This window comes from Vipera berus (genome assembly GCF_964194415.1).
Source record: "Vipera berus genome assembly, chromosome: 1".
NCBI classification, from domain to species: Eukaryota; Metazoa; Chordata; class Lepidosauria; order Squamata; family Viperidae; genus Vipera; species Vipera berus.
In genome coordinates, this window is record NC_138202.1 from 173971258 (window position 1) to 174043346 (window position 72089).

Genomic DNA, 72089 nt, shown 5'->3' on the forward strand with positions numbered 1-72089 from the left:
AATAAACATATTTTTTCCAAAAAATAGATCATTACAAAGTATGTAAATCAGATATCCAAAGCTGTTTTTTAAATAGGTAAACATTAGGGTTTATATAAAATTCCATTTTAAAATAAGTTGGCAAGGAACTTCTAAACTTCAACAGCGAATTTGTAATATAGTTCAGACTCTTGCACACCACAGAAAATATATTTCTGCTGGAGAACAGTTCTCATCTATAGTCTAGTTCAAATTCTGATAGATCGAGTAAGTTATTTTATATAAGCTTAGTGAATTTGACTAATTTAAGCTACTAGCAGACCTTTGCATAATATGTGTACCTAATTTTGAAAATTCCTCCCACATAAGTAGATGGTGTGAATGATTTATATTAGTTATACTAAGTATAACTGATAGAAACAACACATATGGGTGATTCCATATTAGAGAAACTGATATGGAGTTAAGAGAATACTTTGGCTCCATTCTATAGGAAAATAGAGTATAATGTGACATAGGAACATACAGTAAGTGCCTGCAAAATATTACAACAGAAAGACTTCTGTGATGTTATACTGATTTCAGTATATCTTCAGAAATATTTACCAATCCATTTTTCTTTCTTATTCCATAGCAATCACCAATAGTGATTACGTAAGATTCTTTAACATGTTCATCTCGATCAGGGGTAGGCAACCTCGGCTCTTTTATGACTCATGGACTTCAACTCCCAGAATTCCTGAGCCAGCTGCTCAGGAATTCTGGGAGTTGAAGTCCATGAGTCATAAAAGAGCCGAGGTTGCCTACCCCTGATCTAGATAAATCCCATTGCTTGTTTTTACATATACCCAAAATAAACAAACGGAAACAATAAAAATGGTTATTTTTAATTTTGAGAATGTAAAATGGGTGTCTAGTAGTGCCATTCTATGTAACAAAGATAAAGAAGACAATCTTGCCAAAGTATCAAATGAAATCATTGAGAAAGATGATTTCCTTGATGTAAATATGGCTGCACGTTCCTGAGAAGTATAAAAACTAAGACACTTTCCATCTACATAGTAGGACATCTGAGGTTCTTTTTTTAGGAAAGCAGTGTTTTGGAAGAAAAAAGGAAAAGGGAGAAAGAAACAGAGAGAAACCTTGTCAAAACTGATATAAGAGACCTGAATGGTAAAGTCACCTCGTACCAAGTGATCTATGAGATGGGTTGAGCAGGGGTGTCAAATTCGCAATGTCACATGACGTGTCGCGACACATTGCGACTTTTTTGCCATTGCCGGCCATGGGGTGGGCGCAGCTTTGCTATGATGCATCCGGCCCGTAGGCCGGCAGTTTGACACCCCTGCAATAGAGTTAACCAGCGAACCAATTATTTTTCATGGTGGCCTCTGTGATTCATGAAGTGCAGCAATCTTCTTAGTGCGGCTATTACAATAAGATAGAAGAGAAGGCATTTCTTCCATATACAGTGTTTCATTAGAGGGCAAATTCAGTCTATAATGGGGAAGACTGGACCCACAGGACAGTTTTGACAAGAGAATTTTTCAGAGAAAAGTCACTGTTGCTCTCTCTCCTATAAAGTGGGTGCAGATTAGAAGGGGGGCATTACTGCTTAGCCAGTTTACAACAAAGCTTGATGACTGCCTTAGAAATGTTGGAGGAAAGAATGCCCTCTTTCCTTGGGCCCTGAAGGTCCAGAAATAAATGCCGCCCCTGGCAGAATGACACCATATAACTCAAGCAGAAAACAAGGGTGTGATGAATTTCAAGTGACGTTTCCTTTAATGTTGAGGAATAGGTAGGTAGCACAATATTTTGATTCAACTGAAAAATGTAGACTGATTTAGAAAGGAGATAACTCTTTTATCTCTGTGAAAAAAGGACTGTTTTGCAAGTGTGTTTGTAATTAAAAATTCTGCTTTCCATGAAAGTGAACAGAAATGGTGGCCGTGGTCTCATGGAATTTCAACATGAGAAAAAGTGAGAGGCTCCAAGAAGAAATCAGGAGAGATGTCAGCACAGAGAAGTGTATCAAGGTCTTTAGAAGCACATTACTTGATTAATAAAAACTGAGATCCAAAAGCTGATCTTCCCTGATTTCAAGTCAGGTGTAGCTGACAGAAATTAGACACAAAGATTGGAATCTATAGAACTAACTTCAGCAGAACTGAGAAGGTAAGGAACTCAAGGCTGCTGTAGCTGCCTTTACCCTCTTTGCCTTGTTGGAATCAGGCAAGGCCATCTAGCTAGAAGGTTTTGAGCCCTTATAGCACTGGTTCCCAACCTTTTCTATACCTGTACCCCTAGAACACTTCTGATATATTCTCGCACCCCTTACAAAAGTTCGAAATAACGGCAATGAATTATGCATATACACTATAATTTTGAAAACCCAAGTTTTTGCACCCCCGGTTGGGAACCCCTGCCTTATAGGACAATATCACCTGGGCCAATTAAATTTCAGTTAAGATTTAAGGCATACGCTACAATCACGTGTATCATAGAGAGCATGATGTAGCCAAATATTTCAAAGCTCTAGAATGTTCTGGATGGAACGTGACACAAGCTGAAAACTTTTAAGTGTCAATCACAATGAAGACTACCTAGGAAAGGTATAATGACTATACAGGCAATTACGACAATTGAGCCCAAAATTTATCTTACGTGAAAAATTTAAGTGAGTTTTGCCCCATTTTACAACTTTTCTCACCACATTTGTTAAATGAATCACTGCAGTTCTTAAATTAGTAGCACAGTTAAGTGAATCTGGTTTCTCCATTGACTTTGCTTGTCAGAAGGTCACAAAACGGGATCACATCACTCTGGGACACTGCAATCATCATAAATGTGAGTCACTTGTCAAGCATCCAAATTTAAATCACATTTGATCACAGGGATGCTGCAACAGTCATAAGTGTGAAAAATGGTCATAAGTCAGTTTTTTCAGCGTTGTTGTAACTTTGTTTCAAAAATCACTAAATTAACTGTTGCATGTCAAGGGATACATATATTTACTTTCCTTGCTCAGTGTTTTTGGAAGTAGAAGTTAAAAATAAAACTATTCCAGGATTTCTCGATGCCAGCTGTGCTCCTGTGCTGGATTCTATTTTTTTACACAAAAATGAAAAATCCTATAGCTGGTTTTTGTTTTATTTTATACAAATGTTTTTGCTTAAAAAAAAGAACCAACAACAGTAAATAATGCTTTATTGAGATAAACCTTTATTACAAAACCACTTTAATCAAAAGATGCAATCTATGGGAACTGATTTGTTCGTCTGTATTTATTATACAGTACATTCGTGAAACAATCCAGTCCAGCATAGATTTACCATGCCTGTACAAAGATCTTTTACAGTATTTACTAACAGAACTGCTTACTCCTGTGTGTACAAAAAAAAAGCTTTAATAGGTCTTTAATAAATGGACCTGCTTAGCTCTCCTTGTTGCTTTAATATGTAATGCTGAGAACTATGTCTATTTGGAAAAACAAAAAACAATACTGTAATCTTCTGTGCACTACCTTTGTGCCTGAAATCGACTAATGGCTACAGAAAATGTTCAGCTATTAGGTTTACAAAACTTTCAGTACTGATAAAACATGTTTCAGTGCATCCATATTATCTCCTTTAAGGCGGTAGTAATTATAGCAAATGCATACGCTGTAGTACAATGAAGACACTTTATCAGTTTAGGCATAATATTATTTCTATGGCTCGGCAAGCATTTTTTTAAAAAAATATTGGTTATGATTTACATCTTTATGAAAGGCTTATGATGATATATACATGGCTGGAAAAATATCCCTATATTATAAAATACCATCCTAAAGCCCACTTGCAACTGCCACGTTAAAGGTATTTTTAGAATAAAAGTTGTATCAACCATTCTGAAAAGCACCTTCTTGTTTTGAAGCTCAAAACAGATACTTTTGTCATACTGTTTAAAAATAGACTTTCACAATAATAAAGAATTGACATATATAAAAATAAATTTCCACAGTAGACATATACATATTTTACTGAAATAGCTTGTCACTTGTTTTTTTAAAGCTGCCACGCTATGAAAATTATTCTAAACCCCTGAAATTACTATTTTTTTATTAACAGTTAGAACCATGTATTACTATAAACCTGCATTGTAAAACTATGCTAAGATATAGATAAAATATATATTGCAAAGCCATGTGTTCTGTTATTTAAGACTAAGGTTTAGGTAGAGACTGTATTTTGTTGAGTAATTTATCAAAAGGATTTTTTAGGATATTGAAAGCATAAAAAGTGGAAGGTCAAATGATTTATTATGTTTTTCTGGTTTGTAAGGTAACAGTTGGTGTTCGTATTTTTTTCAAATTTCAAAACAGGCCATTTTTCCAGTAACAGGAAGATCCTGTTTATTCAACATTATAGCACTTTTTCTCAAAATATGGATATATGATCATATTGATATATTATTTAAATTAATTAACTCTAAATCCATGGCTAGTATGATTCTGCTTTGTATTCTTAAGAAACATTTGAACAGAAAAATGTAAGTCCCGTGTATTAAAATATTATAAATCCAGCCTTTCATATAGCACACAAATGTCTGAATATTAAGCACACTCAGGAACTACTGCTTTTTATGGAGAAACATAATAAAAAATAGAACAGTAATAGTTTTGCCCAGATAGTATTCCAAGCTCTGTGATGTGTGAAGTCTATGAAAAACATTCATGCATTCTGACAAGAATTGTGATAGTCCATTATAGAACCAAATAAAAGAAGGCAGTTTTAACACTATTGGACATAATACACTTAAGGTATTTGGGACCTGCTTATTAATTATTTATTATATTTAATGGTATAAAATAGACTTTTGGCCAAATATGAAACAAACCTGATGTTTTTATTGTTCTTTTATGTAGAATTAATTAACATGGGAAATATGTATTATCTTACCTGATAGGCCTATCAATAACTGTAACACAATATTTGAAATAAAGGATTTCAAGTATATTGTTTATCAAGTGCTTCCTTGGATATTCTGAAATATTTTCAGGAAATCAACATTTTATTTTTATATTATACAAAGAAAAAAAATGGGAACCCAAGCAAAGGATTAAAATTAACCCTGACTACTTGAATGTTTCATGATAGTAGTAAGACCATAATAACAGAACACATGGCCTTTTCATGCCTTTCTATATTGTTTACAAGAATATTTACAACTGAGCAAATACTTTCATATATATAAAGAGATGTCAACGTCTTTATATATATTTTAAAACCTCTGCAAGTATCAAAACACAAACATTAGTCTGATATTTTCAACAATTCAAGTTATTTATATTTGACATAAAACTACTAAGGTCTATTATCATAAACATTTATACAAAAGGTATAAAATACTTTTCCGGTTGATCTTTTGTCATAAAGGTGCACACCTATTTATTAATGTTACTAGAAAAGCAAATGTTTGGAGTCTGAATATAGACTAAATAACTCCAGCTATATGGCGTATATAGGCATCCAATATAATGTTAAACAGAAAATGAATTTCAAAATAAATTATTTAAATATTGCTGGCATAAAATCTGTAAAACAATCCCTAAAAAGTATTTTTAAAAATATTTTAAAAGCTGACTAGATAAATTAAAATATGAAAACATATTTCAGTTAAAATTGGAAAATAAAGGAAAAATAATTGACTGTTAATTACAAGAATGGGCTTCCATAGTAATTAAGTTTTTCATGTTTATTTATTCTGATATATTAAGATTGAGAGATTGTAATAAAAACTTACTACAAAAAGATATAAGCAAACTTTTCTGATTTGTGTAGTGTTGTGTAGAGGAATATAGAATTTTTCCTCTAGACATGATATAGGCAGATCCTATTTGGTTCTGCACTCAAACAGGGGAAAAGCTATTATCTAAGTGTATGCAGTATTATTTATGCCTAAATTGTATTTTCAACATTAAACAAAAGACATATACGTATAATGTTTATAGAGTTTTAAGAAAATTATCAGCCATAAAAATCAGAATTTTTTTATATATATATATATATATATATATATAAAATTAAATAAAATTATATATATATATATATATATATATATATATATATATATATATATATATATATATATATATATATATATATATATATATATATATATATATATATATATATATATATATATATATATATATATATATATATATATATAGTCCTATAATTTTTAAAAAGGACTAAATCATTTTCCAACTTACTGAAATTAATTCCAAGAAGATGTAAAAAAGATTTTTTAAAATTATATAAAATTAATTGAACTGAAATGGAAAGGTTCAATAAAATAATGTGCATTTGATATTTACTAGATTTCCATCTAACAAAAATGTTTTTTGTTTTAATAAATCACCCTTCTTTTTATCAGATGAAGATAAATGCTAGGCTTGTCTTGTAATATAGAGGCTGCTTTTAAAATTTATTGTTTAAAACAAGCAATATATGCATAGTATGCATATTACAAATTATTGGTCTGTGTCACCATTGTAGTATACCAATTGATAACAGTAACCATGATTTTTATCCTGCAGTTTATGTTTACTAACTTTATGTTCATAAGAGCAAAGACTTTTTAATATCCTTACAAAAGAGAGGAATTTTGTATTCAGCAAATATAAGATGCTACAAAATTACATAGTTTTAAGAGTTAACATATTTGATAGATACCTAACATTTTATTTTACAGAGTCTGTAGAAGAAGTATTGAGCATACTGTCATCTGATCTGTAATCTTTTCTTGGGTGAAAGTGAGGATTTCGTGCATATCTAGGCTTCAAACTCATAGATGAAGGATGAGAAAAATTTCTTCTCACTGAATGTATCCTGGCTTCCTAAAAAAATAACAAAATAAAATCCACATTCACAAAACCACACAGCTTTACACTGTAATGCAGTTTAAACAAAAGCATGAAGTTCTGCTAAATAAGTCCAATTAAAACAAAGTTTCCAAAAGGAAAATGAGCAAAGTACAAATACAGCCCAAAAAGAAAGACAATATTTTCAAGATATAGAAATCAAAGGATTAGAAATAAAAGGCAAAATATATAAATTGCAAGCATTTGCTGATGATTTGGTGTTATTTTAGAAGAACATTTAGAGATGATTTCTAAACTATTGGGAAAGATAGAACAGTATGGAGAAATGGCAGGACTGAAAATAAACAAAGAAAAAACTAAAGTAATAGTAAAAACCTTAAGATAAACAAAAAAACCCCAAATATCAGAAAAAACAGAACTACAGATAGTTAAAAAGGTTAAATATCTGGGAATACAGTTGACAGCAAGATGTTCAACGATAAAAGAAGATAATTATATAACATTATTAAATCAAATAAAACTGGACATGGAAAAATGGAAAAAATTGCAATTTTCAATACTTGGAGGAATTGCTACAGTGAAAATGAATTTACTACCAAAAATCTTATTTCTATTTCAAACAATACCTATAACATTGGAGAATTTTTTTTCCGTAGATTTGAATTCACTAATTTTGAAATTCATTTGGCAAGGTCAGAAAGCTAGAATTAAGATGAAAATGTTACAAGATGCTAAAGGAAATGGGGGATTTGGCCTACCAGAGTGGGTTCTATACTATGAAGCATCCGTATTAACATGGGTAAAAGAATGGATAATTCTTAAAAATAAAATGTTGTTATATCTGGAGGGACATGACCTACAATTGGGGTGGCATGCCTTTTTATGGTATGGGAAAAATAAAGTTCATAAACATTTCCAAAATCACTGTATAAGAAATGCATTGTTAACAACATGGGAAAAAATAAAAAGCAAAATATATTTGAAAATTCCAGGGTGGTTGTCAACAATGGAAGCGTTTGTATACCCAAATTTAGCGGACTTTGAAAAAATCTGGACATATAGAGATATTCTAAACTCTGAAGGACACTTAAAATCTAAACAAGAAATGGAAAATCAGGGCATCAACTTATCATGGTCGACACATTTACAAATACAAACTAGATATGATAAAAATGTTAAAATGTATGGGTTTTATAAGGAACAAACTGTTTGATAAGATTTTGTTAACTTCGGATGAAAAAACTAATTAAGAAAATGTATAATGTTTTATTAACTCTGGAAATGGAAAGTGAATAAGTTAAATAAACAACGATAAGATGGGCAAAATTTTTTGGATATAATATAGAACTAGAAAGATGGCAAAACTTATGGGGGAAAAATTATAAACTGACAATGTCAACTGCTTACAAAGAAAATTTATATAAAATGTTTTATAGATGGCACTTGCTACCAGCAAGACTAGCGAAAATGTTTAAAAATATGTCAGATAGATGTTGGAAATGTAAACACAAGTCAGGCACACATTATCATGTTTGGTGGACATATGATAAAGCAAAGAATTATTGGAAAAAGATACATACTTGGTTAGAAAAGATGTTAGGAGAACATGTTGATTTTAAACCTGAACTTTTTTTTATTAGGTATAATGCCAGAAAAGTACCAATAAACAAAATGTATATTTGACTTTGCAAGTTACAACACCAGCAAGAATTATATTTGCGCAATACTGGAAGAATGAATGAATACCACCAGATGAAGAAATAATTAAAAAAATACTGGAATGCGCAGAGATAGACAGATTGACTATGAGATTGAAAGAAAAGGAAGAAACGGACTATCATCAAACCTGGAATTTATGTTACTATTGGCTAGAGGAAAGAATAAAGGATTAGGAATTAAATATGTATTAGCACATGTAAACTCAGACAGCATGTTGGTTGAAAAATTATTATTGTTTGTATAGAAAAAATGAATAAAAAGCTTATAACAAAAAAGAAAGACAATATTTTACAACGTGATATAAACAATCCCATTAACTAAATTCATTTTTTTATCTTGATAAACTACTAACAAAAAATAAAATTAATGTTGGCATCTTTAGTTATAATTTGTCGAATGGAATTAAACCATTTCAGCTTTTTTACTACAGAAACTGGTTATTTTACTTTTATTAGCTTTCTTCAGTGTTGCAGAAATACATAATTCCCAAAGTAAGCAAACTAATGAACAACACAGTAATTATTTATTTACCTTTTGAAACAGCTTTTAAAATGAATCCTGGAGAAAAATTTAAAACTTGCATGGAAAAAAACAAGTTTACAGTCAATGGAACAGTCTGCAATTTTTTCCATTAGCAAAGGCACAAGAGAAGGATGTCTACTTGCTTTTACTATTTGTAATTACTCTGGAAATCTTAGCCAACAAAACATAATTTTTATTCATCACAAATCAAGGATACAAGATGAAAGGTCATGCCCATGGAATACTATTAGCAATCACAAAACCACATAACTCCATAACGCAGGTAATGAAAGTAATCAAAGATTTGGGTTGCTTTTCTGGACACTAAACCAATGAAAGAAACTCCACAGTTAACAACAAAGCACTAACTTCTGAGGAAGAAAACTTCATTAATAAAAAATCTGACTGTGAGATAACAAAAGCTCCAGTGACACATTTAGGACTATACTTGACAGGATTACAACAAAGTCTCATTTCAAAACAATTTCAATAAACTATGGAAAAACATAAAACAAAATGTTAAAAGGTGAAAAATCTTTAAAAACTTTTTGGCTAGGACTTAAGGCATTAATGAAAATGAATGTACTAGCCAAGATAAATTTCTTATTTCAAATAACACCTTAACATCAGGATTGGCAAAGATCAATTAATTCTTTTATATGGAATGGGAGAAAAAACAAGAGTAAAATTCAACATTTTGCAAGACACAAAAGAGAGGGCAATTAACTATTACCAATCTGTTATCTACTAAAAATTTGGACTTACTTAAAAGGAAGGATACGTCCAATGATTTCACCACCAAATGCTTTTTATTTCAAAGATAATTACAGTAAGAAAGATTTAATTACATATACCAACATGAGACATCTGGACTCAAAAAGGACTTAAGGACAGGCATGTCAAGTTGCCGGCCCACAGGCCTGATGCATCACGCCGAAACCGCACCCACTTCATTGCCGGCAATGGGGAAAAAGTTGATACGTCGCACGATATCATGTGACATCGCGAGTCTGACATGCTTGACTTAAGACATGACAAGAATTGCTTATTGAAGGAAGAAATCTATTAAATATATTTGCAGATAATAGAAAAAATAAAGAGATTCTAAAAGTAAAAAGAGGGACAAGAAAAAGAGAATAGAAGTTGAAATAATTATATAGAATGAAAATAATTTATTAGCAAATATCTACAAATTGCTACCCAACTGTAATACAGAGACAGAAAAATAAAAAAATATATATGATAAAATGGATACAAAAGTTCAAAGAAGCAATAATATTTATGGGGTGAAAAATCAGTATTTACACCATTATAATCTGAAAGAAAAATGGTACATACAGTAGTGTATACCTCCATCAGCAATTACCAAGATGGATATATTATACAACTATGTAAGTTGAAAATGCCATAACAAAAGAGTATTTTATCATATGTGGTGGTTATGTAAAAAAAACACTCCAAAATATTGGAAAGAAATATTCCAAATATTCAGAAAAATCTGAAAATAAAATTCTAAAATGACAATTTTTTACATGAGGTATAATCTCAGAGAACATAAAAGAGATCTATAAAAATGCATTACGTTGCATGCTGAGTGTCAAGAATCAATCTTGTGCAAACACTGAAAAAGAGAAACTTTGCCATAAATTCAGAATTAGGAGGCTAAAATTGAAGAGTATGGAGTACTGGCAAAACTGAATGCTACTAGAATGCTGTTCTAATAATTTCTTTAAAAATCCTTTTTCATTTTTATTTTTTTAAAAAAATTAAGAACATACTCCACTTAAAAAGATCAGCTCCATAAGATAATGGTAGTTAACCACTAGGTTTGGATATTGCTAAGAAGGGTTTCAATTCTACCAGAATGACCTGTTTCACCTTCACAAAGAACACTTGGGAAAGGTAGGCTACATCTTCAAAGCTTGGAAAGTAAGTATTTGGCATATATCTTACCAGTCTCATAAGGATGGCATTAAGTGAAAAAGGAAGGTGAGGCTGGGACTCTGAAGAGAAATATGATATGACAATGTATATGTGAAATTTGATGCGATAATACTTGTAACTAGTGCACTGTAATGGAAGGGTACAACTTATTTAAAAGGATCAGAATCAATAGAGTGCTGTCATGTATGTAAAGAAAAAGTATACTTGCACAGAAACTCAAGAATCAGAGCACAAAAATCTTGTTTAAAACATGTGGGTGATATCATTGTGAGAGTTTTATACATTGCCTAAGGAGAAGATATAACATAATTTTTCTGCATCACATAGCCAGTCTTTCAAAGGATCAGAGAAAAAGGAAATATATGTGACAATAAAGGAGATAGAAATCTTTTGTGGATTTCCTATAGCAATTTGCATTCTCTGAAAATTTGCTTTGGAGTAGCAGATACAAAAGAAAAAGGAAGTTAAAATATATTGCTGGGTTCTTGGAAAGAGGTTAGGATTCAAAAATGTCATGTTGTTACACTCTATTTCCAAAACTTGGAATTTCTCAATTATATGGAAAAACTTTGGACAGATATACCTAGATCAGGGGTTCCCAAGCGGGGGTGCTCGCATCCCCTGGAAGTGCTCAACTATATTCCAGGGGATGCGAAAACTTGGGTTTAGAAGTTTCAAAATTATAGTGTATATGCATAAATCGTTGCCATTATTTCCAACTTTTGTTAAGGGCTGTGAGAATATATCAGAAGCGTTCTAGTGGTGCGGGGTATAGAAAAGGTTGGGAACTGCTGGCCTAGATGGTACAAAGTAGGTAACAATATATTTCTGGGAAAATGCTTCTCTTTTACTAGCAGGACACCTCTAAGGAATCAAAGTATTCTTGAATTAGCAAGAGCTTTCCATTTATTAAACCTGGATCCAACTTAACACCTCTTTTTTGTCTGGAGAAGAAGGTATTACGCTCCCTCTCCCCCCCCCCCAATAATCTTTCCAACTTAAGTTTTTCCTGTTTTCTAAAACACATCAACTGGTATAAAAAAAAATTAGAAACCTTACTTTAATAGTCTCAGGTTGCATCACAGGGGCTGGCATGGCTATGGCACTTGGAGCATAAACTTGGTGATATGCTGCTTGAACTCCATGATCAGTATATGGCTGAGAGGAAAACAAATATTTCAACTTTTTTTAGAATTAAATACATCTTCAGTATATTAACAACAACCAAAATTGGATTTTCAGTTTAAACCCTTTTTTCACATTCTACTAAGCTAAAAGTCAACTAGTGAACTTCACTGATTCTACTCTTAACATTTTGGCCTCCTTTTAATTTTATCATCATCGTCATGCAATGTGGGTTAGTCTTTTGGACTGGCAAGCACATTTGGAATTCTATGAAAATATCCTTTGGGTTTCAATAAATTGATTATATGTGGGACAGGAAAGCTTGCCTATTCAGTGAGAGCTGCCTTGTCACAACACATCACTTTTATTAGAAAGCAAAAATTATCTGCATTCCTTCCAGCAACCCTGGTTTATCTCTACCATTTTTTTCTAGGGAAGAAAATACTTGCAAAGCTCTAGTGTAATCACCTAGCACCTTTATTTTCTACAAAAGCTTGTGGGCTTATAGAAATAATACCTAGAAGCATTCTTGTAAAAAAAAAAAGTTAAGGTTGAGACGTGAACAATTGACTGCAAATCCCTCTGCAATCAATTGTTCTCTTGACTTTATCTTTAAGTTCTCCATGTTCCTGTACTAATAAATCTTGATATTGTAACCATTTCTCTTTGTCCACTGTTTCTTAAAATATTTCTTGTGCCGAGACCAATACATACAAGATGGGCTTTTATTTATTCCAGATGCTTAATATGGCACTTCTCACATAATAGTTTTTAAAATCTACATTAACTTTAACTTTGTTGTACCATAAAAAGCTATGCCACCTGACTCTCAGGTAATGTCCTTCTTTTTGTAACATTTTCTTACTTTTCAGCAATACCCACTCTTTCAGCCAAATCAAATCACAGCCTGCAAATTATAGTTTGAAATTAGCAATTCTAATCAGCAAAGACAGCATCAAAGGTCCCTCTGCATCCAAAAAGATCAGTGCAGATTGTTTTTCATTATGATATTGCAAATATTCTGAAATGTTAAAAATACTTCTAATAATATCTCTTTTCATTGTCTTTTAGGCAAAAAACAACAACACTGGACTTCATTTATAAAGTCTTGCAGGACACTTTTCAACCTTTCAGCTAAAATCATTGTAAATATTTTATAATCCTTATTTAATAACACTAGCTGATAATTTTTTGCTAAGGTTAAATTCTGAAATTCTTTGTAAATTAATGCTGTATTTCATGTCCAGCTTTCAGGTATCCTTTCCAAAAAGGGAAGTGGTTGCAACAGTTAATCTTCAAAATATTTATAACAGGAGGCTGGCAATCCATTTGAGCCAAGAGCTTTCCTTATTTTAGTCTATTTTATAGCCTCACAGACTTCCCTTATTGTTACAGGTCCATTCATCATCTGCTTTTGTCTATCTGTTATTTTTCATAAATTTTATTTCTTAAAATATTCATCTACTTTGACTGGGGAGATCTGTTCTCCTTTACAAAGTTAGGGGTAGCAACGTAGGCAAACTGAGCATCCTTTAGGCAGGTTTCATTTAAGGCACTGAATGTGTTCCCTCCCTCAGCTCCAGGTTCTCTACTAGCAAGTCACCAATAGGTCCTCTCTAGATCCTGCAGATTTGCATGTGAACAGTTCTCTTCTAGAGCTCAGGTAGATAATCTTGCAACTTTCTCCTTGTCCAAAGAACCCTAGCCATGTACTAGCCATGTACTTTGTCATGTAGTCTACCCCAAAGCTCCTCACAAATATAAAAATCAAAACACAACACTAATGGAATAGTATCTCACTGATGTAGACACTGGTTGAGAATTTATTTATGCAGATTCCACATCCTCATGTAATGAAAATGGGCCTTACAATAACAAGAATGGAGACAGACAGACACACACACTTTCAAAATGTCTTGAATTCTATAAAATAAAAGTTAATTTATAAACTGTTTGTGATCTGGAATAATAAAATTAATAAAAATTAAATGAGAAGTGGTATTAAAAAAACCTCTGTCTAATACTGAGAAAAGAAATAAATGAGTAGCTTAATTCTAAACTCCCTCCAAATTCTCCATGACAAAGAGACTGAATGATTTGCCCACTCACCCCCCAAACAAGGAATTAACAATACTTTTAACTAATACTGCTTTTTAACTTTACCTGTTATGAATGAATGCTAGTTGTTCAACTTAAGAAAAAGCTACAGAGGGTCACAAATCCATAATAAAGCTAATCCTGCCCTCTGGTGGAAAAGCCATCATCTAACTTGAAATAAATGTTTATATTTACCAGTAGACAGTCTTGAATTTAAATGCACCTTTCTCTTGCCTCCTTAACCCCCCTTTGAAGTATTCTTAATTAATCAAAGAAAACTCTCCTATTTTAAAGTTGAATTATCTGTGTAAAAATAATCTAGAAATCATAGATTGAACAGAGCAGATAGAAGTGCTTTACTGAATATAAATACCTCTGGAACTGCAGCTTCCATTAGGGAAAGAGGAGGAGGGACACATCCACCATCCTGTGCAATTTCCAATGGCTGATAAGTAATTTCAGAAGGATGAAGGTAAAAGAATGAAGTAGGAGAAGCAGGTGACTAAAAACAATAAGACAAAAAACTGTGGATGCTTAATATGTAAACCATATAATTCAACTACATCAGGAAATGAATGTAAAGTTCATTATTACTTTGACTATATTTTATATATAAATAAATAAAACAGTTTCCACAAAATTGAAAAAGCCCTATTATCCATATATGCCAATGTAGGTCATCAACCAATAAAAGCAGATTTAGTCCAAAAGATTCACAATATATCTCAACGTGGTTAAAAATATGTAAAACATTTTTTCTCCTTGTTTGTTTTTCCAGCTACTTCAATGCTTTTTCTCTATTTTTTTTCACCAGTTGAAAAACAAATATATCTTGTTCTGACATGCAAAACATGACTATCCCATACAAAAGTTCAATTTATAGCATGGATTACTCTGACCCATGCAGCAAGTCAACTAAAATGTTAGATGATGAACACCATTATTCATTCAGCAATTTCACATCATCATATCCATGTTATAGTGTTGCTTTCTAGCTATAGCAAGCGACAAACCAAGCAAGACACATAAAGCTGATTTTCCTTCAAAGTCCTCCAGTATGCATATGCCTTAATTTTAAAAAAGTATAGGGCCTTTGCCTACTACTGTTCATACCTCAGCTGGCAAAAAAGCTACACTGATATGATATTTGCTCTTTCCATTACTGTTCCCATTGTTGATGCCTCTATTTCGAGTTACTGCAGTCAACAGATTCCTCTCCAAGGTAATGCAGTGTTCTGGACATTTTTTCTTAAAACATCAATATAATTTAAAGACTTTAAATCTATCAGGCTTATCAGCTGAAAACAAGGTGAAGGCAATGACATGGAATGCAAAAGAAAAATGATTCTACCAGAGCAGTCACGTACAGTGAAATGAGAAATGCCCATAGTTTGGGCTCTGGATTAAATCTACTTGTAACAACTATGTGCTTTAAAAGTTATTTCAGAATACTTGAAATCCCATTAGGACATTGCTTTAGTAATTTGTAGTAATTGTTATAAAATCTTTAAAAAGATTTGAACTATTATTTAATAAAGATTTTCTTTAAAAAGAGTATATCCTGAAAAAATACGCGTATGCAAGTATGCAACTAGCTCCTAGCTTGAACATTTTCTCCCATTTTAGTTCTCCATGCAGTAGTCCATTTTCTATCTTCCAAAATACTAAGATTTTGAATAGCTCAGCTGGAATACTGTCACCTCCACTAGCTTTGTTGTTGCTCAGCTTTCCTAAGGCCCATTTCACTTCACATTCTAGGATGTCTGGCTCGAGGTCAGTGATCACCTCATCGTGGTTATCTGGGACGTTAAGCTCCTTCTTGTATAGTTCTTCTGTGTAATTTTGCAACCTCTTCTTAATCTCTTCTGCCTCTGTTAGGTCCCTGCCACTTTGGTCCTTTATCATGCCCATTTTTGCATGAAACATTCCCTTCATCTCTCCAATTTTCTTGAAAAGATCTCTGGTCCTCCCTATTTTATTGTTTTCTTCTATTTCTTTGCACTGTTCATTTAAGAAGGCATTCTTATCTCTTCTAGCTATTCTCTGGAATTCTGCATGCAATTGGGCGTATCTTTCTTTTTCTCCCTTGCCTTTCACTTCCCTCCTTTCCTCAGCTATTTGCAAAGCTTCCTCAGACAGCCATTTTGCTTTCTTGCATTTCTTTTTCTTTGTGATGGTTTTAGTTGCTACTTCTTGCACAATGTTTCGAACCTCTGTTTATAGTTCTTCAGGCACTCTGTCCATCAGATCTAATTCCTTAAATCTATTTGTCACCTCTACTGTATATTCGTCAGGGATATGATTTAGTTCATACCTGAGTGGCCTAGTGCTTTTCCCTACTTTCTTCAGTTTAAACCTAAACTTTGCAATGAGAAGCTCGTGGTCTGAGCCACACAGCTCCTGGTCTTGTTTTTACTGACTGTAAAGAGCTTCTCCATCTTTGGCTGCAGAGCACACAGTCAATCTGATTTTTGTGTTGACCGTCTGGTGATGTCCATGTGTAGAGCCGTCACAGAGCACTGTTTGACCTTGAAACATTCCCAAATTTAAATGGTTTGATTCAAAACATGATTCACATCTTTACATTCTATGGTACATTTGTTAATAGCATTATTTTTGAAAAGTCTTGAAATGATATAGTCTTTATCAATATAATGTGAATTTATCTGTTTGAGGTTCACTGAGAAGATGATTTAGGAACTTAGCATGTTGTCAACCTTACTTCTTACAGTCAGTTGCCAGGAATAATCAGAGCTATGTGACGTTTTCAATATGTTACATCAAAATCCTGTTTGTAACCATGATTCCAGAAACTATAGTGATTATTCAATCATAAAAAGTACTAATAACCCTATGTCTTTACTTTCAATCCTGCTTTTCATATACAATAATTTTTATCAAAAAAACAGGGAAAAACTATTTTTCTTTAAAAATTTCATATGGACAGTCAAACAGAATAGTAAAATGTGGGAAGGAGATTGAAAAATATTTCAACTTACCTGGGGAATACTCCACTGCCATTGTCCAGGAAGGCATTGTGCAGGAGCCTAGGATAGATGGAAATGATTTTTTGCTAACAATCTTGTCTAATCAAAATTCTAAAGCAATGTATACTATACAAACATGTAGTCTTGATTTATGGCCATATTTTTAATGACCATTCAATGTTATGGGAACTGACTTAAAACTGGTCATCACACAACCATTGCAGCATCCCCAATCATGTGATCACGATTTGAACACTAGGCAACTAGCGTATATTTACAATAGTTGCAGCATCCCAGGACCACATGATCACCATTTCCTAGCTGGCTTCTGACAAGCAAAGTTAATGGGGGAAGCTGAATTCACTTAATGATGTGATTCGCTTAATGACCATGGCAAAATGGTCATAAAATCAGCTGCAACTCATTTAAGGACTGTCTTGCTTAGCAATGAAAATTCCAGTCCCAGTTATAGTCGTAAGTCAAGAACTATCTATACAAACTCTGTAAAATAAAATAAACATTGCAACCATTACAATCAATAAAAACACTAAAATACTATTAATCAATAAAATCCAAGTGTAATATATTTGTACATTTTTCAACTACACAAAAAGAAGCATAGTTAATGATTTCTCTTATTTACAATCATACTGAACAAATGCAATCTTTGTTACCTGATAGTGATATGTTGGTTGCTGATAAATTGGCTGAGCTAGCATCACAGGAGAACTAGAAATTGAACGTGACTTTAAAAAGAAGAAAAGAAAATCAGTTATTATTTTGCTGGATGGAGACTTCCTGTAACGACATGGTGAGTCAATGTCTTCCTAGCTCTGGTTGGCTTTTGCAATGGAAATCAATGTTAGATGCTTTATCTGAGCTGGCAAAATCTCTCTGGAACAAGGAAGATAATTGTGGTGATCACTGACATGACTCTGTATTGCCACTCATGTGTAGAACATGAAATTGCAGTTTTTATACATCAAGCTCACACTAATAAACCAGACTTTATGAACATTACATTCGACCAAGTCTTACAACTTAATCACTTGGTTTTTATTAAGAATTTTCACTTTGAAGATGACAGGGCCAACTAACTCTGGAATTTTTTTAAGGAGTTAAAGAGTAATTTTAAATCGAGGTTTGCAAGATTGGCTTGTTTGGTCAGTGCTAAAAATAGTTATATGTTTCCTTTTTACTGGACTTTTGGTGACAAAAAGATTGACGTAGCATTTAGACTGTGTTTTATTTAGAGACAGTGATAAGCTATTAACATTGTTTTTATCTACTAGGATGAACAGGGAACTTAACTTTTTTTCTCTTCTCTTTTTTTTCTTTTTCACATGCCTCACTTTTTTTTCTTGTACTTTTCAATTTTTTATTTTTTAATCCCATTTATATCCCACCCTTCTCCGAAGACTCAGGGCGGCTTACAATCTAAAGCACAAATCAATGTGCTTAGCAATAGCCTTCATTCTATGTATATGCCTGCTTATTAGGGCTTTCGCTCCCCCCCCAAGCGGCATTATTACAAAGTCAGCTTATTGCCCCCAACAATCTGGGTCCTCATTTTACCTACCTCGGAAGGATGGAAGGCTGAGTCAACCTTGAGCCTGGTGGGACTCGAACCTGCACTAATTGCAGGCAGCTGGTGTTACTTATGGAGGCATTAGCCCACTGCTCCACCAAATTTGTATTTGGTATTGATTTTTATTCGTTTTATTTATTTGAAAAAAATATTTTGCTGAGATATACTCAGATTTTAAATATTACTTAGAAATATGGTGCATTCAAGAAAGTATTCCCCTACACTTTTGTCAATTTGTTATGATGTAGCCTGATGCAGTTGTTGAAATTCATTTTTTTCTCAGGGTTCCACAAGTAGCTACTATTGCAGGGATCTAAGAAAAGTCAAAGACTGAGAATCCTAATAATAAATTAAATTAGTATTGATGCATGAGAGAGCCTGTTTGGTGTAGTGGTTAAGGTATCAAGGTAGAAACTGGGAATTCATGAGTTCTAGTACCGCCTTTGTAACAGCCTTCTGGAAACTTTTAGACAAACTCTTCTGTACGGTTTTTAAAAAACCATTTGTCTTTTTTCTTAAATTTTAGTTTTTTAATGTTTATTTATAGCTAACAGTATTATAGATTTGAATTTGTGATGTATAATGTCATGTTATTTTCTCTTTTTGGGTAAAAAATTATTCTATTTAAGAGTGTTTGAAGATTTGGTAACACACCAATTTGATAAATAAAATTTGAAACCTGTTTTGAAATCAACCAAAATTGATCATGATAAATATTAACCTTCATAAAACTACTATCCTGTTTTACACATAACACTTATCCATAATTTGGTTTATTTTTGGTTTGATATGAAAAGTAGTTGGAAGCAGTCCACTGTTAGTTAATCATGATTTAGTCTTGGCTTAGTGCTGTATGTGAATGCAGTGTTCATCAAGCTAGGAAGCTGGCAAGGAAGGTTACAAATTGCTCCATTAAGTTGCTCCTGATTTTTCATCTGCCTGCAGCATCTCCTCCACCCTTAACAGCCTCTGCTGGCCGTCCCCATCTTCTGTAAGATATGGGCAATTTGACTGCCCCTTCCCATGATGCATGCATGGTATGTATTGGTTTTCCCAAGTCTTTACAACTTGTCTGTGACCTGTGCTAGCCTTCTTAGGCCTTCTGCGTGGCCTGCACCAGCCTTCTCAGGCCTTTCTCCACCCCTGCCTTCCTTACCTGGGACTCCCATCTCTTCCCACTTAATGACCCGCACATCTTTTCAACAGCAAGCAGAACTGCTCATGACTGCTGTCATAAACCATGGACTACCTGCATTATTATTATTATTTGCAACAGCTACCTGCAATAAATCTGCAAGGCAACACTGTTGTAACTCTGCTGTATTAACGGCAGTTTACAAAACATGCTAACGTGAAGAGAAACAAAAGTAAAGCATATTATTTATCAGCAAATCTGATATTCCTATATAAAAAATAATTACCCATGGCTGAGAAACAGATGCAACTTCAGGAGTGTGAAAATAAGCTACTCCATTATGATAAGTGTATGGATATCCAGTTGAAGTTGTTAAGTACATTGTTCCAGCTGCTGGCATTATACTGGAACCTGAAATAATGACAGAAGAAAAATTTGCATAATGTTGTGCTTTTTGAAAAACAAAAACAACAGTGTTTTTAGTAAAAATCAGATATGTAAATTTGAACTACTTGGGGACAAAAAAATTAATCTCTTAAATTTTCTCAAATTTCTTAGGCAGAAATTTTAAGTATTTATTTATTTATTTATTTATTTATTTAATTAAATTTTTATACCGCCCTTCTCCCGAAGTACACACACAAATCTTTTTATAGGTATGATTTTATTGATGGAATAAAGAACTACAGTGGTAATTTGCCCAGAGTCAATCAGTTTGGTGGTATAACAAATCTAAGTCTAAATCTGAATTATGAGTAGCAGGAAAACACTGTGTGGAACTTGGCATATAATTCTAGATTACAGCAATAATGAAAAATAAGTAGACCCTGACTTACAACTACAATTGGGACTGGAATTTCTGTTGCTAAGCAATGCAGTCATAAAGCACATCACATGACTGCATCACTTAGTAATGAGAATTCTTGCACTCCGAATTACCACATTAATTGAATTCTATGGGTCCTTAGCTAAGGACCCATCCCAATCCAAGCTAATCCAGGCTTGGTCCCTTTCAGCCCTGAGCCTCCAGTAAAGGACTGCATCCTCTTCAACTCCTCCACCTGGCTCACTCCTATCTTCCCTTCTCCCCATCTGACTTTTTAGTTGCCTTGTGTCCTCCCTTGCTGGGTAGCAAGCTGCCCTAGGCCCACATAACTCTGTAGCTGCTTGCTATGCTATGTCTCAGGGTCTTTTTGGCATGCCGTGATCTGGTGCTGTAAAAAGTCCCTGAGCCACAGCACAGCACAAAGTGCAGCCACCCCTGGAAGTCCTAGTGCCACAGCAATGCAAAGCTGTAATGGTGCAGGAAACGTAAGCAATGCAACATAAAGCTATAACCTTAGCAGCTTGGCAAAGCCACAGCACCCAGGAACCCCAAGCAATGTGGTGCAAAGCCCGGGTGCGTCTGAAAAATTTCCACGGTCCATTTCAGGCAAATTTCAAAGTTTTACAATATCTGTTTATCAAGTGGAACAGAAATATTATGGTTCTCCCTTAGTAGTTTGAATGGCTGGAAATGAAGGAAAAATAGTAGTAGGGCATCTCTTGCCCTTCCCATAACCTTCATGTGGCCAGACTGAAGGGCTTCTTGATTGTTGATGTAACGTGAATAGATAGGGTGAACCAGAAGACTCATGTGGAGAGAGTAGTCTCTTGATCCTAGCAGCTTAATGGTTGTCTAGTGCTCTGCTTGAAAGGGATTTTACTGAAGGATGGGCAAAGAGGGAGATAAAACAAATACATACGAGGAATCCCTACTTGTTGCTTTCTTATTGCTGGACCAATGTTCAGTTTCTTATCTTTATAATTTAATTTTTCAGCCTAAACAAAACAAAGGAAATGTTACTTGTTACTTACATATAAATCTTGTTTTACAAAATGTTTACGAACAATCCATCAGGTTTTTTCAGATATTTATTTCATTAAATCTCTTACAAAAAAATGCAATTTTGGGGTGTGTGTGCTCAGTTACTATTACAATTCTTTGTTCTAATAATTAATCTTATTATACTGTATAAGGATTTTGAGAATTTAAAATTCAAGATATAAATATGACTTTATTATTATTTGCCACGGTTCCATCAAAATTAACTTAACTTTTTTATTTGTTGAATTGTCCCACAGCGAGTTGTCCTGCAACAAGTTGGCCATGGCCAGTTGACCCATTCCACTAGCCCTCCCCAATAACCTATATTACCTGTCATCTATTTTTTTTCTGTGACACTTAAAAGCATTTTCAATCTTCTAGGCTTCCTGCTGTGATTTTTAACCTTCTACTAAATAATCAGTGCCCCACTGGGTCATTACTTCAGAGATATTTTCTTACCTAATGACCATGGGTGGGCAAAAAAGCAGTGGGAGTGGCTTCCAACTTCCTGCCAGCTTCCCCATTGAGTTTCATTGTGGGAAGCTAGAAGGAAGCATCAGAAACCTTTCTCCCTCCCTTGATTGCCATGGATACATTGACTGGAAACGAAGACAGCTTAATTTTTTTTTGCACATTTCAATCTATTTCTCTGCTTTTGAACATCCCATTCCTATAACACAATGTCCATGAACATTAAAGGTAAAGGTTCCCCCGCACATGTGTGCTAGTCGTTTCTGACTCTAGGGGCCGGTGCTCTTCTCCGTTTCAAAGCCGAAGAGCCAACGCTTGTCCGAGGACGTCTCCGTGGTCATGTGGCCGGCATGACTAGATGCCAAAGGCGCACGGAACGCTGTTACCTTCCCACCGGAGTGGTCCCTATTTTTCTACTTGCATTTTGACGTGCTTTCGAACTGCTAGGTTGGCAGAAGCTGGGACAAGTAACAGGCGGTCACTCTGTTACGCGGCACTCGGGATTCGACCCGCCAAACTGCCGACCATCTGATCGACAAGCTCAGCGTCCTAACCCACTGAGCCACCGCGTCCCTAACCATGAACATAAGAGTAGCCCAAATATCTATGGTATCTGAAAAGACCCTCTGCATCTCCTGATTAGTAAGTAACTTGCATGATTCTCTCTTACACACATGGCTTTAATATTGATTATACACTATGGCAACCATTTTATGATGGTGCCCACCAAATCTGAAAAAAATAATGTTCTTATAGACTTCAAATAATGATCTTCACCACAAGTATGTAAACATGAGAGGATTACTACTATCTATGTATATAAAATAAAATAATCATTTACCTCTTGTAAAATTTTTTGTGCATCTTCCTGAGTTTCAAATGTGACAAAGCCATACCTAAGTAAAATAACAGAAATTATTTTCCTTAAAGTATATTATATGTGCAGTCTTCCAAAATGTTAATGTGTTGTCTGACAATTTTGAAGCATTTTGTAGTCTCTAAAAAAGGAATGTGAAGCAACAAAGTGTTTGTTTCAGCCTATCTACTGAGAATAAGATTTTTTTAAAAACAGTATTTTCCCCAAAGAAAAAACAGATGTTACTTCCATGTGACTTTTATTTATAGAAGAAAACGTTTAAGCCACAGGCCTAAAACAGTGGCCAAAAAACAAATTCTTATTAAAAAGAAAAAATAATCTCACAACAAAGATGCTTCCTATGTTAATGAAAATAGAAATCAGGATGTTAAGAGCCACAGCACTTTACATGGAAGGTGAGGATTCTGTTGTAACTCTAGCTTGACAATAGATATATACCCAAGTAAGGCTTATGTGAGACAAAAGCAAAAATAGATAAAAATCAGAATGGTATGCAAATTAAAATAAAACTAGCATAAATGCTAATATAAATTTACATCCTTAATGCTTTGATCAGGTTATACAGTTTTTGTTTAGCCCTTTTTAGAAAATGTGTGATTTCTAAACATTTTCCGATTTACATTAGGAGAGTGTAGAAATATTTGATTTTTTTCTCAAAAAGTAATGGGCTTTTATTTTTGTTCATATTATTAGAAAATTCTAGATCAAATTTCCAAGTTCACTAATGCTGAAGAAAAATCCATTCAGTATAAAATTCAACTGCTGAAGCTGTAATTAGCATAAAAGATAACCTTCTGGAATTACTTTCAGAAAAATGAATATATTTTTCAAACTGAGAATTCTTTCATTTCAATTTGCTATTTTTATGAATCTCTACATTGAAACACATCTGGCAACTATAATGATTTTTAAAATAAGATTTCAAGTGAAGAAAGTTTATTTGCATAAAATGACATAACTTTTCAGTGGGATTTGTATAGATGAATAGGATGCTTATTTTTAACTATAATTCTTGATATAGTTGAATGGTTATAGTGATCTACACAGTGTACAAATCAAAACCATGCAGCTGAAGTTCTTTTCCTCAATTCTTTGAACCAATTATACTTTATATCATATTCTAAATAAAAGAAAAGTTGGACTGTAATCATTCAACAATAGAAAATAAGATTATTTGTCCAAAATCTTCATGTGCTCCTACCAGGGTGGCAAGTTACAGTAATAAATGACTATACCTATGTGCCTCAAGAAAGGTATGATAGAAAAATACCATATAGGCAGGTATGAGAGTAGCAATAGGAATTAACCAGTGAAATGAAGCGCCTTCTGATAAGGACATACTTGTGATCAGTAAGTTGAAAAGTAGCTATCACTGAAATGAAACTGATTATCTAGAATTCAAGCCTACAAAGTAAGAGGAAAGATCAACGTGCTATTCAGGTGCAAAGTAAGTGCCCTATAGAGTCTGAGAGAATATAGGATGTTTCTAGTGGTTAAAGAATACAAACAGTAGATAATCATAATTAAATGAAAAAACCTTTTGAACTTCTTGTAGCTCTTCTGTAATATATTCCATCAGTGAAGATAGCTCTCCTTTTAGCCTTTACATGAAAGGAGGGCAAGTGAGTGAATGGCTTTGCCCTTAAAGTTATCATTCCTAGTGTTTCATAAGGTAAAAATTTATCTAGGCCAGATAATCATAATTAAGAAGCTGATACCTGGACAAGATAAAAAAATTACTTTATGAAACACTAGGAACTCTCAGGGCAAAGCCCTCCTATAAGACAAAGGCTAAAAGGAAAGCCATGTTCACTGATGGAATATATTACACAACAGCTGCAAGAAGTTCAAAAGGTTTCTTCATTACATAGAACAGTACTGTAGAGACACTCTTAGGAGCACCCAGGACAATAAGCATGAGGCAACTCTGTTGTTCAGTACTTTAAGTGTTGAATATCTGTGAAAAAAAATTCTCAAGCAAATGTTCAATAAAATAAAAGCCAATGCATTAGAATGCAAGAATAACTGCATTTAAATACTCAAGGTACAGATATGGTTAATAGGTTTCCCTTTGTGGGGCTGGAGAAAACAAAAGCCATTTGCCATTTTGTATTATAAGTTATCAAGGGGGCAGCATGCAGTCAAAATGTTATCTGCTGTATCTTTTATATCTTGAAATGCAGTGATGGTGAACATTTTGCCTTGTGAGACAATTTACTTATGCAGGCAATCCTTGTTTAGCAACCACAACTGGAACCGGCATCTTGATCATTAAGCGAAGCAATCGTTAGGTGAAGCAGTTAACTGTGCTTATTATCTTACTACACCTTTTTCTTTTCTTTACAGACCTGCAGGAGCTATACTTTTTCATCACTGTTGTAACTGCCATTGCTAAACAAGGAAGCTGTTAAATGAGGATCATCTGTAAAAGCATGAAGCAATAGTGATCCTGTGCTGCATAGCAACAATGGAAACTAAATGTGCCATAGGAATCATGGGGATCCTTCAAATCACTGCTGAACAGCTCACTCAATTTTGTCAGTTACTTATGGAATTATGAGGAAGGAAGACAGATGCATTGGATTGATATATTGCAAAGATCTAAAAGATGAGATCGTCCTTGTCTCTTTAGTACAGCAATGGAAATAGAAATTAGCACTCTTTACATAGCTGCTATTGGTGTTGTATCTTTCTATGAAAAGACCGTACCAAAGAAGATGCAATTACAAGGTTTAGCCATTACATAGTTATTGCAGCAACAGTGAGCTATTATTTTATCTGCCTGAATATTTTAAAAGGATAAGAGATAATCTCTAAAAATGTCAATGTAAACTAGCCTGGTGAATCAAATGTATCTCTTTCTGTGATCAATTTTTTCTCCACTGAGTGTGGGAATCCTGAAATGAAGAGCTTCTAGAATTCTGCAAAACAACAGTATTTCTTTCTAGAAATATTTTACAAATATTCAGTCATATGGAAATGTGATCTTTAGTACTACTGATTATTCAAGAAAATAGACCTGTGGTAACTCATATGGCAGGCTTGTAAGCCGCCCTGAGTCTTCGGAGAAGGGCGGGATATAAATGGAATTAATATAAAATAATATAATATCTATTTTGTAATATAACCCATTTCACTGTCTTCAAATTGAATAATGAAGAGTAGATCTGTGAATATTTCTACTACTATCATCCCATAAGATGATAGTCAACACTTTAGGACAGGGGTGTCAAACTGCCGGCCCATGGGCCGGTTTCATCATACCGAAGCCACGCTCACCCCATTGCCAACAATGCAAAAAGAGTAGCAATAGATTAGGATGGAAACAGAAGCCATAGTTAAAACTGCCAATATGGTAGGTTTTGGTTTAGTATGTACCATACCATTTAAAGCTGGCAAACTTAAGGAAACAATGGTCACTTGGACTGGAATGGGAAACGACTAGCACGCATGTGCGGGGGAACCTTTACCTTTACCTTAGTTACAATTAAGATGAAAAAATTAACTCTATAATCTACCCTTGAATCTACAGCCTTTGCAGGAGTATAAAGCAAATAAAAGCTGAAGTAAAATCATAAGCACAGTTGGAAGTTTCACTTAATGACTGCTTTGCTTAATGATCAAGTTGCTAGTCCCAACTGCAATCACTAAATAAGAACTATTGTCAAGGAATGAACCCTACTGCTTTTAGGACTGCAGTGTGCTTCTAACTTGCCAACGGGGGGGGGGGAGGGAGGGAGAGGGGGAGAGAGAGAGAGAGAGGGGGGGGGATCCTTATCAGTGTGAGACCCGAAGCTGCTGAAGAATTGTTTTCGCAAACTAAAGTTTGTTCTCATATTAACTACTAGAAGATGTATCGGACAATGTGACCTGTACATCAGAGGGGTGGAAGAAGTTTTGTTCTTTGAATTAACTGCTTTCCACCTTTTTTCCTTAGAGCTAACTTCCCTTTGACCCTACTGGTTTGATTCTGCTCAATAAAAGTAATCATTAGAAGTTTGCAATAGCTCTGATGTTTCGTTTGGTGGACTTTTCAGTGTGGGGTTGACATCGATATTGCTAGTAACAGAATACTGAAAACCTACTAAAGTAATTTTCCAGATCAACTTATTTTTAGCATAATGAAGACGGAATTATTCCAAATCGCTCACATTCCCCCTCCCCAGAATAAGGAATATTTTCTATAATGCTTCCGTTTCCTTCCCTATATTCCCAGGATCTTCAGACACTCCATTATGGCACGCAAATTCCATGGATCTATAATGGTAATCATATTTCTGTAATGTGCATGCCACTGTAGTTGTAAAGTGCCATAGGAAGTATACCTGATGTAAAAGCCACCGTTAATATTACTATATAGTTGTATGTATATCTGATACTATGAATCAAAGTCAAATTGACAAAGAAAACTATCTTGATCTAAATATATTCAGTATTAGCGACTTAAAACCAAGTGACAGCTTTATTTCCCATCACGCCTGGCCTTTAAAAGCCCTTAAATCTGGAGGGTGAGCAATATGAAGGCCTTTAGTACTATACTGAAGAGTATTCATGGACATGCTACTTCTTTATAAGTCTGTATTTGAATGTGGATCAAAATTAAGATATTGTTATGAAATGATCACCTATAATTTCTAATGTGGACGCACTATAAGCTTAGGATCTAACAATGAAATTTCAAATAAGATAGTCTCTATAAATGGAGAATGGAAAGTATGGAATCTACAATATCTATTTAATACTTCAAAAAGTTTCAAAGTTCTGGTATTAGCATGACTGGAATTAACTGAATACTTTAATACATTACAGTAGGGATACTTCTGAGTTAAATAATTTAATCTGTCTTTTTGAATTCAATTTAATTGATTGCTTCAAAGAGATGAAGACAGTAAGTTTATGTTCTTTTAAATACTATAGTTGATCTGGAAAACACAGAACTATATTGGAGCTGGTCAGCACTGGATTTGATGAATAGGCAGGAGCTTCTGCAGAAGTGTTGACTACTTTAGCCATTGAAAAAAGTGGTGTGCAAAGTCGCGTGGTCGCACAGAGAGACGGACACTTGAGCTGGGTAGTATTTCTTTTATTCGGATCAGGAATGAATCTGAGACAAAGGGGTTTACCTGGTGTTTCTTATACCTGCCCAGGTGAATGATGGCCAATAGAATTGAACCTGGGCTTCCCGCCAGTGCATGTGGCCAATAGGTTTAAACCCTGGCTTCCCGCCAGAGCTGACCATGCCGGGGGCCGTCAAACTTGCTCCGTCCGGCTTTTCCCGCCTCAGCGGTTATCGCCTGGAGCTGTCCAGCCCCCTGCTGCGCTGGCATTTCCTGTGTATGCTAGCAGCATACACTACACCCCTTACCCCATAGTGAGGATTTTCCTCTGTCATACCATCTCCAACTATATACACATATTTACAAAACATACTGTAGTTACAATGGATACACTTGTTGATCTGTTGCCCCTTTATGAACGTACATAGTCAGCGAGGTAGCTTGGCGCTTTGTGTGGCCTACTTGACCTTCTTGGTACATGTTCTTCCGGAGGTATGGTGGCGTGGCTATTCATTCCTTCCTGCAGCTCCTGTTGAGGAAGGTTGCTGTGTGTCTGTGTGTGTGATTTGCTGATTCCTGGTGACTGCCTGGTTTCTCTATCAGACTCCTGCCTGTACAGGGGTTGCCATTGCTCCCCCCCAACCATCCTCCTTGGTGAATGTGTTTGTATTGGCTTTTGTGTTGGATCTTCCTCCTCACCCCCCAGTGTGTCCTCTGCCCCCCTTTCAGGAGTCCTTTTCCTCAGTTGATCCAGATGCCTTTTCCACAGGAGTCCCCCCTCCACCCTTACTCTGTAGGAAAGGGGCCCTGTTTGCTCTATAATTTCCCCTGGCACCCATGGATAACCCTGGCCCAAATGAGGTCCCCTGAGGTAAAATGTGTCTTGATGTTGGGGTTCCCCGTGTCTGCGGCTACTCTGTCTGGATGGAGCCTGTCTAAAGTTGTAATGAGGCGTCTCCCCCATCTGAGTTCCGCTGGGCTTTTGCCTGTGGCAGTGCAAGGTGTTGCGTGTTGGTGAAGGAGGAATGTGGCTAGTCTTTGCTTCCAATCTCCCTGTACTATGCGCTTGAGTGCATCTTTTGTTGTTCTCACGAATCGTTCTGCCAATCCATTACTGGCAGGGTGGAAGGGGGCCGAGGTGACGTGTCTAATCCCCAAGGTCCTCAGGAACACCTGGAAATCCGAGGAAGTAAATTGCGTTCCATTATCTGACACGATTACATCAGGCAACCCATGTGTAGCAAATATCCCCCTCAATGCTTGGATGGTCCCTGCTGATGTCATGCTGCTTACAGGTACCACCTCAAGCCATTTTGAATGACTATCCACAACTACCAGAAATGTGTGACCTTGGAATGGGCCAGCGTAGTCTATGTGAACCCTGGACCAGGGTGAGTGTGTTTCCTCCCACTTATGGACTGGTGCATGTGGTTGTTCTGGCCGTGTCCTCTGGCATGTGTAACACCCCGCTACCTGTGCTTCTATCTCCTTGTCCAACCCTGGCCACCACAGGTAACTCCTTGCTAGAGCCTTCATTCTTACTATCCCTGGGTGTCCTTCATGTAGTGATTGGAGAACTCTTTCCCTGAGCCTTGTGGGAATTATGACTCTGTTTCCCCACAAAAGGCACCCTTTGTGTGTGGACAGTTCAAACCTTCTTGAGAAGTAAGCAGTGAACTCTTGCCCTGGTGATTTGTCTTGCCACCCACTACTCACCCACGAATGAACCCTGCTCAGAACCTTGTCTTTTGGTGTCTCTGTGGCTATGTCCTTCGCGTTGAGGGGGCATTCTGGCAGTTCTTGGATTGCCAGGATTTGGGCAGCCGGTGCTGGGTCCGGCTCCCTGTCCATTAGGGGCAGTCTGCTGAGACCATCAGCATGCCCCATCTCCTTCCCTGGTCTGTGTATCAATTTACAAGAATATGCAGAGAGAAATATTGACCATCTTAGCATTCTAGGTGACAAAATCTGTGGTGTTTGTTTCTCTGTTGTGAATAGTCCTAATAAAGGTTTATGGTCTGTGAAGATTATGAAATCTCTGCCATACAGGTAATCATGAAATTTCTTTACTCCAGCAACCACTGCCAGTGCCTCCTTGTCTATCTGGGCGTAGTTCCGCTCTGCAGCTGACAGGGTTCTGGAGTAGTAGGCGATGGGAGCCTGAGTTCCATCCTCCTTGAGATGGCTGAGCACTGCTCCAATCCCATAAGGGGATGCATCGCACGCAAGACAGATTGGCTGATCTTCCCTGAAATGGGTGACAGTGGCATCGCTTGCTAACATGTTTTTTAGTGTCTGGAATGCTTTTGCATGTTTGTCAGTCCATTCCCAAGGCGCTTGCTTGTCAATTAGCCTATGTAGGGGTTCTGCAATTGAGGCTTTGTGAGGCAGGAATGTGTGGTAGAAATTGAGGAGCCCCAAGAATGCCTGCAATTCAGGCTTGTTTTTGGGAGCAGGGGCTTCTTTGATTGCCCTCACCTTTGATGCAGATGGGTGGATGCCTTGAGCATCTATCCTGAACCCCAGGAATTCTGTCTCTGGGACCCCAATCCTGCACTTCTCCCTTTTGAGTTTGAGACCTGCCCCCCTGAACCTCTCAAGGACCGTCCTTAAACGGGTCGCCAGCACGTCCGGGGAGCTGGCTGCGATCAGGACGTCATCAAAATAAGGGCAAACCCCTGGTATTCCCTTAAGCGTCCTTTCCATCACCTCCTGAAATATCCCCGGCGCTACGCTAACCCCAAACTGCAACCGGTCTACCCGGAACGCTCCCTTGTGAGTGATGATCATTTGTGCTCTAGCAGCCCCTGGGTCTACCGGCAATTGCTGATAAGCTTGGGCGAGGTCCAATTTAGCGAACACCGACCCGCCTTGTAGGGACGCTAAGATGCTGCTGACTGCAGGGACCGGATAGGAATGGGCACTTAAAGCTCGGATTATCGTCCCTTTATAATCAGCGCAGATACGAATTTCCCCATTTGCTTTAATTGGCGTTACGATAGGAGTTTCCCAATCTGCTCCATCAACTGGTGTTAACACCCCCTGGTCTACCAGCTTATCCAATTCCCGCTCTATCTTTTGCTTTAACGCGAATGGAACACGCCTCGCCTTCATCCTTATGGGTTGTACCTGGGGATCTAGTCTAAATGAGATTGGGGGACCCGTGTACTTTCCCAACTGCCCATCGAACACGTCCGCGAATTCCTCGCAGACTGCTTCTAGAGACAAATGGCTCCGTGTCTGTTTAATCCCTGTGATTTTGATGCCCAAGGCGTTAAACCACCCTAACTCCACAAGGCTAGTCCGCTGGCCCTCGACGACCAACACACTTAATTTACCCTTGAATCCCTTGTACTGCACCCACAACAACGCCTCCCCCCGGATTTTGATCGGTGAATTTTGAAAGTCAGAGAGGGTCAGTCTGGATGTCCTCAAGGGAACCCGTTGGCCGCTCCGCTTGCAAATGTCTAAAAACGTTCTGGCGGAGATGATGGATACGGCTGACCCTGAGTCCAGCTCCATCAAGCAGGGGACCCCTTGCAGCCTCACCCTCAGTTTTATTTTTCGGGCTAGCGCCGCAGGAGCCCCTGTTTTAAAAACGCCCGGCCGTCCTGACGTGTGACTCACAGTCAGCCCCAGCGACCGTTTCCCAGTACCTGTGGCATACTGGAACTCGGCTTCCACCTCGTGTAGGCTGTCCCGCTGCTTGCTTCTGCAGACCGCCGCAATGTGCCCCGTTTTTCCGCACGACCGACACTTCGCCGACTTGAAACGGCAGGTAGACCGGGGATGCTGTCCTCCGCAGCTTGCACAACAGGTAGACCGGGAGCCGCTCGCGCCGCAGCCAGAGCACTGGGTAGACCGGGGCTGTCCGTAGCCGCTGTTCTGGGTAGACCGGGAGTTGCAGCCGCATTGCTGGGTAGACCGAGGGCGATTCGCGCTGTGGCCATGAGGCTGGGTAGACTGGGGTCCGCTCGTTCCGCATCTGCACTCCTGGTCTCTCTCGCCTGCCGTGGCTGGTCTCGGTTCTTTTCTGTTGTCTCGGTCGGGGTTGAAGGATCGCTGAGGTCGGTTGATGGCATCCACCTCCAGCTCTGCCCCGTCTGCGTCGGTGCCTCTTCTCACCTGGTGGATGGATCCGCCTTCCCTCGTCTCGGGCTCCATCCCAGGCTAGGAGTTCGTCTTGGACATCCCTCAGGGTCAGTTTCTGCTTAGCAAAAAGTTTCTGGCGCAGCTTCCTGTCCCTCACCCCACAAACGAGCCGATCCCGCAGCCTAATTTCTAGATTTTCGAAATTGCAGAGGCGAGCTGCCAGCCTCAGAGCTGCCATATACTGTTTGGCAGACTCACCTGGTCGCTGATCCCGTTTTTCAAAACGATACCGCCAGGCGATCTCGGACGTCTCGGCTTGAAATGTTCAGACAGCTTCGCCAGCAATTCGTTGTAGCCGACGGAGTGGATGTCATCGGGTGCGCAGAGACCGACCGCCAGCTGGTAGGTTTCTGTGCCGCAGCTGCAGAGCAGTACCGCCGCTCTCTGCCGGTTCTCCTTTACCCCGTTCGCCCTCAGGTAACATTCTATCTGCCCCACGAAGGCTTCCCACTCCTCGGGGCGGCCGCTATTGAAAAGGGGATACTGACCCAGTTGTGTCATCCCGTCGTCTCGGTTGTCCTGCGTCTGGATCCGGGGCTGCCGATTGGATTCCGTCCGTGGCTAGCGTTGTCCGATGCAGGATCCCACCTTCGTCGCCAGTGCAAAGTCGCGTGGTCGCACAGAGAGACGGACACTTGAGCTGGGTAGTATTTCTTTTATTCGGATCAGGAATGAATCTGAGACAAAGGGGTTTACCTGGTGTTTCTTATACCTGCCCAGGTGAATGATGGCCAATAGAATTGAACCTGGGCTTCCCGCCAGTGCATGTGGCCAATAGGTTTAAACCCTGGCTTCCCGCCAGAGCTGACCATGCCGGGGGCTGTCAAACTTGCTCCGTCCGGCTTTTCCCGCCTCAGCAGTTATCGCCTGGAGCTGTCCAGCCCCCTGCTGCGCTGGCATTTCCTGTGTATCCTAGCAGCATACACTACATGGTGGAAAAATACACTTTGGGAAAATACATTACTGTCCTATTCATGCTTCTTGGAATGATTTTGAATTTTTTTATTTCAGCTAGCAGAAGACTTGCTTTGTGAAAAATCCTTACATACATGCATGTTATCTGAGCTAGGCAGTGCTTTCTTCCTAAGTGTTACCCTAAAGGGAAATGTTCTATCTGGTTTGTTTTACTAAGCAAAGTTGGCATCCTTCAACTTCTTGGCCTTTGCCTATGAGACACAATCATGTCTGTCAGATGTAGTAACTTTACTCAAGCATTGCATACACTTACAGAAAGGCTTCTTTAATAGTCTATAAACGTTAAAACTTTATTAAGAGATAGAACAGACTGAACAAAAGCTTCAATGAAACCTATTTTTTCTCAAATCATTCCTTTTCAAATACAGATTAATAAGGAAAAACAATAACACTAACCACAAGGAACAAGAAAATAGAAATGATTTGGGGAAATATTAAGATGAAGAGAAAAAAAATCAGAAAATGCTGCTGAAAATACTGTTCTGGGGGTTGAGAAGGAGCTGAGGTAACACAGTAGATGCTGCTATGGACAGAGATACAGAAGTATAGTATGCCAAAAATTGCTTTCTTGGAACATTCCAAATGATACACAGCGCAGACATGGACGCTCACGCTACAGAAATATTACAGTGAAGAATCAAATAATCAAAGGGATGTTTGGGAACAGCTTTTACTGAATAAGAACTATACCACAGACTAACAAAGGACTATTAATAAGTATTTAAATTATGTTGCATAATACTGTGCATTTATTTATTAAATTTATATATTGCCCATTTATCTGTTTGGAGTAACTCTACAGTGTGTAGACTAAGTAAATTTAACAATTCCATATAAATTATACTTATTTTCAAAAACGTTATGGCATCTTACAGAGTAACAGTATTGATAAAAGGGATGTGAATGAAGAAATAAATGATAACAGGATAATTTTTTAGCATTTCTTCCCTCATGTAAATAACTGCATATACTCTTTTCTGATGACTATATGAATTTAATTAAATGGATTTTAGCTGAGTATGACATGTTGTTTTATTACAAATGAACAACACCAGTTGGCCTCTAAGAAATTGTTTTCAACCAAACACAGCCTATACGTCTTTATTAAGAAAACTTAATAAAAGTTTTAATAAAACTTATTTAAACTTATTTCCAGATGTTTAAACTTATTCCAAGATAATTTGCTTACACAGTTACAGACCTGAAGGACTTTTATACCATGCTCTTCATTTTTGGAACACTATATATAGACTCTAAGCAGTATGATATTAATTTAATAAATGTTTTGGTTGACTAACCCTTTGGATACTCCAGCTCTGTCATTTACTATTTTTACTTCTTTTACACAGCCGTATTGGGAAAAAAATTTCCTCAGGTCATTCTCATTAGTCTATTAAAATAAATAAAGGGGGGGGGGAAGAGAGAGAGAAAGACTGTATAATACTAGTAAATATAGTTAAAATACAACTATCACTTAATATTGACATTCTTTTAATAATTAGCATGTATGCTCAATCAAAACTAATTTCAATCCATTCATTTATACAGTATTTTGAAAGTTACATTACTTTCCAATTATATTCTTCAGCAGTTTGTACAATAAGGATACCTGCAATATTTTCTAAAGTGGGCCGATTCTTCTAGACTTACCCATATTGTATATAATTCCACCTCCATCTCCTATGGTATTCTGAAATTTCTGTTTTGTTTTTTTTTAAAAAAGGGAAATAATACCAGGGAGAGAAAATTCAGCAGAGTTTCTTTGGATATATTGGCATGCCTGATAATGAATGCCTTTCAGGACTATTTTATAGTCCAGAAAAGCTACTCTGCAGACAAACACAATGAAGTGTTATTGCAGGAAATAAAATGGGAAGGATTGGACTTTTTTTAAAAAAATGAATCACCTTGGAAGCACATTTTATTAAAATAAAATGAACAGGATATAACTAATAGCAATATCACTTAGACTTACAGACTGCTTCATAGTGCTTTACAGCCCTCTCTAAACGGTTTTCAGTCGGCATATTGCTCCCAACAATCTGGGTCCTCATTTTTACCGACCCTGGAAGGCTGAAACAACCTTGAGACTGCTAGAATCGAACAGCTGGCAGTCGGCTAGAATTAGCCTGCAATACTGCATTCTAACCACTGCACCACCACAGCTCTCTATACACATTTAATAATATAGTTAAGAGTTAATATTTCATTAGAGTAGCACTTTTAAGTTTTTAATGCTGGATGCATAGTTAGATTATTTTACTAAGCTATGATGGAAGGGAATATATTTTCAAGTATGTATGTTTCCTGTAGTTTCTAAGACTATAGACATTTTTGCTTTTGCTCTTTGTTAACTGCAACATTGGCCTTTGAATGGATTGGGGGTATCTAGTTTATACTTCTCTCAACATACATTTCCTCATTCATAATTGATTATAGGAAAAAAAAACTGCATACTTCTCCATACTCAATAGAAGGCCCTATGGCTGAAAGGCAGTGAGAAGATGTTACCTGGATATTTTGAACGATACCACTTGGATATTTTCAAACTCAAGAATAATAATTTGAAAAACTAAAAAGTGAAATACCTGTGAATGAACTTGTGGGTGAATGAAAGATTTAAAAAGCAGGAGTACAATAAAAGGTAGAGTGATCAGAGCACATGGCTAATAAAATAAGATGATTCCCTACTCTTTATCTTCACAAAGACACTAGTAAATTTGTTTCTAGAAAATCCCCAACCCACTGAAATAGATCAAAGTGGGCAGGAATCCACTGTAATGACAATGCCATTTCATTAGATAACAACAAAGAGCTGAGATGGGGAAGAAGTAACTCTTTATTTTCCACATCTATCTACCAGATGATAAAATCATAAGAATAAATTCTTTGATATATGTAACAATATAATATAAAAACAATTTTATAATAATATAAAAACAATTCTATTATAATAAAATTTGGAACCACTCAAATTACCTTAAAATCAATTCCTCCAACAAAGATGCGATTAGGAATAACCGTTCCAAACCTTGGGGCACTGGTGGCGTTATTTAAAGGGACCGGCGACACAGTTTTAGGAGATGGAGACAAAGAATCAATTTGCCTCTGATTTGCAGTTTGCTGTTTAAAAGAACATATTCTTGTTAAATATATTTTCAAACTATTATGGATTTTCAAAAATTAAAATGAGGAAAAGAACAAACAATAGTTATAATTATTTCTAGGGAATGAAAGCATTTTACTTTAATCCAAAGTAATTTAATACCATAGTATCAAAAGTTTTTCTATCTTAAGTTTTCATATACTCAACTCTTCTTAATCAATTCTATAAAGTTCTAAAAGCTATTATTTTCTAAGTGTATTAAATACTGTCTTAAAAGAATACAGTACTTTTAAAAAAATACGTATGAACATTATCCCTGCTTCATTACATAAGTAGGATATTTGTATCCTCTTTTCTTAGAACAGCTCATCTGTACAATGAAATTTACATTTAACCTAAAAAGTAAAACACTAATAAAAATTTGAATTCCACATAATTAATCTATACATTAAAAACATTTTTAGTTAGCTTTTTAAAAAAGATCCCATTACTTAAGCCAGGGCTTTTCAACCTTTTCACTCATTGTACCACTTTTAGGATATGGCAACATCCGAGTACCACCAGTCGCCTAGCAAGGTGTCAAAAACTTGACAAAAAATAAAAAAAGGAAAAAAGTGATGAAGTACAGGTAGTCCTCGACTTACAACAGTTCGCTTAGTGACTGAAAAAAGTGCCCCCCAAGCCACAGCCGAGCAAGACACTGGCCTGCCCGCCCGGCGGCGCTCTTCCTCCTGTCTGAGATTTTCATTGTTGTGAGCATTTCTGTTGAGGATTGGCAGCGGGGGTGGGGTAGGGTGGTTTGGTTTTTATCCCCCCCCCCTCTGCTGGGTGGTTGCAGCAGGTTTTGGTCACTTCACATTACCCTGTGACCGTCATAAATATGAATCAGTTGCCAGCTGGAACCTGGCGCTTCCACTGAGCCCCGACAGCCCTGCAGCTCCAGCCATCTCTCACTCAGGCTTGTGCGGTGCTGTCACCGGTTCAGCTCGTTCCCCTCCCCCACTACCACTTTTCTAGGATGGTTGTGTACCACCTGCCAGATGCCAATGTACCACAGGTGGTACCCGTACCATTGGTTGAAAAGCCCTGACTTAGGCTATATATTTCAAGTTATGTGTTTCAAAGTATTCCCATTCATAAAAATGAAGTTATATGAAATCAGGTATCAGATTCATAGTTCATATCATTTATAGATATGTTCCAAAATCTATATAATTACTCTAAAGAAAACTTAATTAGCTATGCTTTTTAGTGTATATTCCCACTCATAAAAATATAGCAGTTAAATCCAGTTAGGTTTGTTCATTCTTTCCATCTAAAGATTGTTTTCGTACTTTAATAAATTCAAGGCAAACACCAGGCAATTTTTAGCTTTATTAGATTCAAATATTGTTATATTTGGTATTAATACTTTACTAAGAAACATGATGATAGATTTCAGCTATTATTCAGTAAAGAACTAATAAAGGATGTTCTTAATTTGCTTATAAATAGTCTCAAACTCGGTCCTTCCCTCTGATCTCCTTCTGTCTGTAAAACTGCTCTACTTTGAAAGCACATACATAGTATGTCACAGAAATATAAAAAAAATCAATTACCGTATTTATCGGCGTATAACACGCACTTTTTCTTCCTGAAAATAGGGGGCAAATGATGTGTGCGTGTTATACGCCGATATGTTAATGACCCATAGTAAATACCGCACCTTTTTAAAATGAGGTGCGTGTTATACGCCGGTGCGTGTTATACGCCGATAAATACGGTAATAATAAAATTATTTATCTCAGAGTTCCTAATTGTTAAGTTTCAATTTACTTTCCAGAAAAATACCACAGTCCTGAATAACTGAACTGTCCATTGTAGTGTATGTAAACTTTACATTGTAAAGCATGCACAGGAAGCGTTAGCATAGCATGATGTGCTATGAGCAACAGAACCACGACAAGGTCCTTCCTGAGTCTGTTGAAAACAAAGCCGAGAAAAAATACCATAAAAGTTCAATCATATACTGTAGGTAATTCAGAAATTAAAGTAGTTATAAACATTGACAATAAAATTATTTTTTTCAGTATGGTTTTCCTCACATTGATAATGTATTCATTATCAATATATATCATACTATATATTTAAATCATTTGTGGCTATTTGGTACTATTATTACTTGAAAACTTTCCACTGAACAATTCTGACGATAGTATTTTTCTGGAATGTTTCAGAAACTATAGATTTAAACTAGTAAAGAGTTTGAAGGTAAAGCTCTAGTCTGCACTAATTGATTATTAGAGATTTTCATATTACCATTTATTATGTTTTCCTAACAACAAAAGGAGTTAAAAACCAGTATTTGAAATACATTAACATACTGATAGTATCAGAACCATATAATGGGAGAATTCACATTTCTTCTGTTGTTTAACGAAGAAATCTTTACTGTACTATAGAGTACAAACATGAAACATTAAAAAAAATACTTCTATTTTAGGGCTAGAAATTCTAACTGATAGTATATTCTTACAGAGTAATCTCTTAAAATAATAGAATTTTTTTAAAATCCTCATACTATTAATACTATCAATAATTTAATTGACGCTCAATAATTAATTGAAGCTCAATAATTTAATTTCTATATTTTCTTCTTTCAAATATTTATTGAATTGTAAAGAAATGAGATTTGTCATATTTTAATAAAAGGGGAAATCAAATATGTAGATGTACAGGGATAAAAGAATAACAACAATGGAGAAAACTCTTATGTTCTCTGACAATGAGCTTATTACTATAGAATGGATCCCAGATTTGTAATAATTTTTAATAAATCAATTTCAATGTTTTCTAATTTATAATGCTTGCTTCCAAAGTTATTTCAAAATACTATATTTAAACTAACAATTTTTTTGAAACATTCCAACACTGATCAATAGATAACTTGTAGATACACTATGAAATTACAATAAAATTATCAAGTTTCTTTTGAAGATATTTTTGAAAGTTTATCATTTTACAGATTGTTATGTAATTATGATGCAGTCTTATTATAAACTGTTATCATTTCATAATTTTAAAACACTAATATGTTTGTTTTGAATTATTTGGCATGAATTATATATTAGATTTCATTATCGTCTATTTTATGCTGTGATTATGTCAAAGGAGTTCTCTTTCCTATCCATGGTATTTGCAATATAATCTGCAAAGCAACGTTTTCTCAGACAGTAAATGGTTTATTATAATCACAACTGAACTGGAACTGGGCCTACCTTAAGTGGATTGTTAAAAGAAAGTCAGCAGATATTTGAAGATAAAATCACTAGCATTCAACATGACTCGATACACACTGTAGTTCTATTATTGGAACAATTAAGGCTAATTATTTCAAAGTTTTGAGTATTAAAACCTAAAAATGCAGTTAGGAATCTGACTACTTGAGGACTTCTGGGAAACAAATGGGAGAACTGAAGAATTATTAACTGAAGCAGAATGAAGAGCCATCATATAGATCAGGTTTTCATAATTCTTCTCCTGTCAAGGAAGGGGCTTGAGATCACCCACAAGTGCTCCATAGTGCTATTCCTCATGAGAAGAATGCAAGACACCAACACCCAAAGTCCTGAGGGAAGGGAATAGCCATCTTGCTGAAACCATGGTTAGTGCCATCAAGGGGATACTGGGTATGCTTTTCTAATCACTTATGGAAATTGCTTTTTAACTGCATTTCAGCTATTGGGAACCTTTTCGATCAGTATGTTTTACAGTACCAGATGAATTTCCTTCAATCTTTAATGAAAGATGTTTTAAATACGGGCAGTCCTTGACTTACAACCACAATTGAGCCCAAAATTTCTATTGCTAAGTTAGTTGTTAAGAGAGTTTTGATCCTTTTTATGACTTTTGTCATTGTCACTTGTTAAGCGAATCACTGCAATTTAGTAACACAGTTGTTAAATGAAACTGGCTTCCCCATTGACTTTGCTCGTCAGATCACAAAAAGTGATCACATGACACTGGGAAACTGCAACTGTCATACATGCCAGTTGCTGAGCGTCCGAATTTTGATCAAGTGACTGTGGGGATGCTGCAGCAACCGTTAAGTGTGAAAAACAGTTGTATCACTTTTTCAGTGCTATTATAACTTCTAATGATTACTAAATGAATGGTTTTAAGGCAAAGACTACGTATTCAAGTTTAAAGACATAAAAAAAATATTTTGGAATAAACAGCAAAGGACTGATTAGAACTTTGATTCTGGAAAGTTACAAATGGGCTATGGGTCCAGACAGATCTGAAATAAGATTTTGGTATTACCGGTAATTAAAAGATTCCTTTCCATGGGAAAATGTTTTTGTTTTGAATTCTCTTAAAAAACATAATTGGATGAGACTATGAAGGTTGGAGAACCTTCTGGAGAGAACCAGAAGAAACTAAAGATTACAATTAAAGGAGAATACTTACATTTTACCTACCAATTCAGAATGAAGCAAAGTATTTTAACACTGAAAATATTAAAGGACTTTTTGAAAAATGAAGTTAATTTTAAGAGTGCCTGCATCCATTGATAGACTGCTTCAAAGATGTTATGAAACAGGAAAAAACTTTTACCTAAGAGGAGCGAGACTGATCTGAAAATGGATTTAAAAATGATAGGCTACAAAAATTATATGGAAAATGATGCCACATAGACATACAAAAGAAACCAGCTTAATAATTAAGAAGGATGTACAACTAACAAACCGACACAGTGACATGGATAATTTTCCTATATTGGATTTAATAAAGAGGGTAGCTAAAACTTAGAAGAATTTTGGGAAAAGAGACGAAGAAAAAAATGAAAAGAATTCAAGTTCTACAACATTATTTGAAGGGACTGTAGATTATTAAAAGTAAAAGGAAATAGGTTTATTTGATCAAGGTTTAAATAGACAGGCTGTTATCCCTAGTAACCTGTAATGGGGTTTGGCTAATCAGGGCTGAAACAAGGCTTTAATGATATTTTTTTTATAAATAAGGATATGGGAAGATCATTTGTTGTATTTTATTTTATTTATTTATTTATTTTATTTGTTTTATATACCGCCCTTCTCGTTACTAAACTAGTTTACTTGTGATAAAAGGGGAAATAATTTCTTTAAATATTTTTACTATGTTTCTTTGTTTTGTTTTTCTTGTTTTTTCTTCTGTACTTTCTATTTTTTAAAGTTTGTATTAGTTTTAATAAAAGAAAATTTAACTTTTAATAAAATTAAGTATAAAAGGGAATCTAAATACTTGCACATTGAAAGTTTGTTGTTTCTAATAAATAGGGGATAACTATTTGTATCTTTAAAGTTACTTTTCTTCCTTTAGCTGTCTAACATACAGTAGTAGTACCAGGAACAGTACCAGGTTCTTTTGAAAGGTGCAGCAACTGGGCCACTCCTAGAAAAATGTAAATACGAATGAATGGAGAATAAGATCTTTAGCAAGTTGCCACTGACCAATTTCAAGTAGTGTATGATGAAATAGAACTCTTTCAATTCAATTTCAATTGGGGATTGAAAATATCTTCGATCAAGATTGCCCATGCAATTAAAGCCTCATCTTTTAAAAAAATATACAAATACTGCAAATTAAAAAAGGGGCAGGGTCTCAGTTAAAGCCACATTTAAACCATTGTGGAACAGCCCCTACCTTGAGCACCATATGGTTGGGAATATGTAGTTTTACTTAACAATGCTCAACATTATTAGTTAAATCTTTCTAGTTCAGCTGCTTAACCTATATACGTTATTCTCTAGTGCTTCTGTTCCTACTTGGATAGCAGATTACAGAAAGGGTGATTTATTCTGTGACAGTTATGTATCAGAATTCCTAGTTCCATTTGAGCTATTTAACTGTAGGAACCATGGGATAATATACAGTACAGGAAAATGAGTGAAGATTTAATTAATATTCAGACAAAACCAAGACAAAGGGTGAGATATAGGATTTACTGTACCAGAATGTGAGCAGAGTAATTAACTAACTAAAGTCCAGTAACTACTCAATCCTGACAAGACACCGGTAGCAGCATAGTCATCAAGTGGTCAATTTCTCTAGCTCAGATATTTGATTTGGAGATGGCTACATCTCTTGAACATCAAATAAATCAGAAGTGTCTGTAACTGAAGGGAGAGCCTGGTATAATTTAGTCATGTTCTGGTAATCTCCCAGTAGGTAACTATAACATGTGATGATTTGAAAATGTCTTGGAAACTTCCAACAGTATGAGACAGCTGAATTTAAATCACAGTATTTAAAAAGCAATTTTCCTGAATATTATGCTCTTCATAAATTTTAGATTCCTACAACAATTCGCCACCATGGCCAATCCCCAAATTTCAATACATTTGAAAAGCACTAAACAGGAAAACCTTCCAATCTTAGCTGCTGCCAAAATTTTAAGATCATTTTCAGAGGCTTTTCTCCAGGGTTCTTGTTGAATGAAGCTTGGTGAGAATCACCAGGAAAAAAAAACATTTCAAGATGCAATTTTTTTTAGAATGTCCAGTGAGGACTGTGCAGTGACACACAAAAAGAATCATCTGCCAGGAATTAGCTCCCATGTTTTATAGTTCAGACCTGTGAATTTTAAATGCTTATACCAGGAGTGTTTTGTTCATTTTTTTAATTCCATGAGATATTTAATTCTTTATCCAATTTATATGACTGCCCATCTCAGCAAGCAACTTTGGGCCCTTTGAATGACTGTTCATTTTAAACATGTTAAGCAAATGTTTGCATTATCAAAGTGTGCTTTTTTTATCCCATTTATATCCTGCCCTTCTCCGAAGACTCAGGGCGGCTTACAATCTAAGAAGCACAAATCAATGTGCTTAGCAATAGCCTTCGTTCTATGTATATGCCTGCTTATTAGGGCTTTCAGGCCCCCCCAAGCGGCATTTTTACAAATTCAGCTTATTGCCCCCAACAATCTGGGTCAGCTTCTTTGAGTTGAACTTGTTTCCTTTGTAAAAGTGCATGCTTAAAACTTTTAATCAAACTAACAAAATAAAATATTGAGTATCAAAATTTTTAAACCTTTGATGCAAAAATAGTGGAAAAGAAAACAGATGAAAGTATAAAATATTGCTCATATTTCTTGCATATATCCGTTTCCTTTTGTGTATTTTGTAATTTTTCTATTTCTTCCTGTAAAGCTTAAGAAATAATAATAAAAATATATTTTCTGCATCTACTATAGTTAGGCACAATTGTTTTGACTTTAAAAAGTTCCTCTATTTTTTAATTGCACTTTAACAATACAAAATTATGCTACAATAATATAAATGCCACGGGCGTTTGTCACTTTTATATCGGAAAAATATTTTTTGGTTTCCCTTATTGTGTCTGAGAAACATTTTTAGTATCTTCCTGAAGACTTAAAAAAAAATCAAGCTATTCTTGGTTCCTCCGTTTTATATTGAAATCAGGAGCGAAAATTCAAGCCATTACAGAATATCTCGACAACACAACTTTGGGGACAGGTTAAATACGAATACGTTCTGTACCTAAAATCACCAGAGTTACGCTCAAACCAAAGCAGATTTTTTTTTTTAAAATTCCATTTATATCCCGCCCTTCTCCGAAGACTCAGGGCGGCTTACAAGCTTAGCAGTAGCCTTCATTCTATGTATATGCCTGCTTATTAGGGCTTTCACACACACCCCAAGCGGCATTATTACCTTCACCTCCTACCCAAATAGAGGGAAAAATGGCTCAGTCCCCTAATGAAGAGCTGGCACTCTTAATGATGTCGAGAATATTGGAATTACGATCACTTTCGCCAGAATAAAAAGACTTAGCATTAGTCTTTTTATTATTATTATTATTATTATTATTATTATTATTATTATTATTATTATTATTATTATTATTATTAATTATTATTATTATTATTATTATTAGCAAAGCGAAAGGCTAGCGCCTCCCCAACTACAGGGCGCGGAGCAAGGGAGCACAAGGCAGGAGCCTCGTCTCTCCGAAGCCCGACAGAATCGCCCCCCCCCCCGGCTCCGCCGCCGCCGCAAAGCCCCAACCGCCTCCCGCTGCCGTTAGGGGGCGCGTGCCCAGGAGGGCCGTTTCTTTAGCCCCTGCTGAGGGCCCCTCCCACTTCGCGGGGAGAGAAAAGCGCCTCAAGTAATGGCGGGGAGGGGAGAGAAGACGGGAAGAACGGGCGCGGCGTCTTGCTTGAGAGTGCTAGGGAGGAGGAGGAGGAGGAGCAGCAGCAGCAGCGTTCCTTGAGCGCTTGCGTATTTTGGCGGGAAAGCGACGTTAAAATCATTCGTGGCTCCGGCTCTGAAGTAATTTCTCGCCCTTTCCCCGCGCCGTCCACTTTCCACCCCAGCCAAGTGTGCTGCTACCCGCCCCGTCCATTCCTAGGGCCCGTTTCAAGCCTAAGTACGCCTTTCTCTCAGGAATCCCCTGTCGGCCAAAGCCGGCCCTAAGGCGGCGCGCGCTCTGTTCGATGGTGTCGGAGCGTCCTTAGGACGCTTGCAAGGTTTCGTACTAACCGAGGAATCGGGCTCCATCTTTCGCTTCACACGTACATACACGGCACGCCTCAAGTTCTGGGCAGCACGTTTCCCGCACGCAGCTCGCCTTCTCACGCAGCTGCCGCGCCTCCGTTACTAAGGGGAAAGGCACGGGAAACGGGGTGGGCGGGCGCGACAAGTTCTCTACAGGTGCAGTGCCCCCTCGCTGGGCCAAGAGGTGGGGCCGAGGGTAAAGGCTTATAGCTACGTTTGGGCCAGCATCCGGAACTCTAAAAGTGAGGTGGGCGGGAGATTTAATGTCTATGTCATCAATTCCTTCCTTGGGGCCTCTTGGAATTTTTTGGGACAAAACCCGTAACTTTTTTTTTAAAAAAAATCTGTTTTAAACAATAGTTATGTAAACTGGTGGTAGTATATATATTGGTATGGAATGATTTATTGGGCTATGAGTTTTCTATTTTCCAATTTTATAATACATTCTTTACACAATCCTTAATTACAGCAAATTTACGTTTTTGAATATACTTTAAATTCACATCTCAGCCATTAGGAAATAGAGTGTCACACAAATGTTATAACTGAATAAATAAATTTCATGTTGCTTTCACATCCTCCTGTCTTATTAACTCAGGAAATAAATTATCTGTATTAGTGAATTTGATTAACTGGCAATTTATGTCAGTGCCAATTGTCACCTTTGCTCACCTCACACATCCATGGTTCATGCATCAGGAGATAACTAATGAACTGCCTGCCTTAGACTGACATAGTAAACTGATTGGTTCAGCTACCATATCACTGTGTATTTCTCCTCACAGTTTGGAAAGATGTTCTTTCATTATGAATTATTTAAATTAGTAAATTTGTAAAAAGAGTGTCTACCCTAGATGGGTAAACAGGAGATGAATTTCAATGCTACACAGGTTTTGGGTAAAGATGCCGTATTTATAAATCACACTATTCAAATTCCTTCCTGGTATCTTGCCAATCTTTTTGCTGTTTTAAATCTGTTAGTCTAGAGTCATACAAAAACATGACTTTTACCATACTACCTGTCCATGACACCTTCTAACTTGCTTCATGCTTGGAGGAGGCCAGTAAGATGCCAAGTCTTGTTTTTGCTTATCACTGCTTATCATTGGGCTTTAAACTCCATTATAGTGCCAGACAGAAGAGATTGATGCTTGAGACAGAAAACTGCCAGCCCTTGTCCCTGTTGCTGCTGTCACTCTCCCAACAACACTAGCACTTCTGCGATAGAAAACAGCTTTCAAGAGTTACCCCGTCTCCATTTACAACCTTCTGCATTCAAAAGTATAGGGGGGAGTGGAATAATTACTCACCTCTGTGCAAAGCAAAATATTATACTTTAGTAACAAGGATAATGTCGTTCAAAAGCTTGAAGGAGTAAGAGCAACAACTGTGCTGCTTCTTGGCTTTCTGCCACAGACATTACTCCTCCCCCTGTTTGAGTCATTTTGCCAGCAGTTCCCTACTATCTGCATGTACACATACTGTACCCATGTGACAGTACTGATTTCAACCTAGTTGACAGATCTGAATGGGAATCATGCAGATGTAAAGTGTGGTTCCACCTTGTGCAGCTTGGCTGTTGTGTTGCAGATGTTTCATTTACCCAAACTAGGTACTGATGATGTTCCCTAGTTACCTTCCTAATTGAGGAAGACACTTACTACCCATAAGGGTGAGAAGGGAAGTGTCAAGCACCTAGCAATTCCCCCCTCCCACCTTTCTATGTGTCAACCAAAAATGAATAGGAAAAATGACTACAGCCATGCTCATTTTTAAAGTTGACAGTTGGCTCCCCATCAGAAAGAGAGTCTCCTGCAGGGAAAAGAAAAAGCAGGTTAAGCATTCCCTTGAGGCTTTTTTTTATTTAAAAAGTTTTACAATACATTTTGACTTTAATCCCCCCCTTCCCCACCCCTACCTAACCCTCCCTATCCCTCTCCCCCAATCCCTCCTCCCCCCCTCCCCGACTTCCCAGAGCTAAATACAGGGTATAAAATCAAAAAACAAACATAAGCACCCCTATGTTATCAGCAATAAACTATTAATTCTATCTCCCTCTAGCTCATATAAAATGAATACAAACAATATTAATATTACAAATGAGGTAAAAAAGAAAAAGAGGAAAACAAAAAAAAAGCTTTACTCAAAATAGATTTTCTTAATCCCAGTCCTTATTCATATTAATTTCAAAAAAAAAAAGAAAAAAAAAACTTTCACCTACTATTTAGATTCTCCAACCTTTCTCTAATTTCTAAACAAATTCTCAGTTACGCGCCAAAAGCGCCTATCTCTATTAACCTTAATAATCTCCAACCAAACTAAACTATGATCAAAAATAGTTCTTGCATGTATCACACCAAATGTCTCGCATTTCCAAATCATCCTTGAGTTCAAATAAAAAGAGTAAAAAAAAAAAGGTTTAAGCAGCCTATTAGACAACTTGTTGTTAATTAGGAGCTTGCATACCCATTCTTAGTTCAACACATACTTTTAGTCCATAACCCTCATATACTTTTCTAACAAGCAAATAACATCAATCTTAAATTGTGTTAAATATTAAAAAAAACTTTCTTTCTCCTCTATGATAAATTTAATCCATTGACATTCTAATTTAAAAATTTAATCACCAATCTTAACGCCCCAAAGCTTTTGGAGTACGTCTGTCATGACCCCCAAAACTTCTTTGGACCGCGCCCCTTCCACAGCTTCACTGTAAGTACACTTTGGAGATTCCATAACTTTCTGCTGGTCTTGCTCTTGCTCTCGTCTCACTCTTCTTAGGGCGGCACGCGTCATCCTCTGGCCTCCTACAACATCCGATGAAACTGTATCTTGATCCCCTCCAACACCATTGTCCTCTATCTGTCTATCTGCAACATCTTGAAGCTTTCCCTCGCCGTATCCCTTTACAGCTTCCAAAAATGATAGGGGAGTTGCTTTTAACACATTGCTATAAAAATCACGTGCCTGGGCCACAGTAACCAGACGATGTCTTTTACCTTCATGCGTCACCACCAGTCCAACTGGAATCTCCCATCTAAACTTAATATCACATTTCTTAAGTTCCTGTACTAGAAATGCAAAATCTTTCCTTCTCCTTAAAATCTTCGGAGGAATCTCTTTTAAAACCAAGACTTCTTGCTCAGCCACTACCAATTTAGTATCATAAGCAGCTTGAATGACTTCATCTCTAATTACTCTCTTTGTAAAATAGACCACCACATCTCTGGGTAACTTCCTCTGTCTTGCAATCCATGAATTTACACGAAAAATTTTGTCCATATTTCCCTCAATTTCAGATGCTGGCTGGCCCAATACCCCTTCCAGAGCCTCAGAAATCAGCTGCTTTGAATCTTCTTTACAATTCTCCTTTAAACCCCTGATTCTAATAGCATACTGCATCTGATGATACTGAACAAGGCTCAATTCTCCGTCCATTTTATCCCTTATATTTTCATTTTCTAATACCTTTGCTTCTAATATAGAGTTCTTTTGACTGAGATCCTTCACTTTTACATCTAGCTGTTGCACACATTCAGCTACAGATTCAATCATAGACAACATGTCCACCCTCATTGCTCTAAACCTCTCTTCCATCTTCTTCTCCAATTTCTCCATTTTCTCCTCCATTTTCTCCTCCAGCTTTTTCAACTTTTCATCCATCATGTCAGACATCAATTGTGAATGCTTTCCAAGAGCGTCTTGTAAATCCTTAAGCGTCAATGCCGGAGGAGGTGCAGGAGGAAGCAAAGCTTGCAATGAGGTCTGTTGCACCAGGGAAGACCCCGCACTCCGAAGAACTTTAGAAGTTTTAGCCGCCATCTTCCCCCACTTTCACTTATTGCGCACTTTCACTTTAAAGCTATAAAATCCATTGAGCTAGAGAGTAGAGATAAGAGTCCACATCACCTTGACCTCCTGTACCGCTCTGCCTGCATCTTGACAATCAAAAGTATTTCCTTTTGGCAGGGGTGGTTGCTAACGCCTGGCTCTGCTCCATAAATCCCGGAGCAGGGGCGCTGCGCAGCTCGGAGCAACCCAGGCTTCGGGGGGGCTCAATCCTTCAGCTGCCCAAACTCTCAGTTCAGGCAGCCCCGGAGAGCTCAACCCCTACCTGGGGCCTCACCCGCTCCTCTTCTCCCGAGGAGGGGGCTTCAAATCCATCTAAACAGTTGATCTGCGCTGTTTACAATGAAAAAACACAGCTGCGGAGCGGGCAGCCCGAAAACGGCTGTCTTCGGCGTCGCGTCGCCACCGGAAGTCCCCCCTTGAGGCTTGTAAGGGTATTTATCGTAAAACCTCTTTATCAATCTATCCACTTTCATATTTGTACATTTCACCTAGGTAGCTTCTGAAAGGGGGTAACCTTTCCACTCAATAAGGTATTGTAACTTTCCCTTGTACAACCTGGAATCTAGAATACATTTAATTTCATAATGTGTCTCCCCCTCCACCATTATTGGACCTGGTGGCTTCCTAGGGACAGGTCTCAAAGAGGATCCTGACACAGGTTTCAATAGACTGCAATGAAACGCAGGGTGAACTTTCCCCAACAATCATGGTAGTTTCAGTTCCACAGTGACAGGGTTAATGATTTTAGTGATAGGAAAAAGACCAAGGAATTTTGTTATGTATCCAGTGCATGTATCTGCATGGCAACAGCCACTAGGGGGCATTGGCCTGGACGGTTTTGGCGGGAACCCTAGTTTTGGCGGGAAACCTAGGGCCAACCCCATTGGCTGGACGCCTACCTGGCTAGATATTTAAGGAGGCCAGGTAACCCTTGTTCCCCAGTATGCTACACCCCCCAATAAAGAGCTGAACACGTACTCCGGCTGGCGTCTCTTCCTTGCGTCGGACCCACTACGTTACAGTGGCGACGAGGATGGGATCCTGCCGACAGAAGAGCTGAAGTCACTAGGGGAATGCACCACACGCTGAAGGAAAAGAGGAATCTTTTCCTTTCCCCCCAACGCGACCGCCAGCCACCGCAACCGGCCACCGTGAGACACCGTCTCAGGCCGCCGCGCAAGCAACGGAACCACACGCCACAACGACCGACGGGACGATGTGACGTTCGACATCCGCCACCCGGAGAAATGGGCCCGGTACCTGTCGCACGGCAAGCTGTACATGAGATTTAACCAAATCTCGGAAGATGGCTCTAAAGCGGCAGCTCTGCTCTGCATAGGCGGACCCACACTCCTCGAGGTCACTGCCAACCTGTTCGCCCCGGAGGCCATTGATACCATCTCGTACCGGGACCTCGTCGCAAAGCTGAATGCCAATTTCCGGCCCCGCAGGTCCAAACTGGCTGCGAGATCCCAGTTCGAGAAGAGGGACCAGCGTCCCGACGAGTCCGGGGCCGAATTCATTGCCGCCTTGCAAGAAGCCGCCGTCGCCTGTAAGTTTTCAAACTTAGAGGAGCGGCTACGAGACAGGCTGGTTTGCGGCCTACGGGACACAAGGCTACAGGAGCGCCTGTTCGAGAAGGAGGAGGTTTCGCTCCAGGAAGCCCAGGACGCCATCCTGGCCCACAAAGGAGCCTGCGGGGCCGTCCAGGCGGTCCAGGAGTCCAAAATCAGCAGGCAGGCGGCCAGCATCCACCAACAGGTCACCTCAGCTGAGGACAAGGAGGACGGACAGAGCATCGACCTCCTCCGGCGGAAGTCGACCCCCGACCATCGAGGTGGACGCCCGGACAAGCCCAGGCCAACTAGCAACAACAACAACGTGCAGAAGTGCGCAGGCTGTGGCGGAAACCACGTGCGCAGCCTCTGCAAGTTCTGGTCAGCCACGTGTCGGGCCTGCAAGAAAACAGGCCACATAGATATGGTCTGTCGTAGCCGCCGCCCCCGAGAAGAAATCCACGAGCTGCGCCTGAAGGAATCACCGTTCAAAGGTACTGGGGCCCCAACCAAATTAAGAATTGGCTATGTTGAGAGCCGGCTGGCCATCCACCACACGGGTAGCCACGGCTGCTCACACCAAAAATTAAACTAACAATCCGCTTGCAAGGCATTCCTTGCAGCATGGAGCTTGACTCCGGATCAGCGGTCTCCATCATTTCGGACAGACCCTTAACTATATCAGCGGCCGCAGCAAGCAGCGGATTAAATTACGGCCTTCAAATTTAGCCTTGACCGACTTCCAAAACTCACCGGTCAAGGTAAAGGGGGAGGCCACCGTTTCCGTGGTGTTTAAGAGTTGTGAAGAGCACCTGGAGGTTGTAGTGGTAGAAGGCCGGAGAGCCAGCGTAGTAGGCCTAGACTGGTTTGAGGCCCTGGGAATCACCGTCTCCGGGATCCACCGGATCCAGGGAGAATCGAGGCCATCTGCAAAGAGTTCGCAGATGTCTTCGATGGGACGCTGGGCAGGTACACAGGGGCCCCCATCTCATTCAAGCTAAACCCGAACGTTCCCCCCGTTAGGGTCATGCCGCGGCGAGTTCCCTTCGCGCTCAAGCACAAGATCAAGTGCGAAGTGGATAAGCTGGTGGCTCAGGGAATCTTAGAGCCCGTAGATGGGGCGGAGTGGGAGACCCCGATAGTCACCCCACTAAAAGCCAACGGGGAGGTAAGGATCTGCACCGACTACAAGTGTTTGGTGAACCGCGCCCTAAACCCACATGCTTACCCGGTCCCCACGGTCAGCCACGTTCTTGCTTCCCTCCAAGGCGGCGCCATCTTTGCAAGGCTCGATCTTGCGCAGGCGTACCAGCAACTCACGGTTACCAGGGCAACGGCAGACGCTCAGACGATAGTGACTCACAGGGGAGCGTTCAGGGTAAACAGGCTGCAGTTTGGGATCAGCGTAGCTCTTGGCATTTTTCAGGAGATCGTGGAGAAGACGCTCAGGGGCATTCCAGGGATTTGCCCTTATTTCGATGACGTTCTGATCGCAGGAGCATCAGCGGAAGAACTGGCAGGTAGGCTGAGGGAGGTACTAACCCGGCTGCGCACTGCTGGACTCAAACTGAAGAGGGAGAAGTGCAGCATTGGTGTCCAATCCACTGAATTTCTGGGATTCAGGGTAGATGCCAAGGGAATCCACCCCACAGAGTCCAAGGTGAGGGCAATCAAACTGGCACCCACACCTAAGAACAAGGCACAGCTACAGGCATTCCTGGGCCTGTTTAACTTCTATCATGCATTCCTTCCACACAAGGCAGCCATTGCAGAGCCACTTCACAGGTTACTGGACAAGAAGGCAGCATGGGTCTGGACTTTCGTCCATGACCAAAGTTTCAGAGCCTTAAAGGCACTACTGTCGGATAGGTCCACAGTAACCCATTTCATTGAAACCAAGCCTATATGCATTGCGTGCGATGCATCCCCTTATGGTGTGGGCACGGTACTAAGCCACCTCGAGGCTAATGGGGCTCAAATCCCTATAGCCTATTATTCCAGGACGCTTTCTGGAGCAGAGAGGAACTACGCCCAAATAGACAGGGAAGCCCTGGCAATCGTGGCAGGAATCAAGAAGTTCCATGATTATCTGTATGGCAGAGAGTTCACTGTCTACACAGACCACAAACCCCTGCTAGGCCTGTTCACAACAGACAAGCAGACCCCCCAAATACTGTCCCCCAGAATGCTCCGGTGGTCCATCTTCCTTGCAGCTTACAATTGCAAGCTGGTGCACAAGCCAGGGAAGGAGATGGGCCACGCAGACGGCCTAAGTAGGCTACCCATTGACACCACTGAACCAGACCCGGCACCAGCAACACAGATCCTAGCTCTGCAGGAACTACCAGAATGCCCAGTACATGCCAAGGACATTGCAAGCAGCACAGCCACTGACAACATCATGAGCAGGGTACACTCATGGGTTTGCACGGGGTGGCAGGACAAGTCTCCAGGGCCAGAGTTCCAGGCCTATTTCACCAGGCGACACGAGCTCTCCACGCACCGGGGTTGCCTCCTTTGGGGAAGCAGGGTCATCATCCCCACCGCAGTCCGGGGCAGGGTATTGGAATCCTTACATGAGGGACATCCGGGGGTGGTTAGGATGAAGGCACTGGCCAGAACGCACTGGCCAGAAGCTACCTCTGGTGGCCAGGGCTGGACAAGGACATTGAGGAACGGGTCAAGGCCTGTTACACATGCCAGAGATCTAGACCAGAAATGCCTCACGCCCCAGTGCACAGGTGGGAAGCCACACACACACCCTGGTCCCGCATTCACATCGACTATGCGGGGCCGTTCCAGGGCCAACTGTTCTTAGTGGTAGTGGACAGCTACTCTAAGTGGCTGGAGGTAGTCCCTGTCCCCAACATGACCTCAGCAAGGACAATCCAGGTGCTCAGAGCCCTCTTTGCCACACACGGCCTCCCCGACGTAATTGTGTCTGACAACGGGCCTCAGTTTACCGCTACTGATTTCCAGGTGTTCTTGAAGGCGAATTGGATTAGACATGCCACCTCCGCGCCCTTCCACCCATCGACTAACGGGCAAGCTGAACGGATGGTAAGGACAACCAAGGACGCACTCCGGCGCATCATCAGCAGGGACTGGCATCACAGACTGGCGAAATTTCTGCTTGCCCAACACACTACACCATGCGTTGTTACCGGAAAGAGCCCAGCAGAACTACGATGGGGACGGCGCCTCATCACCAAGCTTGACCGTTTGCACCCCGACCGAGTGGCAGCGGAAACGGATAGGCCTTCATCAGCAGCACACAGGGTTCTCAACGTGGGGGACCTGGTTTGGGCAAGGAACTACGGGGCAGGGCATCCATGGATTCGGGGGACCGTGGCTGAAAAAACTGGGCCTCTCTCTTACATCGTGGGGGTGGAGGGGGATCGACACATAAGGCAACACATCGACCAGCTCAGAGGAAGGGTCCCTGAGTACACCACCCACGGCCAACGGGATAGCCACACCCCAGGGGAGGTCAGTCCAACCGAAAATGACTCGGAACCAGAGCTAGAGGAGGATGGCCTCCTGCAACCAACCCTGCTCAACCCAGAACAGAGGCATCACAAGCCCGCTGTCCAAGTCCAGGGCCAAGCCACACCCAGACGGTCCACCAGGCACCACAGGGCACCAGCATACTTAGCGGACTATGTGTGCAAGTAATCACCCAACAGCTGCATATGTATTAGCACACATTGTACATAGTTATGTATATAGTTGTAATGTTGGTTCGATGGTCGTCATGTGGTTCTTCTTTAAGGGGGGAGGGGTGTTATGTATCCAGTGCAGGTATCTGCATGGCAACAGCCACTAGGGGGCATTGGCCTGGACGGTTTTGACGGGAACCCTTGTTTCGGCGGGAAACCTAGGGCCAACCCCATTGGCTGGACGCCTACCTGGCTAGGTATTTAAGGAGGCCAGGTAACCCTTGTTCCCCAGTACGCTACCCCCCCAATAAAGAGCTGAACATGTACTCCGGCTGGCATCTCTTCCTTGCGTCGGACCCACTACGTTACAAATTTTGTCCCCAATTTTCTACTGGGTAATTTTAACCTTAAATATTTTGTTGAGAGATAAACTAATTGTCCAACATGACAAGGTTTCTGAGCACCATCAACAGAACTTGTTCAACACAGTCAAAAAGATTTCAGTGAATCTCATTAGGTCTCTGCAGCTCAAGGAAAACTTATGGGTTTTTTTTTCCATAAAATTGGTTAGTTGAAAAAATTGCTACCAGAGTCCTGATTTTTTTGCCACTGTAGCTCTTCTCCTATAAAAGCCACAAAGTGTGTGGCACTCATACTATTAATTCAGTTGTCCTAGTCATCTGTTTTGTTTAATATCAGTGATAATTATTTACCTCATCCAAAATCTATCTGCTAATTCAGTCAGGTAGATTATGTGTATGCTGGGAGCAGGGAAGCTATTATTGTACCTGCATATGTGGATATGGCTATGGGGGCATTTTCCTCTTTGTTTAGTTTTATCCTCTCATTAGTTTTAATGAAGGAGGGATTAAGTGCACTGGCTTTTATAGGGTGTCTTTGAGATGCTCAGTCAGCCTTGCTTTGTTTAGATGGAGTAGTTGCCATCTTACTAAGAGACAGCCCTGTTTGAAGGGTCTCCCATGTAGGAAACATCCTTGTGGTTTGAAACCTGTCCATTATTGGAAAAGGAGACATTGTAATATGTTACACCTTTACCCTACCAGAAATGCTACTTTCTACTGGTGTATTTCTGCCTTACATCTCATAATTAGTTATGATGTAGAATACATTTATCTTTTATTTGTACAAAAATAAAAGTTTTTCATGAATTTCCTATGGTCATGAAAATGTAAAATTAGAATGCAATGTAAGATTCTTATTTCACACCAGAGAAAGAGATCGAAAAAAGGATGGCCAATGAAGAAATAGCAGCTGTAGGATAAATAGTAGACTGAATAGAAGGAGTAAAAGAGAAAGTTGTAATTTGAATCCCAGTAAAATGTATTTAATTATGGCCAATTACCAATGAATAAAAAGAATATACAAGCAATGACCAAATATAACAAAGACTATGTTACTGTTATTTAAAATCTAGAAATGTAAATCTAGAGAAAGGAAAAGTTGAATGAAATTCAGTAGAACAATGAGATAGAAATTGAATTAAATAGAAATACAGTACAATAAAACAGACATCATAATGTCATCACTCCAAATTTGGCATAAATTATGCCTTTTTATGGAAACTGCTGTAGATAGAAACATAGGAACGGTACTAGTGATACAAAAAGAATCCTACAACAATCTGATACAAAGAGAAAAACTTTAATTTACAAAGGTTGTGAACAAAATGTGGCATGTATTAAAAATAATAAAATATTATGAAATACAAAAAGAAACACTGGAAGTAAAATAAATAACAGAGCTTAGAATAAAATACAGAATGTGAAAAGAGATTTTAATAAATTAAAATATGGTGATATAGAAATAATAGATAGGAAAAGTAGCAGATTCCAGAGAGTGGGAGGTTGGAGATACTTCCAATGTTGTAACCTACCAAATCCCTTGCATGGATTGCCCCTGTGATTATGTAGAACAGATGGGGAGGAAGGTAACTGCTAGATTGCAAGAACACAAGTGAGCAGTCAGACAAGGAGACCTGAACTGATTGATAGCCTGATACTGCAGTGAACAAGGACACACTTTTAACTTTGCAGCTACTAAGATTGTTGAATGAACAGGCACAAAAACAGCCAGGGAAGTGATTGAAAGCTGGGAAACAGGCCCCTCGTCAGTCAACAAGAGTGCTGATTTACCATCCGCCTATGAAGTACTTAGAAAGTGAGGGCTGGGCAGTACAAGCAAAGGACAGCTAATAATAATCAACATGTACAAAGCCACTTACAACAGGCACTATAAAAGCCACTGTTATGTATCCAGGTGAAGAGAACACATACACACTTACATAGCAGTCACCACCAGGGGGCGTTGGACTGTAACTGTTTTGGCAGGAACCCAGTTTCGGCGGGAAACAGAGGTTCAAACCAATTGGCCGGCTGCTCACCTGGCCAGGTATAAAAGGAGGGCAGGCAACCCCTATTCCCCAGTACAGTCACTTCCACCTAATAAAGATCTGCCATGCTGTACTCATCGTCTCGGCGTCCTTCCTGCTCTCCAGAACCCATTACACAATAGCCACATACAGAGCAGCACACACACTGCTAGAGAGACGTCCCTCCAGCACGGGTCCTAAAGCTCGGAAGATTAAAACCTCATGGTCCTGGTGACTGACCCAGATTTGATCCTGCAACATTATCCTGGGACACGTCTATTCTCCTTCATTCGTGAAATTCAAGATACTCTCAGGACTAGGAACTAAAGTAAGAAAGCAGGAAAGGTACTATTCAGAAATTAATAGCTAGAAGAAAAACTATAAAGGCTACAAGATCAATAAACATAGCAATAACAAGATCAAAAATTAATAAAAGCAAATAAGGTCTAATTTCATAATGAATATGAGATCCAGGATAAGAGAAGTGATGATTATTACCACAAACATCTATGAACTATTAGAATCTCAATATGCAGCCAAGTGTCTGTGAGTGGGGAAGTCATGCTTAAAAAGATAACGAAAGTTGACAGCTTTAAACAGAACAGCAGTTAAAAGGAGCACCTAAAAACAGATGGCCTGTAAAAAGAGGCAACAAATCAATCAAAATCAGAACGAGAATCAGTTTAGGAATGACAAAAATTTTTAAAAGATTACCAGAAAACAAAAGAAGTCAGCAGAAATCGAAAGAGAGACTAAACAGCTAATGCAATGTTGTTTACATAAAAATGACAAAAATGATGGTTTAATCAATAGTAAGATGCTCAGATAGGTATTTACTTTGAATAGCATGGATAACTCTGAAGTAAATCCTACCAAATTCAGTGATTAGTGCATATAAATTAAAATACTTGCCGTAGAGAAGAATCTAGCAGATCATTATATGCTTCAAATTATTCAGAAATTATTTCCTCTGTTACTTAACGTTACATGAAACAACTGGGCAAGGTCATTCATTTATATCAGACTAGATATCATCAGTGGTGGGATTCAGCTGGTTCGCACCACTTCGGCAGAACCAGTAGCTAATTTTTTGTTGCCCAGGCCCAGAATGGACTTCCGGAAGTGGCATCCACACAGAGAACCGGTTGCTCACATATTTGACTCCCACCACTGGATATCATCCATATCCTAATGATCCCTGGTTAAACATTTATGCCATATATCAGAGTCCCCCAGTGTTTCCAGCTTTGCAGACTAGTGGGGTGGGGAGAAGAGATGGTTCCACACGAGTGGCCAGCAAGCACACACGCAGCTGTATTTCCACAAGTGGCGTGTACATGTGCTTACCACTCACACAAATGACACGTGTGTGCACGTATGCAGGTGATGATGCCTGTGTGCACAAACCTTGCTGGTCATTTCTGTGCCCCGGTTCCAATCCCATCACGGCCCAGTAGTAGGTCGCAGCCCACAGGTTGGGGACCTCTGCTCCAGACTGACCAAATGATGGTGTTGGGCTCCTTTCCCCAGTGTCTGTAGGCTCTGAAGGCCTGGATGGGTTTTGGGATTCCCTGAGTCTGGGGATACTCCACCTTTGGCCCTGGATGGGGTAATACTTCTCCAAGTAGAAATGGTGCACAATTTGGAAATTCTCGATATGGTGGGTCAATAAAATACCTCTGCTTGATGAGCAGAGTGTAGCTATAAGCTAAAGTTAAATATAAGTTTACATAAGCATAAGACTGACATTTAATAGTTTTTTGTTCCCCGTTAGCTTATAGAAGAATGGATAGCAATAACAATAGCACTTAGACTTATATAAGTGGTTTACAACCCTCTCTAGGCTGTTTACAGAGTCAGCATATTGTCCCCAACAATCTGGGTTCTCATTTTACCAACCTTGGAAAGATGGAAGGCTGAGTCAACTTTGAGACAGTGAGAATCGAACTGCTGGCAGTGAGCAGTGAGTTAGTCTGTAATACTGCATTCTAACTACTATGGCACCATGGCTTTTAAGATCTTAAGAATATAGGATTTTTTTTTTACAGAACAAGACAAACTCTCTACTTATTCCAATTTAATTCTAGGATATACCTTCCTTATTCATTCTGACTCTCTACAAGCTTACCTTTCCTTGCCTCTTGGCTATTGGATCCTATCTGTTCTTGAGCCATTGAACCTCAGTCAATCTGTAACTGATGGTGAACAATCAACTGAAACTGAAATTATCCTCTACTCTTGGACCAGAATGGATCAAGCCTGTTGAATCTAATCTTTCAAATTTCGGCTATTTTCCCTCTACAGTTGTTAAGATGTAATATGATCTGGTGAAACAAACCCTGAAACAAAGGATACAGAGAGGCAAGCATATCTAGGAAAGGTCCAAACGTTCCTATAACAGATATATTGTCATCGCTGCCAGCTACATTACACAGCTACAAAACACCTAGCCACTGGAAAGCTTTCTTTCTTTCTTGAAGTCTTGTTCTCTCCTCTGTGCTATTGGATGGTAAATATAAAAAAGTTCCATTGGTTGAAAGACTCTGCCCCTGTAATTCTAGAGAGATAGAAACTACAGAACATGTTCTTCTTCATTGTTCCTTTTATGCAAAGACCCAAACCAGATTCATACTACCTCTGATTAGCAGATATCCTGGTCACCCAGATTCAGTTTATGCCCAGATGCTGCTCATGGATGAAATAATCTGTGTTGTAACACATGTAGCTGGGTTTTGTTCAGTGGCACAGAAAAGCCATCAAATCTTGATAGGCTGATTTTTTATAATGTACTTTTGTAACTATAATTCATTAAAATTTAAGATACTATTACTATATTGATACTAGCTTTAGATATTTTTACTTTGCTGTAATTTTAGATGTTGTAGAACAGACATGTCAAACTTGCGACGTCACGTGACATCAAGCAACGTATCGGAGCTTTTTCGCCATTGCCGGCAATGGGGTGGGCGTGATTTCCCGATGACACGTCCGACCCGTGGACCGGCAATTTGACACCCCTGCTATGGAATATAATTTTAGCATTTACATTATAATTTAATATAAGATGTATTGTGGATCTCACTTACACTGTAAATGTTGTTTACATTTACACTTTAAAAAGGTTGCTTTATAAATGTATTCTAACTCTGTCTTAAATTTTATTTTATTTTACTTTTTATTTGTGCTGGTCTTTGACCATAGTAAATTGGAAATGAAATTGAATTAAACTACAATCACAGACTATCAATGGCAGTTTTGTCAGTTAAGATACTTCAGGAAAACTAAACCAAGAACTTTACCAGAAATCCTTATTTCTTAGGGATTCTCTGTGCACTTTTCTTTGAGGTAATATCTTTGATATGCTTTGGACCAGGGATGCCAAACTGCTAGCCCATGGGCTGGTTGCATCATACAGAGGCCACACCCACCCAGCTCCAGCAATGCGAATAAAGTCATGATATGTCACAACACGTTATGAGTTTGACACCTGTGCTTTGGACCATCCATTTTATGGACTTTTTCTACAGTCTGGTAACTGATAACACGTACTGTAGACTCATTTTGACCTATTCTAAGCCCATTATAATATGTAGAACAAATATTCCAGAAAATCATAATATGGGCAGAAATTTCAGAAAATATTTCAACATGATATGGTTTTTAAATCTATAGTTAATCTATACTACACCATATTTAAAACTGTATTATTTAATGCAAAATGACAAACATTGTATAAAACAGAAAACACAAATATACTTTGTACTCTTAGGTATATATTTTATTGTCTCTAAAGAAGAATAAAAAGTATAAATGTGTACATAGATAAACAAAATGCTCCTAATATACTTGCAATGTATGTTCAAAGTAAAACAGACCTTTTTGCCTTCAGAAGTACCCCAGAAAGGAATATTCTTGGGAACCTCAGTCTAGTCACAATCACCATAAAACTTAGCTTTCAATGACAATTATACATTTTAAATTCTTGAGTTCTTCCTTGAGCATCAATAATTTTGAAATAAATGTGTCAAAAGTGATAAATATTTGATGGCTGAAATTGGGTTTCAGCAGAGATCCATTATACTTATTTTCTGCAATCGCTGGAATTTAGTGGAAATCCTATGTTCTCTCTGGGTTCATTGATAGCTTTTCAAGAATTAAATAATTAAAATCAATATTGCCAAAAAAGGCAGTAAGCTTGTTCAGTTAGTACATTTTTTTTTAAAAAGCAAAGGTAGCCTACCCCAAACTTCCCCCACCCCCCCATCAATTTGTTAGACTTCTACACCCTTAGATTCTGAAAATTCTAAGGGTTGAAGTTGAATACGTATAAGTTACAACCATGTTTGTTGAGAGACAACTAAATACATGGCAGATGCTATCCCACCAGCTTTGGCTTCCATTTCCTGTTGAAAGGGAAGGTTTGTCTTTTGTATTAGGGTTTCTGGAGCCTTGGTGACTCCAGCAACTTAGAGTGAAATGAATTGGACTGAATTTAGATATTTCTCTAGCTCTCTATTGACATGTCCTGAAGCAGAAAAATATTTAGCTTCAAGATGACCTAGAAACTTTCTCCTATCATTTTCTGTTTATGTATATGATTAATTGATATTATATGTTAATATATCTTTCTAATTTCATATATGGTAATGCATTAGTATATTAAATGTATTTGTACACATATTAAACAAGGTTGCGCATTTCTATACTTTAAATTTCTAGAGGGATATTAGTTAAAATTTCTTATATTCCAAATAGCATAGATACTGATATACTAGTAAGGTACCATAGAAATAAAATTTAAAGCTATTTAAAATCTAGCTTTTAGATCAGGGGTGTCAAACTGCTGGCCTGCAGGCCGGATGTGTCATGGTGAAACCGTACCTACCCCATTGCTGGCAATGGGAAAAAAGTCGCAATACGTCGTGACACAGCATGTGATGTTGCAGGTTTGACAACCCTGTTTTAGATGATAGGTTCATACCTTCTTCTAGGATTTTTTAATAATATTTTTTTCAATCTAGACACAACCCTGGTATTTTCTTTACATTTTCAGAATTTTTTAGAGGCAACTGATGGACCCTCCTTGCTACGTACAGATGTGGTTAAATTAAATTAGAGACTACTGTGAGCCTGAGAATTTTTCATGAAACATTCTGAAGCATTAAAAAGATTTGAGACCACTGACTATTTTTTTTGGGTAAGATCTTGTTGGACAACTTTGTGGAATCATGCTATATATGAAGAGACCTGAAGCAGAGTTGGAGCTGTGGATGGAAAGAGGCTGGCTCTTTGGCAGCTGATGACCTACTGACTACAAGGGGCAATGGGTTGTAGAGTTGCAATCATAATTGAGGCGAGCTATAAAGTTGACTAAATAATAGAATGACAGAATAATTGAGTTGGAAGGGATCTTGGAGGTCTTCAAGTCCAACCCCCTGCACAAGCAGGAGACCCTATACCATTCTGAACAAATGGCTGCCAAATCTCTTCTTAAAAACCTCAAGTGATGGAGCACCCACAACTTTTAAGGCAAGCTGTTTTACTGGTTAATTATTCTCACTGTCAACAAATTTCTTCTTAATTCTAGTTTTCTCCTTGATTAGTTTCCATCCTTTGCTTCTTGTCCTGCCTTCTAGTGTGTTGGAGAATAGGTTGGCCTCCTCTTCTTTGTGGCAGCCCCTCAAATATTGGAACCCTGCTATCATGTCACCCTTAGTCCTTCTTTTCACTAGACTAGACACACAATTCCTGCAACCATTCTTCATACGTTTTATCCTCCAGTCCGCTAATCACCTTTATTGCTCTTCTCTGCACTCTTTCCAGTCTCAATATCGTGTTTATATTGAGCAAAACTGGATGCAGTATTCCAAGTGTGGTCTTACCAAAGCATTATAAAGCAGTATTAACACTTCATGTGATCTTGATTCTAACCCTCTGTTAATGCAGCCTAGGATTGCATTGGCTTTTTTGGCAGCTGAAGCACACTGATGGTTCATATTTAAGTGAATGTCCACTAGGACTCCAAGATCCCTCTTGCAGTTACTGCTATTGAGCCAGGTTCCACCTATTGTATACTTGTATATTTGGCTTTTCTTGCATAAGTATAAAACCTTACTTTTCTCACCACTGAATTTCATTTTGTTAGATAGGGCCCTGTGTCCAAGCCTATCGAGATCCTTCTGGATCTTGAGCCTATCTTCTGAGTGTTGCCTATTCCTGCCAGCTTGATGTTGTCTGCAGATTTGATATGAAGATATTGAAGTGTACTGTGCCTAAGAAAGAACTTTGGGATTCTGTAAACTGCTTAGAGAGGACTGTAAAGCATCATGAAGTGGTATATAAGTCTAAGTGCTATTGCTATTGTTGCTATTGTGAACTTTATCTTTCCTGACTTTATCTTTGCAGATTCAGGCTATATTCTGCTATTCTACCTTAGTTATGTTTCTCTCTTTCCATTTTTTATACTTATTCTTTTTGTCTTTCAGTTTATCAGAGAGTTATTTATGCAACCATGCTAGTTTCTTGGATTTCATGTTTTTTTTTTCTTTCAGCAGTATTGTGGTGGACTGGGCTTTTATAATCACATTTTTCAGTTTCCCAAGCTTCTTAAATTATTTTCCCCTTTAAGATTTTCATCCATGCAATCCTTCCCAAGCTCTCTAATTTTGTTGAATCAGCTCTTTTAAAGACTAAGACACTAATTTGATTTTGTTGTATCGCTTGTGTCTGCATTATATTGAATTCCAATACGACAAGGTCTCTGTCCCCCAAAGTTCCTGCAGCTTCAACCCCCTCTATCATTTCATCTTTGGTAGTAAGAATTAAGTCCAGGATAGCTGATCCTTTCATTCCTTCTATCTTTGGATGGCAAAGATGTCATCTAGGCTTATAGGGAATGAAAAATGGAGAGGTAAGAATTTACACCTGTTTATTTACTATTTACCAGGGCTTTTTTTCTCATAGAACGCTCAGAACGGAGTTCTGGCACCTTTTTTGGATGGAACCTTGTAGGGTAGGCAAGGGGGGTTGTATGACATGTGTGAGTTCCGGCACCTTTTTCTTTTACAAAAAAAGCACTGCTATTTACGCATACTTTTTTATGTGTAAGACATTACTACTGTCAAGTCACTTCCTTCTGTTCATATCTCCAAGTAGGATGTTGCTACCTAATGCTAAGTTCTGCCTTCCCATTAATCCACTTGCTATACATACATCTCCTTTCTATTATATGGTAGTTATAAAATCTGCTTTCACTAATCATTGTTCAGGTCAGATTCTTGATCTTGGGAATCTGGTCAAGCTAAAACAATAAAAACATTGTTTATAGCATATAGATTATAAACCTGAAATATCTATACAGACAGTAGATAAGTTAAGTGCATATTTTTTTATTTTTTATTTTAATCCCATTTATATCCCGCCCTTCTCCGAAGACTCAGGGCAGCTTACAATCTAAGCACAAATCAAATGTGCTTAGCAATAGCCTTCATTCTATGTATATGCCTGCTTATTAGGGCTTTCGCCCCCCCCCCCAAGCGGCATTATTACAAAGTCAGCTTATTGCCCCCAACAATCTGGGTCCTCATTTTACCTACCTCGGAAGGATGGAAGGCTGAGTCAACCTTTATTCTTAACTAAAGCTTTAAAGGCCTTGTATCCTGTATACTTGAAGGAGGGTCAATTAGGAGAATAGACATGTTCAGAAAATAGATAGGTTTGAGAGACACTTCTGCTATGATGTTTTGTTTTGATGGGATATTTCCATGGAGACATGCTGGATATTAATTTTTATATTTTTTTTCTTTACCAGGTAAAGTGTTTATCTGCACTGAATTTATTTCTTTGCTATGTGACATAATTTTCTTATTTCTTTATATTTATTTGCTGTAAATTTATTTAGTTTAATATATGCCTGATGATAATTCCACTTTGGACTCATAGATATTGTGTTTTGAATTAATTAGATATATAAAATACTTAAGTTTTGATTCAGCTCAGAGGCACTGATTGTGCTGCCACCACGTGGCTGTTTTGGGAAATTATACATTATGCTAATTTTGGTCAGCCAAACCCCTCCTACCCTATGACATATTTCCTCCTCCTGATCATGTGCCTTACACCCCGCCCCTTTCTGGGATGGACTTCCTCCTTCTTCTCCCTGGGGACTCTCTTCCTCCATAACACGAGCTCCTCCATGACCAGCAGACACACGTGCAGACACTGAGTCGATACTGTCTTTTGACCTTGGAAATATCGTGCGTTATCATCTAATTCACCTCATCTGCTGTAATCTACTCTGCATGCAAATAAAGGTATTTCTGGAAGATCAAAGATATTTTTATGAGTTCTGCTATCTGGAGAAGAGCTGCTAACAGTGATAATATCCACCTATATAGACCAGCACAGGGATCTTAGCAAGGGGAAAAATCATTATACGACAGCTTGATACAGAATACTGATTATAGCAGAATAACAATAGCGCTACATACTAGATCCATAGAAACAGCGGTCACTATATTAAACAGGACCCAAGAAGCAGACTATATAGAGAATGAATGAACCTTTATTGTCAAAGTACAACCATGTATACATTGAGATTGGCTGAGCCTCCCTTCGTGCCCCCACCCCCAACTCACAGTGACACAAACCCTCCATCTTATTACACCATGTGAGCTAATTGCACAACACACTGGCCTCGCAAGTCAATCATGCATAAAGTTTATAAAATTATTTCCTGTTCAAAAGCCTAACAGCCCATGGATAAAAGCTGTTCTTTAGCCTGTTGGTATGACTGGCTATACTCCTATGTCTCCTACCCAATGGTAGGAGAGTAAAGAGATACTGTCCATTGTGTGAGTCATCCCTGAGAATTTTCCTCACTCTTCCAAGGCAGCGAGCGCTGGCGATGTCATCCAGTGGTGTCAGAGGACAGCCCACAATGTCTTGTGCTGTGCTCACCACCCTCTGTAATGCTTTCCTATCCGCGGCTGTCAGACCAGCATACCAAACCACAATACAGTACGACAGGACGCTCTCTATAGTAGACCAGTAAAATAAGGTCATTAGCCATTGTTGTACCCTGTTGTTCCACAAGACCCTGAGAAACTGAAGTCTATGTTGGGCCTTTCCGGCCACCTGGGTTGTATTAACTTTCCAGGTAAGATCTTTGCAGAGGTAGACTCCCAGAAATTTAAAGGAGGAAACTCTCTCCACACAGTCCCCCCAATGTAAAGTGGGGCAGGTTCCTCCTTTTTCCTCTGGAAGTCTAGCACCATCTCTTTCGTCTTGCTGATGTTCAGGTGCAAGTTGTTGTTGCAACACCATATGGATAGTTTTTGTACCTCCCCCTGTATGCTGTCTCATCCCCACCTGTAATAAGCCTGTAATAAGCCTCAGAGACAGTCCAACACATAGTGGCAGGATGTGAGATGCAGGCAGGAGCAGCATACACTGAATGGTACAACCTAGTAGCCGGCATTGTGTACTGAAACATCTGCCCAATGTATGGGCTAGACCCTGTTAAACCCAGAGAGAAGATTACACAGAAAGTCATGGAGAATAACAGGGCTTCCAAATCCAGATCAGCACGTAGGTGGGACTTCCAAATCCCGATCAACACACAGGTACTGGCCAATCAATAAGACATTGTGGTAGTGGGCAAGAGCAGAAGATAGTGGTGGTGGTGGTAGATGTAGTTGTGCCAAGTGACAGCAACATCAGGAAGAGTATGAGAAGCTGGAGAAACACCAGAGCCTGAAGGAGGAACTGGAGAGGATGTGGAAAGTAAAGGTCAAAGTGATCCCAGAAGCGGTTGAAGCACTCAGAGCTGTGACTCCTAAGTTCTGGGAGTCGCTTCAACAGATCCAAGGAACAGTATCAGAGCTCTCTGTCCAGAAGATTGCAAGCTAAGATACTGTGCAGATCCCTCAAAACTCCCAAGCCTCCTCCTCTACCAGAGAAGCCAAGATGGAGGAAGACACATACTAGCCATAGGGGTGAGAAGAGATTTTTTTTAATTCCTTTTTTTTGGTAATTGTATTTCTTTGTTCTGTGGTTGCATACACTTTACTTATATAATGTAATTTTTAATAATATTATTGAAAAAAGAGAGAAGTTAGAATATTTAACATAACAAATGAAATATGCCAAAATAAGTTAAATATACAGGTAAATCTCTAAGTTATCAGATCAAAAGTGCAATCCTATAATAGTTCTCTGCAGACAACTGAAGTGATATGTACAGCCCTAGGCTAACCACAGTCCCCATGTTCTTAACATTTAACATCAGTAGCATTTAACTTTATGTTTCTCATGGTTTTAAGATTTATTGCATGATAATAATAGGCAAACCTGAGAATATAAGAACTGAAAGTGACATTATTCTTTTTGAACAACATCAGTGTGTTAATTTTTTGGTGAATCAAAGCTAGGGGGCAATCTTGCTCATGATAATTTCCTCTTATGTGAACTTTTACATTGTGAAGCCCTTAAATTTTCTCCTTATTGGCCTTCAAAGTTTTAAATTATTAAAACACTGACATTTTCGGCTGGTCAATGAGGTGCAACAGTAGTTCTGTATAGCTTTTCTTTTGTATTTGAATGCAATTAAGATGAGCTGAACCATATGTTTTTTGTTTGTATAGATATATCCAGAAGAGGCTTTTATTTTGCAGTCTTCATTTTGTTGAGTAGAGGCAGATTATATGATCTTCCATTTGTAACCCTCTGGAAAGTTTGGATTGTTTCCCTGTCTTTCCCTCTTGATCCATCCATCCATCCATCCATCCATCCATCCATCCATCCATCCATCCAATAAACCATTAAGGAGAAAAAGATGGAAGAGTTGCATCAACATTATTATCATAATCAATACTGGCAATGCTAAGAACATGCTGTCTGGAAACCCTATAAATATCACTGTGTTGGAGATTTGTTACTGAATAAGTGCTTAGATTCCTAAAACCTTCACTCATTTGGTTTGCAGTCTCATACTGTATATTGCTGTTTTGAAATGATATCTTGTGGTTTCCTCCAGTTAAAAGACCCAGACTGATTCTGCCTTCAAGCTACAATTTAAAAATCAAAATATATAAGATGTGCAAGAGCAAAAAGATAATCTAAAATAGGGAAGAAGGGAATTCAGGGCCAGTAAGAAAAGATAAACAATACAGCAGTTGCATCTTGGTTGTCTCTTATGACTACAATGCTTTTCTTGGGTAAAGCCAGGACTTCAGGACTTAATGACAAGGGCAATCCAATCTGGCTCATTGATCGTTAAATGGCATAAAGTAAAGCATGTGCTTAACTCTGCCAATTAAAAATAATACAACGTAACATTAATATTGTTAGGAATATATACAATGAAAAGACATTTTAAAATTTCAACATAAAACTTCTCATTCTTTTTCTTGGCCAGTGAATGTTATAAGAGGGAAAAAAAGTGAAGCTAGTTCTTTGTGGACACGTCAAATCTAACAGACCAATAAGTACTTACAAAAATGTAATTATAATTAAGCAATCTGCCTGTGCTTTCTCTCTCTTTCTCACCTAATTAAATGGTCATTACAAAGCTCTAGTAAAGCCATTAATTGTTTCCTGTATCTGCTAGATTTGATGTGTAAGGTTACTGACAATCCATTTTTTTGGTTTGGTAAAACTTGAGAGTTACTAACTCTCTTCATCTTCTTATATCAGTAAAATGATGAATTACGTTTATGGTATAACCTAGCTCTGTGCTTTTCCCAGAAAGAAAGCAGCTGCAAGGAACTAATTTTCTCAGCAAAAAAAATTCAGCTTGAATGATTAGTTTCCTGCAGAACTAAAGGAGAGGGTTTGCTGTATTCTCCCACTGGCCGTTGGACTAAGTCCCCTTTGGCTGCCTCTCAGGAAAAGCATCAGAGTAAGGAGTAGGGGACCTTTACTGCAACATAATTAGTGAAGGAAAAAGACCAACATATACATCTTTGTAAGCTGTTTTGACTATATATTTTTAGCTGAAGACTAAAGGATGATGATGACAACAGCAACAACAACAATGATGAGGATGATGACTTTAACTATGGGAAACAGTGGCTGGAAACCTAACATATGTTTTAGAACATTTACAAACAATCTTGTATAGCACAAGATTTTTATATTGATTTGGATGCTATAATTGCAGTTGCAAAAAAATAATAATCATAAAATATTTCATTTCTCAATTATTGTTTTAAAACTGTTTAGTGTAATAGTTATTAAAGACTGTCAGCTGCAATACTCTCAGTGATTTATTATTAGTATTTTCCCCTCCTCTTTATGTTCTAACATCTCTTAGTCAAAGTCTGACCTATAATGTTTCCTCAGAGAGTAATATTACTGATTTGATTACATTTATGTCTGGTGGTTGGATACATTTTAAATGCCTGCTGTCAGGAATGTTTCATCATTGCTATTCTTTTCTGGAAAATCAATAAACAAGCAGTATTAGAAATCTAAGTTGTTGGTTATGGTATGACCTGTAGAAAAAAAATGGTTGCAGCACGTGCAGTTCTACAAATTGTAAAATATCTTTTTTAAAAAAGTGCTATTTTGACACTTCATTTCAGAGTAGATATTTAGCATTTAAAATGCACATTCCAGAAGAGACAGTCGAGGATCAATAAATGAAGGAATTTTATTTAAAGAAGAATGAAAACAAGTATCAAGCTAAGTGCTGTAATGTCTAAATTAAATGTTTTTAGGGTGTTTTTTTTAAAAACTGCTTTCGCTCAAATATTCTGTAATGTTTATCTCCTAGGTGTTGTTAGGCAGTAGTTATTAAAAGACTGAACTTATACCATTTTAGAAGGGAAGTTAGTATGTCAACATTATAGAGAGGTGAGAGAAAGTCATGCAAACAGATAAGAAAGGAATGAGAAGAAACTGTTATGATTCTAGCAACAGAGATAAAGCATACCAGTTAGAAAGTGAGAAATCAAGGCTATACCTTATTTGGAAAGTTAAACTTGAGATTTATAGAATTAGACATTTGCAAAGTTGTTGTTTATACACTGCTATAAAAAAGGGTGTTGCACCCCTTGCATGGGACTTGCCACATTTAATGCTCAGTGCTCTTGTCTTGTGTGCAAAATAATTACTTTCTTTTTAGAACTCTGAACAAAGACATTTGTTGTTTGACCTGAGCAATGAACAAATAAAAAAAACAGCTCAAAAAATGTATTCTGAACCTAGAACAGAAATCTCCTTTACTGAATTCACCAAAGAACAGGTAAGATGACAAATCCCAGCTGCCATGTTTCTCCCCACCATTCTAAAGTAGGGTTCAGCAACTCTTTTTTTTAGCCTGATTGCGCCATTGCATTTTATTTACAATTGTCAGTGAAAACAGTAGAATGAACTTTATAATAAGCATACTGGGTTTAAAAATGAAGATTCTGCCCAGAATCAAGAAAAAAGAAAAAAACCCTGCTCCATCTATATAATTAATTTGGTCTTGCCTATTTCTCATAATCATCTAGCCCATTTTGGTCCCTATTACCCTCTACTGCCATTCCTCCTCTAGCAAATATTAAGGGCATCCTTAAATATAAATATAAAAATACAAATCATGCTGAGTGAAGTTTTACTTAGTAACATGCTCTGCAGTTCTATTCTTGTTTATAAGGTTTTGTATTGCATGCTTACTTAATATAGCAATTCTTCATTTGCCTAAAATGTACTACTAGGAAACTATAATTAACTCAGTAATATTGGTCTGATTTATTGTTGCTATCTTGTATCAGTAATAGCCAACTCAATCCAAATCAAATCAACCAGATATATTTGCAGGGTGGTACATGCATTACTGTGCTGCTAACACATGACATCCCGATTAATATCACATTCCTATGGCTGTGTTCAGACAACTCATTAAGCCTCAAAAGCCAGACTAATGTAGGCCATCATTATTCTGCTTCCCCCATGATATGAAGTTGTTAAAGAAGGCTTACTATGTTACTGTATCTGAATCCAGAGCAGTCTCTACTTTGGATTTAATGAAAATAAAATTTGTAATGGTCCTATTAGATCTATCAGCGGCTTTTGATACCATCGACCATGGTATCTTACTGCGTCGTCTTGAGGGGCTGGGAGTGGGAGGCACCGTTCTGCGTTGGTTCTCCTCCTACCTCTCGGACCGTTCGCAGACGGTGTTGGCAGGAGGGCAGAGGTCAAGCCCTAGGCCTCTTAATTGTGGAGTGCCTCAGGGTTCGGTGCTCTCGCCCCTCCTGTTCAACATCTATATGAAGCCGCTGGGAGAGATCATCCGTAGCTTCGGGGTGAAATATCATCAATATGCTGATGATACCCAGCTATTCATCTCCACCCCGAACCAACCCAGTGATGCCCTCGATGTGATGTCCCGTTGTCTGGAAGCGGTACAGATTTGGATGGGAGAAAACAGGCTTCGACTCAACCCGGCCAAGACTGAGTGGCTGTACATACCGTCATCTCGTTTAGTCCAAGAGGTTCCATCTCTGACTATAGGAGGAGAGATGTTACCTCCCATTGATAAAGCACGCAATCTGGGCGTCCTCCTAGATTCACGACTCAGTTTTGAAGATCACATTGGAACCGTGGCTAGGGGGGCATTTGCCCAGATTCGTCTTATATACCAATTGCGCCCCTTTTTGGACCGAGATGCCCTACGTACAGTCACCCACGCACTCGTTACCTCCCGTATTGATTACTGTAATGCTCTCTACATGGGGCTGCCCTTAAAGACCACCCGGAGGCTTCAGCTGGTGCAGAATGCGGCTGCACGGGTTGTGATGGGAGCTTCCCGATACTCCCATATTACACCCCTCCTGCGTGAGCTGCATTGGCTACCAGTTGCCCTCCGGGTGAGATTTAAGGTGCTGGTACTTACCTTTAAAGCCCTACATGGCTTAGGTCCGGGATACTTGCAGGACCATCTGCTGCCGGGAACAAATTCCCATCGTCCAGTACGCTCACACAGAGAAGGCCTCCTCAGGGTACCGTCAGCTAGGCAATGTCGGCTGGCGACCCCCAGGGGGAGGGCCTTCTCTGTGGGAGCACCAACCCTATGGAATCAGCTCCCCCCTGAGCTTCGGATAGCCCAAAACCTCCAATCCTTTCGCCGCGGCCTCAAAACACACCTGTTCCACCAAGCTGACCTAGACTGACAGGCATTTTAATTAATTTATATTTAGTATTTTTAATTCATTTTTAAATTCTCTAATTTTTTATTGCACTGATGTTCTCAATTTCATTTTATCTTGATTTATGCACTTATTATATGTTTTATTGTGAGCCGCCCTGAGTCCTTCAGGAGATAGGGCGGGATATAAATCCCATCAATAAATAAATAAATAAATAAATCCATGACAACAATATGTTGAATTTAGCAAGTGACTTAATTTTCTTCTCTCAAGAATTTTTATAGTACATTTTAATTTTGTTTATTTGTTATTGAACATTAAATATTTAAAACACAATGTTTCAACCAATGTTTAGCACTAATACATGACTAACAGGTTAAACTGAAGCCTTAGCTGTATTTTCTAAATTATATACATTTTATTTCTATGTCTCAAAAGTAGAATAAAATAACTTGCAGTGGTCCATACCCAGAAAGCAAAGATC

At 38.3% G+C, this 72089-nt stretch overlaps 1 protein-coding gene across 1 annotated transcript; it reads right to left on the reverse strand.

The window, feature by feature from the left end:
- Positions 1–6490: 6490 nt before the first annotated feature.
- Positions 6491–45015, reverse strand: BOLL (boule homolog, RNA binding protein; the record flags this gene model as incomplete). Its single annotated transcript, XM_081341115.1, has 11 exons — positions 6491–6865; positions 12095–12193; positions 14631–14759; positions 17257–17304; positions 17919–17990; positions 20254–20378; positions 21713–21788; positions 23147–23201; positions 34665–34756; positions 36346–36489; positions 44998–45015. The coding sequence occupies 11 exons, from the start codon at positions 45013–45015 to the stop codon at positions 6710–6712; spliced, it is 1014 nt and encodes a 337-aa protein (XP_081197241.1). The 3' UTR covers positions 6491–6709.
- Between the last annotated feature and the right edge of the window lie 27074 nt (positions 45016–72089).